This window comes from Schistocerca cancellata, chromosome 5, assembly GCF_023864275.1.
Source record: "Schistocerca cancellata isolate TAMUIC-IGC-003103 chromosome 5, iqSchCanc2.1, whole genome shotgun sequence".
NCBI lineage: Eukaryota > Metazoa > Arthropoda > Insecta > Orthoptera > Acrididae > Schistocerca > Schistocerca cancellata.
This window is the reverse complement of record NC_064630.1, coordinates 527,742,670-527,814,758: the sequence shown is the minus strand read 5'-3', so window position 1 is coordinate 527,814,758 and position 72,089 is coordinate 527,742,670. Positions and strand designations below refer to the sequence as shown.

Genomic DNA, 72,089 nt, shown 5'->3' with positions numbered 1-72,089 from the left:
GACGACGTTTGCAGCAGCATGGACTATCAGCTTGGTGACCATGGTTGCGGTAACCCTTGACGCTGCATCACAGGCAGGAGCGCCTCCGATGGTGTACTCAACGACGAACCTGGATGCACGAATGGCAAAACGTCATTTTTCGGATGAATCCAGGTTCTGTTTACAGCATCATGATGGTCGCATCCGTGTTTGGCGACATCGCGGTGAACGCACATTGGAAGCGTGTATTCGTCATCGCCATACTGGCGTATCACCTGGCTTGATGGTATGGGGTGGCATTGGTTACACGTCTCGGTCACCTCTCGTTCGCATTGACGGCACTTTGAACAGTGGACGTTACATTTCAGATGTGTTACGACCCGTGGCTCTACCGTTCGTTCGATCCCTGCGAAACCTTACATTTCAGCAGGATAATGCACGACCGCATGTTGCAGGTCCTGTACGGGCCTTTCTGGATACAGAAAATGTTCGACTGCTGCCCTGGCCAGCACCTTTTCCAGATGCCCCACCAATTGAAAACGTCTGGCCAATGGTGGCCTAGCAACTGGCTCGTCACAATACGCCGTCACCACTCTTGATGAACTGTGGTATCGTGTTGAAGCTGCATGGGCAGCTGTACCTGTACACGCCATCCAAGCTCTGTTTGACTCAATGGCCAGGTGTATCAAGGCCGTTATTACTGCCAGAGGTGGTTGTTCTGGGTATTGATTTCTCAGGATCTATGCACCCAAATTGCGTGAAAATGTAATGACATGTCAGTTCTAGTATAATATATTTTTCCAATTAATACCCGTTATCATCTGCATTTCTTCATGGTGTAGCAATTTTAATGGCCAGTACTGTATATTGACACTACTCTGTTTCGAATGCACCTCCGTTACAGACGCCATTTTGAAGGCTACGTGTAGCGCTGCCACCTACTAGAACTTCGTGAAACTATAAGGCCTCAAGTGGGAATGTCCGCAATGTACCACGATAAATTACGCGTCTTCTGAACCGAAATTTACCAAGAAAAAAAGTGTTGCATTACTTATTGAACATCCGTCGTAACTAGCGTTGCTTCTCTCTAAATAAATTCAACGTGTATATTTGCTAACACGTATTTCTCCCTAATGTCAGAGAGAGATTAAAAATAAGATATATTAATCCAGTGGATTGATACATTAACTGTCTGGCCACACCCCGTTTGTTACGTATCCATACAAAATCAATAGACAGGTGAATGATAGCTATGCCTGCGCCGATGTTCACATACCAGAACACACATTCAGGGACTAGGCGCATTACCAATATGCGGAGGGTAATAGTGACGTTCGGAACCAAAGCGTGCCGACCTGGCTCATCTTGGATGATAGGCTGCAGCCGGAGTACCCAGGAAGGCCAAGGAAGACTTCACTAGCCGCCGCCGTGGCCGAGCGGTTCTAGGCGCTTCAGTCTGGAACCGCGCGTCCGCTACGGTCGCAGGTTCGAATCCTGCCTCGGGCATGGATGTGTGTGATGTCCTTAGGTTAGTTAGGTTTAAGTAGTTCTAAGTTATAGGGGACTGATGACCTCAGAAGTTGAGTCCCATAGTGCTCAGAACCATTTGAACCATTTTGAACACTTCACTACGCATTCCAGGAAAGACGTTAATTTGAATTCTTGCGTACTCTTGAATTTAACGACAACAAAATTCATCATAGCAGCTGGGAAGCCACTTTAGTCTTCCCCTTCGCCCAAAGGCGCAAATGATTAGCTACAGTTCGATAATACTGCCTTATGACCATTCGCTAGAGAAATTCTTTTAAAGAAACGCCTGAAAACAGCTGTATCTAGCAGAATCTGGTTCGGACAAGGCATTGACCTACAATTATACTATTAGCACGCCAATTCAATGAACACATCCGAAGTTCACCTTTATGAGTGCATTGGAGCGACTTCTGCAGCGTGCTTAGATTCGGTCCAAAATCTGTGCCAGTCATGAACGGCCAACGTACTCCAGATCGTGGCTGCTGTCAAATTATTGAACTCGAGGCCGGATCACTCTGTGAAGGTAGTAGCCTGTCGAACTTTACCACCACATCTGACAGACTTGTGGCAACTCTAACGAAAATCGTCACTGCGACACTTACAGACATAGGATGTCGGTGCGGCACAGCTAAGCACATGCTGATACATTAATAACGTTATAGATATAAGTGGTGTCATCTGTAGGACATGACCAGCAGAACGAACACCACCCGCCATGTAGTAGCTGGGACACTTTTTTTTTTTTTGGTTCGTCAGTCTTGTGACTGGATTCATACGGCTGGGCACGAATTCATCTCCTATCTCTGTTCTCCTGTACAGTTTTTTCCTTATGAGCTCCCCCTCTAGTGCCATGGAAGTTACTCCATGATATCTTAACAGATGTCCTACTATCCTGTCTCTTCTTCTTGTCACTGTTTTCCATATATTGCTTTCCTTGCCGATTATGTGGAGAAATATTTCATTACTTATCTTATCAGTCCATCTAATTTTCATGGCTCTTCTCCAGCACCACATCTGAAATGCTTCGATTCTCTTCTGTTCCGGTTTTCCTAAAGTCCATGTTTAACTACCATACAATGCTGTGTTCCAGACGATCATTCTCAGAAATTTCTTCTTCAATTAAGGGCTGTGTTTGATTTTAGGCCGGCCGAAGTGGCCGTGCGGTTAAAGGCGCTGCAGTCTGGAACCGCAAGGCCGCTACGGTCGCAGGTTCGAATCCTGCCTCGGGCATGGATGTTTGTGATGTCCTTAGGTTAGTTAGGTTTAACTAGTTCTAAGTTCTAGGGGACTAATGACCTCAGCAGTTGAGTCCCATAGTGCTCAGAGCCATTTTTTTTTTATTTTAGTAGCCTTCTCTTGGCCTGTAATGCACTTTTTGCCATCGCTAGTCTGCTTTTGATGTCCTCCCTGCTCCGTCCGTCATTAGTTATTTTGCTGCCGAGATAGCAGAAATTCTTAACTTTATCTTCTTCGTGACCATAGATCCTGATGTTAAATTTCTCGCTGTTCTTTATTTCTGCCACTTCTCATTACTTTCGTCTTTCTTCGATTTACTTTCAATGCATATACTGTACTCATTAGTCTGTTCACTCCATTCAACAAAGCCTGTAATTCTTCTCCACTTTCACTCAGGATAGCAAATGTCATCACCGATCTTATCATTCGTTTCCTTTCACCTCTCGTGAAGTTTTCTATTTTTCTGTCGATAAAAAAAAATGGAAAGGTTCACGAGAAGAATTGAACAATAAGGGCGAAATACTACACACCTATCTTACACCCTTTTTAATTCCAGCCAGTCGTTGTTGGTTTTCCACTCTCATTGTTCCCTCTTGGTTCTTGTACATATTGTATATTACCCGTCTTTCCTTACAGCTAATCCCTATTTTTCTCAGAATTTCGATCACCTTGCACCATTTTTCATTACTGAACACTTTTTCCGGGTCGACAAATTCTATGAAAGTGTCTTGATTAATCCTCGCACATGTCAGCTCCTGCCGTGTTCGGAATTGGATGGATGATGTTTTTCCGAACGACTGATGGTATATCGCCAGTTTCAAACATTCTACACACCAAAGTGAATAGTCGTTTTGTTGCCACTTCGCTCATTATTTTAGAAATTCTGATGGAATGTTATCTATCCCTTAAGTCTTCCAAAGCTCTTTTAAGTTCTGATTCTAATACCAGATCCCCTTTCCTTACCCTGTCGACTCTTGTTTCTTGCCGCGCGGGATTAGCCGAGCGGTCTGTGGCGCTGCAGTCACGGACGGTGCAGCTGGTCCCGGCGGAGGTTCGAGTCCTCCCTCGGGCATGGGTGTGTGTGTTTGTCCTTAGGATAATTTAAGTTAAGTAGTGTGTAAGCTTAGGTACTGATGACCTTAGCAGTTAAGTCTCACAAGATTTCACACACATTTGAACATTATTTTCTTGTTTCTTCTTCCATCACGTCATCAGACCAAACCCCCCCGTCATAGAGACATTAAATGTACTCTTTCCACTTATCCACTCTCCCCTCTGCATTTAACAATGGAAATCTCGTTTCACTCTTAACGTTAACACCCTTGCTTGTAGATTCACCGAAGGTTGTTTTGACTTTTCTCTGTGCTGAGACATTCCTTCAGACAGACATTTCTTCTTCGATTTCTTCACATTTTTCATTTTGCAGTCATTTCGCCTTACCTTCCCTGCACTTCCTCTTTATTCCATTTCCTAAGTGACTTTCACTTCTGTATTCCTGAATTCCCCCAGAACGTTTTTGTACTTCATTCTTTCATAGATCAACTGAAGTATTTCTTCCGTTACCCGTAGTTTCTTCGCTGTTAACCTTCTTTGTGCATGTGTTTTTCTTTCCAACCTCTGTGATTGCCCTTTTCAAATATGTCCATTCCTTTTCAACTGAACTGCCTACTGCACTATTAATTGCTGCAGGATATATAGCCTTCGTGAACTTCGAGCCTTTCTCTTCATTCCTTTGTACTTCCGTATCCCATTTCTTTACACATTGATTCGTCCTGACTAGGCTCTTAAACTTACTGGTCATTATTACTAAATTGTGATCTGAGTCTATATCACATCTGTTCCCGAGTACGCCTTACAGTACCGAGATTTCTGAGGCCATGATGTTATCGCACTGAAATGTTCCCGAATCTCCCAGCCATTTTCATGTATACCTCTTCCTACTGTGATTCTTGAACCGTGTATTCGATATTAGTAGCCTGAGCCGGCCGTTGTGGCCGAGAGGTTCTAGGTGCTTCAGTCTGGAACCGCGCCACCTCTACGGTCTCAGGTTCCAATCCTGCCTCAGACATAGATGTGTGTGCTATCCTTAGGTTAGTTAGGTTTAAGTAGTTCTAAGTTATAGGGGACTGATGACCTCAGATGTTAAGTCCCATAGTGCTCAGAGCCATTAGTAGCCTGAAATTTTTGGCAGAACTGTATTAGTCTTCCTCCTCTCACATTTCTAGAACCAAGCACATGTTCTCCCTTAACTCTTTCATTTGTTCCTTCCCTTACAATCGCATTCCAATCGACCGCGACTTTTTTTCATCTGCCTTTACGTACTGAATTACCCGTACCCCCATGTACTTACCCTATCTCTTTATCTTCTACATGCGACGTTGTCGGTGTTGGTTTGCTGTTTATTCTGATAAGGGCAACTCTGTCGCTGAACTGTACACAGCTATTCGTTCTCTGCCCTGCATTCATATTCATAACGAATCCTACTCCCGTTATACCCTTTTTTGCTGCTTTTGATATTATCCTATGCTCACCTGACAACAAATCCTTGACTGACCGCCCCTATATATAGATTGATCGTTACTATTTCCCTTTTCAGATTTTCTAGCTTCCCTAGCACTTTCAAACTTCTGACATTCCACACCCCGACTCTTAGAGCGTTACCCTTTTGTTGGTTATTCAGTCTTCTCTCGTAGTCATCACCCCACTTGGCAGTTCAATCCCTGACATCTGAATGGGGCACTAATAGGGCATCTTTTGCCAATAGAGAGATCAGCATAACACTTTTTTCACTTACAGACCACATGCCCTGTGGACACATTGTGTGTCTTTAATGCAGTGGTCTCCATTGCCTTCTGTACTTCCATGCCGTTGATCATTTCTGACCCTTCCACCTTTTATGGGCTGTTTCCCATCCTGAGGGCAAAGAATGCCCTGAACCTTTGTCCGCTCCTCTGCTGTACTTGACAAGGCCATTGACTTCATATGCTGGAAGTCTTCGCCCGCCATTGCTGATGATTTTTACTGTCGGGCATGTCTCAGCTGTAGCGTTCTCGCTTCCCGAGCACGGGGTCCCGGGTTCGATTCCCGGCGGGGTCAGGGATTTTTCCTGCCTCGAGATGACTGGGTGTTGTTGTGTCGTCTTCATCATCATCATTCATCCCCATTACGGTCGGAGGAAGGCAACGGCAAACCACCTCCATTAGGACCTTGCCTAGTAAGGCGGTGCTGGTCCCCGCATCGTTACCCTACGCTCTGTAAAGAAGCATGGGACTTCATTTCATTTCATGTCTCAGCTGCTTCATCGCAAGTGGTGTCTCTTCTGTCGGACGTGTCTGACAAAACAGATACCAGAATGAGATTTTCGCTCTGCAGCGCAGTGTGTGCTGATATGAAACTTCCTGGCAATTAAAACTGTGTGCCAGACCGAGACTCGAACTCGGGACCGTTGCCTTTCGCGGGTAAGTGCTCTACAAACTGAGCTACCCAAGCACGACACACACACCGTCCTCACAGCTTTACTTCTGCCAATACCTCGAACCTTCGCAGGAGAACTTCTGTAATGTTTGGAAGGTAGAAGACGAGGTACTGGCAGAAGTAAAGTTGTGAGGACGGGGCGTGAGTCGTGCTTGGGTATCTCAGTTGGTAGCGCACTTGCCCGCGAAAGGCAAAGGTCCCGAGTTCGAGTCTCGGTCCGGCACACAGTTTTACTCTGCCAGGAAGTTTCAAAACAGATATCACTCATTTCAATAATTCTTTGGGTGTGACGGCTGTTTGACGAGTGAGGATGCACAGCCAACGTCTGAACTCCTACCGGAAGTAGAAGTCCGCAAGCAGGGGGCTAATGGGCGCGGGGGGGGGGGGGGGGCGTTGCGATGCTGAGAGCGGGGAGTTTGGAATCCGGGTCTGACGCAGAGCATGTCCGGATGGCCAAGGCGTGTAAGGCAACCGTCCTAGAGAAGCGGAACACCCGAGTTCCACTCCCGGTACGGCACTAACTTTCATTTCTCATTGTTGCTCTGCCGCAATGCCCTGTGTGACTGGAAGTCTTCGTTTCGTTCATACCTCTTTCCCGTCCCGTTTCCTTTCCATTCCTGTCTCCTCAGTTATTCGTGTAAGCAAATAACAGTATTACGTCGCTGCGACTTCGGTATCTGACTGACTGCCGGCCGAGGGTGAAAGAGACCGCGAGGCCGCCGGTCACACCGAATTACTGTTTATCTTCATAACGCCACCGCCACGCCACCTAGGCGGGCGCTGCAGCGGATGGTGGTCGGCGATAACGGCCAAAATTGATGACATCCGATCCATCGCACTGGAGAGAGTACCGTACAGACTCAGAACGATCGATGCTGGGTAATTCCACTCGGACTGTCTTAATTCCAGCGTTCTGTCCTTTCCAATACCGCTTCGAAAAAACCCTGGCTATACCGCAGCAGGGGGCAGGGCTGCCCGTCAATGATCACCGACGTGGTTTAGGCGATTTATGGCGGTATTCCCACGGCCGTCTCACGTCGTCTTGAATCGCGGTACCAGGATATTGCCCCACATCAAGTTTCTTGGCTGCTAACACGGATTTTCTTTAGATGTGGGTGTCGATAACTCCAAGTGTACGTTCTCTGCATTCATGAGTAACCAAGAAGATTGCAGCTTAACAGAAATCCGTTTGTTTACAATGGGAACGACTTTAAATGTCAACAAAAGGATCCTAGGAAACGACGTCCTTCAGTTTTCAATGACGTTGAACCGGGTCAGTCCATTCAGAGAGAAGCGCAAAACTTGTAAACCGCACCTGTCCGTCGTCTGTGGCTTTGGGAAACTCTCAGAATAACAGGGTGCACTTCAACTGGGACCTTTTTCTACAAAGCGCCGGGCTGCAAATAATTACAGTACCGAAAGCATAGCCTACTGGGAAACTGAAGTGGGTGTTTGCTCCGTAGATAAACACCTGAAATGCCCAGAGCTAGAAACTAAAGTTCGAAGTGAGAATATGTGGTCAAAGCTAAGCAACAAGGGCGGGCAGAATTTGCAATTGGGTCCTTCAGGCGACCACGACCACCAAACTCATCCCCGCTCCCCTCCCCACCCCCACCCCCACCCACCCGCGCTCCAGATACAGGGTGTTTCAAATCTTCTGTATCAAACTGAAACAGGTGATAGAGGGTCCACAACCGATCATATTGAGGTAGGGAAGCAATGACCGGAAATGCACATTTATTGTGTTATGGACGTACAAAGCGTACGTCATATAACAACAACGTAGCTCATAGTAATTGATTTGCGACTCCATGGAGTGTTCTGTGCACCACGACCAAATATTATATAGAATTGGAAGGAGAATCAGCAAATTGTAAATGGTCTTTTTAACCGTGCTAGTCAAGAAGTTACACATCACTTGGTATGTGGGGCAACCACAGTTGTAGTAATCCGTTTAAACTAATAAAACCGCCATTTCTGCCACAAATTTATATATATTAATCGCTCAGTCACAACTAGTTTCGTGGCACACACGCTGTGTATAGCAATTTGCATTTGTGTTAAGTGTATTGCTTTAAGGACCGGCTACCCTGGATTTAGATCTTGTATCACTGTATTCAATTTTAGGAGACACATCCTACATAGTTTTTTTCAAGTGTCTGTCGTTTAGCCTCTGTTTTTTATCTCTTTTTTATCCGTTAGTCAGTCTGTCTGCCTGTCCGATTGTTAAAAATCCTTTTTCTCGGGAACAGGCTGAAGTATCAAGTTGAAATTTAGGTCACACATGAACGTCTACGGTCCCTTGGCGGTGTAATAAATTGAAGTTTCTAAGTCCGTGCAGTTAAAAGACACGGCTATTAATGTCACATATTTTCATACTCGCAAACTCACTCATTAAACCTGATATGTACTTCTTGTCATCCTATAATAATCAGATTTGGCAGGAAGAAGGTTTCACAGTACTACAAAAGAAAACTTCTGATAACTGTTAATCTGTAATTGCATCACACATAAAAAAGTTATCATTTGTTAGCAGACTGTCTATTCGTCCGCCCGTCCTTTTCTCAGGAACAGATGGGCGTATCAAGTTGAAATTTACGTCACATAATAAGATTTATAGTCCCTTGGCGGTGTACAAATCTTACGCGTCTAATTCGTTGCAGTCAGAAGAAGCGGCCATTGATGTCACATGTTTTGACTCTCGCAAAATCACTCTGCAAAACCTGTAGAGTACTTCCCGTTGACCTAGAATCATTACATTTGGGTGAAGCAAGATTTCACAGTACAAGTAAAGAAAAAGGTCAGAAAATTGTTTATCTGTAATTGTGGCTAACGAAAAAATCTTTTTTTGTCATTTTTTTTATCTGACTTCAAACTTAATACGTTCTCGAAAATATGGAATATCCAGGCACCGATATCTTGGCAGTATCAGTGTCGATAACAGGGAAAAATCGTCGAGATCCTTGATTCCTATAAATATTTCTTTATTTGAAACAACCGGTTTCAACTGACTTTGCTGTCATCTTCAGGTCTTAAAAATCTTTTTTTATGAAAGTTATTCATTTTACGCTGGACCTCACGCCAAGTTGACGTGCGGATAAAAATCGGCATATTATAAAAGGTTTGTCGTGACTAAAATATTTGGACAGACCTCTTTTGATGTGCTGATTTTTATCCAAATGAACGCGTCTCAAAACAGGTCATTTTTTAAGACCTGAAGATGATAGCAAAGACTGTCAGAACGGATTTTTTAAATAAATATTTATGCGATCTTGACTGTTGAACGTCGCTTCTTCGGTCTTCTCAGAATGAGAAAATTCAAACAAGCGTGAAGACAGGGGACGTCTGATAGAGATATAGTCACATTTTCAGGACCCGTAGTCCTGACCTGGTAAATGACACGGCAGCACTTTGATACAGTCAAACTAAGTTTAGTTCTAATTGTAAACTTCGTATCTTTTTTAGATTCAACTGTTTTTCACCTGAATATGTGATTTTATCGTCACGAAACTAGTTGTGGTAAAGATATCAATAAATCAATTTCTGGCAGCTTTTGCGGTTTATTATTTGAAGCAAAAAGTGTTGGTATAACCAGGAAACATACATTCATAATTAGAGCGAGACACATGCATATAGCGAGAAGTCACCAACACATATCACCAAGTGCAGGAACTGAGAATGCACGTAGGCATCCAACAGAGACCTATCAGTCAAATGATAGCGCTCAACGGATCACACAGGCATCAGTCAAGTTATTAAAGGAATATTTATCAAATTGTATTCCAGCGAACTTCGCTGGTATAGAAGAAAGACTGAGTGAGGTAGGCAAAGAGAGTGCGATTACAGGGGCGCAGAATACCAAACCCATGACTCTGTTTTCAAAAGAGCAAATACTCATTTTACTTAAAGCGGCCTCGTGGAATAAGTGAACTGGACCCGACTGTGGGTCTGTAGAGTTTTACTCCAAATTTTGGTTTATACTGTCTGAGACAATGGAGATCATATGCCATGTAATTATGCGACCATAATTTTAAACCCAAAAAAGGCCAAATTCACTTGCTCTTTAGATATGAGGCCAATCGCAGTAATGAATGAAGATTTCAAATTTTTGCAAGAACAAGAAATCCCAGATTCAAAATTAATTACAAGAGATATTATCACCGCATCAAAATTTCGCTAAGCAATAACCCCAGTTGCCGTTTTCTGTATACGTAGATCTCCATTTCCTCCAACAGGTACTATAATTGTCCTGTCGATGCCCTATGCGGCACTTCCAAATTATACTAAATAATTTAAACTATTGAATTTCAAATGCCGATCACTTACGTACCTCAACATTAGCGGTTATGTTTATGCTTATATAAGTACAGGATGCTCCCAGGCCATCGCCTGAATTTGTTATGTAGCTACGTGTACAGATGGCTTGACTTCGACACTTGTAAAATTGACACAAACTGTTTCGACGACAAAACTATGTATTTTGTTCGTAACCGGTTTCGGTCAGTTTTTGACCACCCACAGATCGTCATATCATAACTGCTGTTGACATTCTTGGACCGAGCGAGGTGGCGCAGTGGTTAGCACACTGGACTCGCATTCGGGAGGACGACGGTTCAGTCCCGCATCCGGCCATCCTGATTTAGGTTTTCCGTGATTTCCCTAAACCGCTTAAGGCAAATGTCGGGATGGTTCCTTTGAAAGGACACGGGCGACTTCCTTCCACATCCTTCCCTTATCCTGTGAGACCGATGACTTTGCAGTGTGGTCTCCTCCTCCAAATTAACCGTAGTTCGTGGAATTACAATACCCGCTTCATTCACCGCGACCGCCTACCATGATGGTATGATGACCAAACCGGTTACCATATAATCAAATATTTTTGCGATTGATAGTGTGTCCATTTTTAAAGTACTTTTTGCCAAACCGCTATCTGTAAGAGAAATGTTCTCAAAAATTGTTGATACTTGTATCAAAATACTTCTAATGGTATGTGTGGCTGTTACCCCTGTGATTTTCCCTTTGCATTTCTAGATTTTCTATGTATTTAGGTCTTAGCGGATTCCACATCTTTTGTCAAATTAGGGGTCTCATGAGAGCAGTAACCCGGAACCAGTGATTTTGATTTGTATAGCATATGTGATCAAGACGGCCAATTATAAATAAACGTTCAGGGGAGCGACTGTATAAGAATGCCTAGAACATTTGCGGCCTCGGCAATGGACTCTCAAGAAGAAAACTGGAGGCAACTACAAAAACGTTTTCGTAATTACTCAAATGTGGTTCTTCATGAGGACTTCGCTATAGAACAAGGAAGATGGACTTCGGAAGTTCTTGGTACCTTAATTATCCAAGGATAGTAAAATTAATTAAGTTATTAAATCAAAAGTCACGTACTACTAAAGCTAGGAGGACGCAAGCTGAAGCCATCATTGAAGGCGTTCTGAATGCCCTACACTACAATTTGTCATTAACGTCCAACAAGGTCATTTTCCCCCAAGGTATTTCTAATCCAGAAAAGTTAAGTTTTCCAAATATTTAGTTGTCAAGGGAATTTCATCGGAATTATCTCTCAAGAGGGGAAAATTCTGGAGAATAATGTTCACTTCATTTTAAATTTAAATACCGTTTCAGCGATGTGACTTGGACTAGCTCTTTTGACAGATATTTTTGGAAAACTTAATGAATTAAATCTGTCTTTACAAGGAAAACAAACGACAGTAATAACAAAATAGTGCATTCAAAAAACAGATTTTTGGCATATTTGTGTTGGCAAGATAGAACTAGAAAGCTGATTGACAACGAATAAGTTCGTTGGCGAGACAGTAGAATTACGAAATGAAATGCCTGAAGAATTGATACAGTATCTTCATTTTCCTGAAGAGCGAATTCATGGATTCAAAATCTTTTTTTACCGAATTTGTGTAATCCAGAAAATATGTAAATGAAACCCACGAATTTTTTTTACAAGTGACATCAGACTCAAGCATGTACTCGCTATTAAAAAAAAACATCACTTGATGATTTTTGGCTCAGGGTGTGTGATGAATAGCTAAAACTTGCACACACAGGCTCTGACTGTTCTTCACAATATACTTTCGCGAAAGTGATTCTCAGCATGTGCCGCTATAAAGATAAAATTCTGCAGTAAACTGGATACTGAACCTGACTTGCGTTTCCACCTCTGTTCTATCAAGCCTGACATTAAACAGTTGTAAGAAAATAAAAAAAGAACAGCTTCATACCTCCCACTAAATGAAAACAATTTTATAAGTTTACGATGAAATCAGTACGGTGTTATTTTGCGTATTGCATTTTTTGTATATTGTTGTAGAAGTTAATAGTATGTAATGTACCTATTTTTGTATGGTTTTCATCAAATTATTGTAATTAAAGAATGAATATAAAACCAGGTTTTGCTTATTTTAGGGATTAGTTAAATATATAATATTTCAAAAGGATTTCGTCGCCAAAAAAGTTTGAGAACCGTTAATCTATGGCAACGCATAGAAGTGAAATACCGAGTTAAGGGTAAATTAAATAACAAGTATTTGGAATGTGGTGCTACAAGAGGATGATAAAAATCGAGTCATAAAAGGATGAACGAAATAAAGAATACTAGAAATGATAGGTCTAGAAAAGAATTCCATAGAAAGTCCTTACCAGAAGAAGAAGCAGGTCAAATTGACTTAACATGATACTGAAACTAGCAGACTGGAAATATTGTAAAGAGACACAAATATAAGAACATCTGAAAAGGGTGATCAGAAATATTGGTTGTAGTGGGTTAAGAGAAATGAATATATAGCACCATTTGATTAGATGGAGGACAATATTCAACTGACTCTGGTGCATTATGCACATGTTGCTGCTCCCCTCAGCTCGTTCATGGTCTTGCTTCGCATAGTACATCAGATGAATAATTACTTGTACTTCAATCGAATTAGATCTCTTGTTTATTGATTAGTGATTTGTTCTTCCATTTACCCACAGTTCTAAGATACTCATTAGTTACTGGATTATTAATCCTATTTCTATGATTGAACAATGGTTTTTAGTGAACCCAACAAAGTCACATAGAGAAATATGAAGTTTGGGGAAGTGGTCATTCTTAACTGATCACCCGGTAGAACATTCAAATAGTGTCATTGTTGCACAATAAATACATTCTAGATGTGTCTTTCTTTTGCAGATAGCCAACGCATCCTACTCTTTCTGCGCCATCCTGCGAAACTTTAAGGACGAATGAAGATTATGAGTCACCTGTGTGCTACTGCTCTACCGTAGGCCACATTCATTCACTCTCCACTGCAACTGTCAAGCCTCCTATCACCTTCTTCATTGTCCTGGAAGATACGTTCAGATCCACTTTGGAATCACTTTTGAAACTGTGTGGTACTGTAAAGGAAACAGCCGTTTTAACAGTATTTCATACCAAACATCAGTACTATCGAGCAACCTGTAAATTGGAGTAGATTCCATAATGGGAGTCTGGGACCAAGCAATGAATTCTTCAGATATTGACTTTGCCATTTGAGTTTTACAACATGCTACTTTCTCCAATTCCTCTTCCTCCTTCGTAAAACTGATTTTTGTCTTTTATTTTTTATAAATTGCTACTAATTCGTAGTCATGTTATAAAAGCACAAAAAACTGCACTTAGCCCATGAAGCGAAACAAAATACTGTGTGCAGTAAATGTTTGAGATACCGGTCGCCAGGATACCGAGACAAAAACCAACACCCGAAAATAGATAAGGAGAGTCTGCTGTTACTAATGTAATGAGCAGTGGACTTAAGATCTGTGTTCTATGAGGGGGACTCTTTTTCCTTATTTTAATATAGCTGTGTCAGCTTTAAAATGTAACCAGCAGCAGTCCACAGATTGCAGAAATGTATGTATCGACCTATTTTCAGAAATGATGTTACGTCTCCTGCTTCCAGTGCTGGCAGGCCAGAATTACTTGCAAACTTTTTTATTATTTTTATCTATGGTACTTGAAGATAAAATGCCAAGCTACGTTGCCCTTCGGATAAATGTCGTAATCTGCCCACACGTGAGTACAATGTTTAAGAATTAATCACATACAGAAATAATAAACTCCACACTTTGTTCTCTCCTCCAAAGCTGTAACTAATTGTATGATCGGAGAAAAGAGTAACTAGGCTACAATCTCGATAAGGAAAAATTTAAGCATTTTAATAACTTACGCAGTACAGCTGTAACCAAAAAATAAACAACATACTTCTCTCTTTACATCAAACGATCATTTCTACATCGTATCTCCTTTTTAACATTTCATTTTCTACGATATCATTTCAATGCGCGTATCCTAATATCTCATCATTATTCCAGCAAAATTCTCCTCCCCAAAAACATCCCAGAAAATCTCTCACAGCAAAATTACATAGCTACAGCAAAGAACATTTTCAATCATAATTACAGACATGCCACAAGTTTAAAAACTACTAGTCCTGTTCCACGTTTTTGTCACTCACTCACAGTTGTCTCTCGAGTCGTTTATCACTGTTTTTCCTTCAAGTCTTCATTACTCACAGCAGATGGTACTCGCCTCATTTTTTCCTGAGCATGACATGAAAAAAAAAATCTGTTACTCCCTGTTTTTCTACCTACTTTAGAGAAAATTTTATTTAAATTGTAATTTTATTTGCAAACTGAGAAACGCATCTGCATTTTTCACAGGACAAAAACACGCAGTTCTTGAATGGAATTTGCTAATCCTACTCGTGAAAATACTCAAAAAATTGTTTTGCTTTTCGAAGTTGTAAACTAGGTCTATTAAAAAGCAAATATGAATACGCTATAGAAGTTTTTTCGGTTTGCTATGTATTACCTAATAATCAAAAAACTTTAAATGTGCCTGCAGTTCTATTTAATTCTAAGAAAATTAGTGGCATATACTTATGCTGACTGCTTATTGTATAACAATGCTTCATCTGGGTTAAAGCTAGAAATGTTAGATTTCACATTTATTATGAAAAGCTAGGTGTTTACGGACTGCAGCTGATATTCTAACACTCTTATATAACAAAGATATTACTGTGTAACTAATAAAGATAATATTTACACAGCATTTCTGCTTACAGCTGGTTCGTGTTCATTCTTGCACATATTTTTGTACAATGATGGAAACTTTCTTCAAATTTATAATTGCAGTGCCCTAATCAATAAAATTTAGCACACACCAAAGTGTATTCAATTCAAGTGACATCAGAACTAAACAATTCCTCAACTTGCTAGTAGCCTTAGAAACGAACTTACACCCACAAAGACTATAATTACTGTTGTTTCTCACATTCCATGTGTCTTGTTTACTTTCCCACAGAGAGGATGATTGCTCAACTGGCGCTTCTCTTTCAAGCGTTACAAACTTCGTAATCACTACACACTTGTGATCTTTATAGATCACAACTGTTCTTTATAGAACAATTTTAAATTTAACTGTCTTTTAAAAATTTTAGAAGGTAGAATATCTGACCCAAAATGTACGAACCGATAAATTAACCACAGATTATTCCATGTTCTTTAGGTATCTAAAGGTCAGTATTAACACTAGCAAAAATTCATTGGCTAATGGAATTGTCAGTAACGGAAATTAGTGCGATGGATGTTTGGTGTGCTGTGACCGACACGTACAATGATGCTGATCACTTCTGGGGAGGTGCTGGTTGTTACTACCACTACTCCACTATCACTACACAATACTGGAAAAAGGAGTCGTAATCCTGAAACTTCAGACTGATTTGGTGGCTCCACAGAATGATTTGGCACAATCATAAGTTGCAGTAATTTTGTTGACAAATCAGATAAATCTATTGTGGTCAAGCAGGTCAAATCAGCAATATGATCCAGCAGTATTGGAAGTCTAATTTCTTCAGTGACCTCAGGTTGAAGACAAAAGCATTTTAATAGCCTAACAAGTTGTGGAGCAGTCTGACAGAAGACAGCATAAGATAGTTCGCTAAAGGTACGTTTACATGGGCCATAAAAATTGCGTATCGCCGACAATGTATCTTAAAAAAGTTATCAGGCAACATTTCGGCCACACGAAGTCCAGCCTCGTGTACTGCTACATTACCAGCGACTGTTGCCCAGCAATGTTTGCAGTAATACGTTTCCGGGCCAGAAGTGTTTACAGTGGGCCACTCCATCGCCACAAAATGCATGAATGCGACCTAGTAGAAGTGAATACGACTCTTTTGCTTTTACATCACTCATTTATCACGTTAGAAAGAACAAGCGAAATCAACCTTCATGGATGCGTTCTTTTTTAAGTTTCCGGAATGGTTCAGAAAGTTTAACTAGCGAAGAGATGCTGGTCGCAATACTTTTTCTACAATTTTAATAGAATGTCGAAACCTAATTTCGAATATCCCTTACAAGTAATTGATCAGAGAACTGTTAAAATCGATACAAGTAACAGAGACGTAGTACCAATTATAATCGGATTGGCGGTTATCTTTCTATTGTCAGTTACTGGTGATTCGTGCAGAAGTTTAAAGTAGCCTACCTCTTTAAAGTACCGTATTCATCAGTATGTCACCACGCACATGAAGTGTGCAATGCTTTCGTAGGACTGAAGGATTTCATTAAGTGGAGTCTGAAACAACAATACAATTTTTATTTTATTTTTATTCATCAGCAGACATCACTGTTTACACTAACAAGTCCTGCTTCAGGTACGTCTGGAGATGGTATGAAACTCATGGGATTAAATCCAAACCATCTGCTCTTCCTCTCTTCCTAACCAATTCTGTTGTCTTGCATTTGGTATAGGTTCGAAGACTTAGGAATTTTTTGTGTGCTTCGTCAAACGTGATTCCGAGCTCATTAGCATCAACTATGATCATTGTATACATTAGATGAATCGCATTTATAAAATTGATAGTTATCTCGTTACTCCATTTTTTCATTAGTAAACGCAAGAAATTCACAAGTCATGACAACAAACAACTACGAAACAGGTAGCTATATGTATGTCCGCAAACTTTCGAACAAAAGCAAATGATATTATTTCCGCTCGGACATGCCTGACACCTGCGCTGTCCGTGAAAGAAGTGGGAAAACATAGGTGAGGGCGAGAGGAGGAACATTTGCAGACAAGAGCAGAGATAAGTATTCCCCTGAAACACAAAATATGGTCCACGTCTGATGGAAAACACTGGCAACGCCTCAGCAAAATGTCCGCAACTACCTGCAATAACCTGCAACATCAGCATTACCGCCCAACCATATTGCAGAATTGCCGTCTCTTGTAGCCCCAGGAAAGTAATGTTCATGGTAACGCTATAGCGACCAAATATTGGGGCAAAATATGGTCCAATAAGCGCATTGGAAACATGTTTGCTAGACAGGTATGCCACAGTGTAGTCATGGGGGATCAACTGATGTCATTTGATGTCTGTCCTATCTGTCTGACATGGTTCAAGCCCCACTCAGATGTCTGTGGATGCTAGAGTAACATGGTTGAGTACACGTTTATAGAATACACTGACATAATCCATCTTCATGGTGAAGCTCACAGTAATGGAAGAGCGGTTCGTCGCCTTTATCAAAATTGTTATTCACAGCGTCCGACTCCACTGTATACCCTTTTCATCACAATTACGCAGCGGCTTCGAGGAAGGGTCATCTTCATCGTCAACTGGCGTGACTGCAGCGCTGCAAGGAGACACCGCATACGCGAACTGGAAGAGGCCATAATGCGCGACGTTTAAGAGAATCTGTCAACGAGTAAGAGCAAATGCACGTGTAATGGCTGTTGCTCCCAGCACTGTTTGCATGATCAGCAACTGCTCCATACCACCTCCAGAGGATACAGTCGCTAATCCCAGCCGATTTTTCACCAAGCGTTGAGTGTTTGTGAAAACTGATAAAGTTTTTTTTGTCTCTTTTTGTTATTGCTGGGTAACGCATAATAAATTACTTGTAAAAGTGTTTGCGTTACCAGCATATTTTCAAATGGTTGTAGGAGGGAAAGGATACATTTCCAGATATGAATACCAACTCAAAATATTGTCTACTCAGTCCCCTCTACATGTCCTAGAAGTCTGTAAAGGGAGTTACAGAGCTCCCTGTAGAACAGACAGGGGCAATCTTTGGTGACCTATAGGACTGATTAACAAACTCAAGTTCATGGGTTGTGTCGCGACAGCAGCGGTGCATAAAAGACAAAATTATAGTGTCCGTGACGTTAATGTTTATAAGGTAACGCACCTGTATGAGCGGCACGATATTCCCGATAAGTCACGCTAAGAAATTAAGCCTCAACACAAGCACCTTTGAAACTAAATTCATTTTATGTTCACCCCATCTTCAGATGTTTACATTTATTTACGCGTTGTTAACATTGCTTCTTTACTTACGATGTTTCACACTGACTGTCTTAAAAACGTCCATTGTAGAATTCTGTAACGCCGTTGGTAAATTAATAAATGTAAACGCCTGAAGACGGATTCTCAGGCGTCTTGAACTGTCATGGAAAAATAAACACCTACAAAAATAACTGATTGCAGTGCCTTCAGTGTCCTAATACATCCATAATGGACAAGAATTATTTACTGACGTTAATATGAGAAACGACAGGAAAACAAAATACGACAATGACATAGGCAGTACCAGTCGATAAACGATTAATAATAAGTTTGAAGATTTCTACCACAGCAAGGCCTGAAACCAACCGCGGGCTGGATCTGTCCTATGGGCAGCCGATTGCCCACCTGTGATACGGAACATAGGTGATATGTTCAGTAGCAAAAGTCAGTGTGGTCAAGTAGGTATTTGGCTGTCAATAGGAGATATGACAGCTATTTAATGTAACTGAGGAAACAGCAACATCTCAAAATAAACAAATCCCTAACTCTAGCTCTTAAATTTAACTTGTGTAAGAACACATAGTTTATCAACAACAGTCAATTAATAAATCAGGTTCAAATAATAGAAATATTTATTGTAATGTAACAGACTGTGATTCACCAATTGTAGTACACAATACGTCTGATTACCAAGCATCGCAATACACTGGAATTTCGTTACCTAAACATATGGGTATGATCACGTCTTGAATTTCAACTTACACTAATCGTTGTGCAATGGGTCTAAGAATAATACTGAGTCCAGAAAAGAAAGTAATGGAACACCGTACTAAATAATGACATAACAGATTGTTCATAACATAAACAACTTTCAGTTATTAGTCTTTGAGATGTATAAGAACAGTGTTTTTTTTGTATAGAATGATAAATATTTAGTTTTTGAGTTAGCACTGTTATGGGACTTAAGTACTAATTTATTTTTAATGAAAACTTACATATTCTAATATTGATTGTTAAAGGAATTTATTTCATAAATTATAAAAACCGACAAAATTTAACTGAAAAATGGTTGTATTTATTCTTGACCGTTATGTCACATGTTAAACTATTTGTATTTATTTTTTCACTGTATTTTACATAAAACGTTAATCGTAATAATAATGAAAATACAACGTATTTTCAAAATTCCTTATAAGTGTCAGTGTTAGGCCAAAGAAGTCAGTTACTGTTATCAAGGCAGCTCTGTTCAGTTAGCCGTTACTTAGCTGTTGTTTTCAATATGTTAGACTTCTTACGTGCACCAGATGTTAAAGATAGTTCAAAACAGTAGTATTTAGATAGTCATATAATGAAAAAGTGTGAAATGAAAAAAAACTATACATAAATGAATACTGTGCCATTTCGTTTGTGGAAAGATTATTAATTATTACGTAATAAGTGTCATTCAGAACTTTCAGCACGGAATGAAAATGATTTTATAGGTCAGTCAACAATCAAGGGCACCATAAATAGATCAAGTTAAGTGTTAATACGTTTTCTGCTCAAAAACACTTTCTTATCACTTGTAAAACTCATTATTATTGAGTACGATGTAATGTTTAAACTAAAATATATATTTAATTTACCTCATATATATGAGCAGGGACGTTTCAATTGGAGGGGCTTAGCTGGGATTAAGTAAGAAACTTGTATTGTAACATACGCAATATTTTTTGAATTTTCAACTGGAACAAGTGAATACAGCGATTTAAGTGTAGAGGTGTGATTTATAGTGCCAAATATTGGAAATTAACCGAACATATGGATATCATCATGATCAGATTCTCTGTTGTCTGACTGCACGCTACCGTCTACGACTACAACCACTCGCCAACACAGCCGAGACTGGCGGGTTGCCGCACTATAGAACCACAAAACTGATTTACGTATGGTGAATATAAATAAATACAACGATCTGTGTACACACAGCCACCAGCCAAAGTCTTTACAACCTAGCCTGCAGCAGAATCCACAGAAATTAGTGGCGCCAGTATCAGCAACAGCGGCGCTCGGATTGCCGCCAGCAGCAATGCATTTGCGGCACTATCTTACCTACACTTATCAAGTGTCCGCCAATGTGGCGCACGTATCAACTGCATACCATTTTCTGCGTTAGGAATAAAGTGTATGTTGTTGAACTACCTGGGCATAATTATTTGCCTGTGTAATCGTACTCTGATGGTTATCACAGTTAATGGCATGGATGTTGACTCTAGTGTTTTCGGATATTCCCAGTGTAGTTAGTTCATACAAAGACATTTTTAGACTATAGGTGCAAATTGGCTGCATAGTTTACAGCTACATCACTCAGGTTTTCTCGTTCCCTACGGCAACCCATATACTGGACATGTTGACTAAGCCGCTGCTTCCCTTCCAGGAAGTTCAGCAGAAACATCAGTTTCTTCTCAAAAAAACATGGGCCATACAGATATTGACTGCCCTACCACAGGCGATGACGCCACCATCTCCACCATTTCAAAAATGCAGTAAAGGGTTTGAGCCTTCGTTAGCCTTCATCACAAAAATGGAACAGCACTTCGTGGCCTCTATAAGTCAAGGTGACACTCGATAATCAGCGTTTCTCGTTAGCTTACCCTGGAGCTCATGTGTGTCTAATTCTTCACAGGCCACATTCTGGTGTACATCGCAGTACCTGTCATATGCTCAGTTAAATGGCCAACTAAATGCCTATTACACTTCGTGCAAGGTTCTCAGTGCTCATATGTACAATAAGCAGTTCATGACATGACCAATGATGCTATAGAACTTGCTACACGAGGTTCATACTTGTCAACATACTCGTAGCGCAAAGCGCTTCAGACGTCGCAGGAGCAATACCCGCCATCTGAGCACAAACAATGCTTCAAGTTCCAACTGAAATAGTCTCATGCATTTCTCGCCTGAAACATTTCCTTTTCCCAGTGGCGCCATTTCAGGAAACCAGTCCCTTACTAGAAGGTTCATCTAACAATCATAATGAATAATTTCCTGTCTCATTTTTATATACCAAGCCTAATGATTCATTTTCTGTGTACCTTACAAATTTGCCAAGAGTGTCCAATACATCCACTAACCAAGTGGAATACTCCACCCCATAAGTCAGAAGTGTCGTTCCACTATCTGATGGCTCACCTGACCAATTGTCGCGCGTCAGTTATTTGGGGCCCGGGTTTTCGACTGTAGAAAGAACGGTCATGGTAGTGCCATCATTTCCATCTGCAGACTACGTTCCGACCACATTCCTGAGTTACCAATTTTATGGGACTCTACGATTCTGAATGTGGAACAAGCAACTCCCAAGTGGTACTCGTCATGCTCCCTTAGCCTCCTGGGCCTACATAGTATGCAATTCCTGGACATTTCTCAGGATTCTTAGGCCTCGCCGACGACAGTTTCAGTGTTCAGTGCTGACGATGATACGAATTCAAGTCTTGTTACTACAGTGCGTTATGTTCTTCAGGTGCCAGAGCATGTGCTTCACAATACTGAAAGGGAGGAGGAAGATTCTTCGACAGCATTGCCAGATGCCACGCGGGATTAACCGAGAGTTCTCATGCACTGCAGTCTTGGACTGTGCGGCTGGTCCCGGCGGAGGTTCGAGTCCTCCCTCGGGCATGGGTGTGTGTGTTTGTCCTTAGGATAATTTAGGTTAAATAGTGTGTAAGCTTAGGGACTGATGACCTTAGCAGTTAAGTCCCATTAGATTTCACACACATTTGAACAATTAACATGGATGTTAATCATCTCCTGTTATCAAGGCAAAAACTAGAAAACAAGCCAAATGATTGTGAAAAATGCCACGGGCATTCAGCTGCTCACGGGCGTTGATATATATCAACGGGGACAGCTGAAAATGTGTGCCCTGACCGGGACTCGAAGGCTGGATATCTTGCTTACTTGGCAGACGCTCTATACATCTGAGCCATCGAGGACACAGAGGATAGTGCGACTGCAGGGAGTATTTCGCGCACGCTTCCCGCGAGATCCACATTCTCACCTTATATGTCCACACACTACATTCATAGTGTCCCTACCCAACACACTCATTACTCGTGGAAGACATTCTTACTAATTCTCGTAAGAGTTCGGGTAATGTGTGTGCATCCGCACAGAAGAAGAAGGTCATGGGCGGTATTGCCAGAACTATATGCTTATACGGATATGGACACAAGTTGTCATCAAGATACTGTGCAAGTTGCTGGTGGCTCCGTATTGATGTGGACTGTGTTTCTGTGGAATGGACTGGCTCCTCTGGTCTAATTGAAACGATCATTAACTGGAAATGGTAATGTTACTTGGAGGACGGCCAATGACCTCTTCAGTACGGATGCTCACCAGGCCGGAATTCTTCCGGGAATCAGCGCACTGCATCAGTAGTATGTTGACAAATTTGGAATAGTGTCCGCCAGGAGGCGTGCTACGGTAGTCAGTGCAAGTGGGATGGCCACTGCTTCCGGATGGCTTAGTCGTCAGTGCATCTGCCTAGCAAGCAGGCGACCGGGCTCCAATCCCAGTGTGCCACAAATTTTCAACTTTCTCTATTGATTTAAGGCAATGCCTAATCGCAGCCGATGTCCGCAACTCCTTTGCATATTACTCGGAGGCCATTTACTACCATGGAATTCATGTTACGAAACAACGGTATGGCCGGACCACAGCTGCTCATGATTGGTTTGAAGAACATTCTGGGCTATTCGAGCGAACTTTCCTGCCACCCAGATCGCCGAAAATGAATCCCACGGAATATCATAACCGGGACGTCAGTTCACGCGCAAGACCTACACCGGCAACACTTTCGCAATGAAAATAATGAAATTATCGTATGGCACAGTTGGCCGGGATGTCGCATTCGGGTTCGACCGTCAAGTGGAAGTCTTATTTCATTGTGTTTTTGTCCTTAGGTTAATTTAGGTTAAGTAGTGTGAGGCTTAGGGACTGATGACCTTAGCAGTTAAGACCCATAAGATTTCACACGCCTTTGAACATTTTTGAGCATTGCCAGATCTCCCACCGCTTCATCAGCACAGACCATGTATCTTCCCTCACTTCTTCATTTGACGTCCACCGTATGGACCAAGAACACTGTGTTCGAATCAGTTCAGTTGAGGAAGATTTATTCAAGGACACCCTCCAAGCCGAAGGATCCTCTAAAGTACAAATGAATGGAATGCTCTTCCACGACTCTCCTTCCTCTAGCTCCAGGCCTAATTACCGCACGTCACACAGTGCTTGATGAGTGACCATATCTCATGAACTTGCGCTATTTGCAAGAACAGGAATCTACCAGAGGCAGCACGCACTCTGACGACAAGAGCTCGCAATTATGATCTACGGAACACGCAGTAACAAATCATCGAATTCCCAGATTTCTCACTAACAAATAAACATTTTTTAACAAACAAGCTGATCAAAAAGAAGGTAAAATGTTGAGGCACCTAGGAGTAGATCTTCAAGAAATGAGTTACAAAAATATACCACATAGAAAACACACTAAGTTGAAAGGTTATGGAGTAAGAAAAAATAAGGCGTGCATATAAGGAAAGTCAAAACTCACAATGTTTGAAACCACAATGCCTCTATCCAAGTGAGCTCTTAGCACTTAATAGGCCAAAAATAACTCAAACTGAAATCGTATTTGCCTGACAAATTACTCCATATAAAGAGAGTGAACGTAGTTAAGTAACCATGTACGCAAGTAGAAAATAAAATGTGCTAATCATATTAATGGACAGTATTTTTTCACTTATAAAATGACACTGTAACAAGCAGCCAGCCAAACAAATACAATTCAACACACAAAATTATGTAAAATAATTAAAAAATTTTAAATTCCTTGCACATACTAATCCAAATTCTATGTAAACAGTAGTAGTGCTTAACCAAGAGAAATAGCGTAGGACGCAAAAAGATAATAATCACGGGCTCACTCTCAAACCTATCCTTAAGGATACAGCAAGCAACGTATATTGTAAAGCACCATACATAGGAAATATTTCTGACAATGTGGGCAAATGGTTGGAAAAAAGCCGGTATAATTCCTGCGTTTTACGTACCAACCCAAGTGGACTTACAGTTCAGATGGCACGAAACTCGTAAGCACAAACCACGCCCTGTTAGGTGTCTGTCGGATTAATTGTAACAACTGTCAATGCCCTTATGCTGGACAAACAGGGCGTGCTTTCGCAATTCGGTTCAAAGAACATCAAGACTTAAGTAATTTGAGATCTGCCTTAGTTACCAATCAACAAGCACACAAGGCCTATCACTGACATTGGTAATAACTATAGTATCCTCCATATACAGCCGAAAGGTAGACTCCTTAAATTATTGCTAGAGATTGAAATTTTACGACGTTTGAACTAGAGTCCACTATGTCCACTATGTACACTAAAGGAGCATACGGTTCTGTTGAATAACTACAAGTTTCTAAAACAATATGTCATAGCTTCAACCCTATTTCTCTAAATTCTCATTCATTTATTAATTGATTCGCCTCGATCATCTTTCCGTAGTAGTATTATTTCGTCTAATAAAGTGCGCTCAGTCCATTCATGGTGATTTGTACTTCCGCTCCTAGCGTCGCGACACTTGCATTTTAGAATTTTTATGACGGTTTTTATATTTAAACATTTTTACATATATCACTTGAGCCCATAATGTATCCTACATATATGATGACTCACTTTGTACAGTTTATCAAAATGTTCAAATGTGTGTGAATTCCTAAGGGACCAAACTGCTGAGATCGTCGGTCCCCAGGTTGCACGCTATGTAAACTAACTTATGCTAAGAACAACACACACACCCATGCCCGAGGGAGGACTCGAACCTCCGGAGGGAGGGGCCGCCCAATCCGTGACATGGCGCCTCAAACCGCTAGTTCACTCCGCGCGGCTGTACAGTTTATCTTACCATTATTTTTTATCATGGCTTTTACTGTACGCTCCCCTCTTCACTCATCTGGCTATCTGCCACTGACTTGTTGCCTATTACGGCACATATTTTTACTAGTCCGTGACGTTCATACTTATTTTTCTCTCATTCGTTTTGTTTCTTCCCCTTATTGCTTTGCATAATGTCTGGCACCCAGCCTAATCAATTTTGTGTCTTATTTCGCTGCTTCTATTAATGTACCCATTCTTAAATTTTTGATGGTTTTTATATATTGTATGTTATTTTCCGTCACTCGAGCCCATAATGCATCATATATGTGACGATTTACTTGGCATTGTCAGTACTACCTTCAATTTTTAACACTGTTGCCACTGTTTTTATCCCTTGTTCATTCATTTTACCTGCGTAGCATTGCCTTGCTCGAGAGTTGCTTAGCCTATCGGCATACCACAGCTCATTCATATTCTATTGTGTTCTTAAATGAAGTATTACAAGTGCTCGGACCCGTCATTCCAGCTTTCCTATAGCCTCGCTGGTAACGTCAGTTTACTTGCACGTACACCACCGGCGCCTCCACCGCACTACGCTTCATGGCCGCCGGCCTACCCTCTACTCACTTGTCAGTCGTGGTTGGCGTTCCTGCTGTGCGGTTGCCCAGCGGCGGATAGTGTGAGAACAGTGTTTGTTCTCGGTTTCTGTTTCGTTCATCCCACCCGCCTGGACGTTACATTTTTAGATCAGTTTGATTATTAGGCCCTGCCCTTTTTTTTTATTTCCGCCGACATACAGTGACTGGAGCTTTTACACTCAGTGACCAGACTGCATGTTATGTGTTACCAAATATAGTAAGTAAGTCGCCTTGTTTCGGCTGTCTGTCCTTTTAGTTTTTGCGCATATGTTGCATTATATTTCTTCCGTTCTCTCCTTTGTTCATTACAGTTTCACATACCTGAAGATGGGATTTTAAAATCCCGAAACTGATCGTGGTTTGAGTAAGTAATTAGCACAACTGAAGCGGATTTCTCTAGATTAATTATCATGCCTCTCTGTTGCGGATATCCTGCATACCAAATCTCGTGAAACTGCAATTGTTAAAAATCTGACAGCGAATATGTAGGTTAACTAACCTCCATCGGATTTCCAGATGGTCCTGGAACAGCATAGTCACGTCGTTGCTCACAAACTACGATTACAGCAACATCGGCCAATCTGTCTAAACACGTTAAGCTTCGTGTGAATCTATATTAATTAAAGTTATATATCTGGTCTCAAGGAAATGGGAATGCTAGATCGTCCGATACCACCTGTCAACTTTCAACTGTGACCTAATCAATCTTCGTATATCACCACTTAGTGGTTACACAATGTGCAGACCACGACGTCACACAACAAACATGCGATGAAACAACAGCGTCATATAACCTATAATCCAATTAATTTGCAAAAGGATATCAGCACATCTGAAAAACTGTGGGGAGAAACAAACTAAACAGTTGACTGGCGACTCCATAGAGTGCTGTGTGCACAACGACCGTATATGTTAAATTAAAAGGAAGGTCAGCGTTGGCCGTAATATTGATGTTTTATTGATAGCAGAATCAATTTTCGATCACAGAGTGATCATCTTCAGTGCTGTGGTGTACAAATTAAACTCAGTGTCTGAGTTTAATTTGTACACCACAGCACTGAAGATGATCACTCTGTGATCGAAAATCGATTCTGCTATCAATAAAACATCAGTATTATGGCCAACGTTGACATTCCTTCTAATTAAACTAAACGATATTCCTTAGAGTAAATACAAAGCAAAATAAACACTTACGTAAAAAAAAATGCAAGTAGCGGAATCCACAAATATCTGGTATCGAAAATTTCACTTGACTTTTAACTCAACTAAAGTCTAAGATACCAATAAGCCACGACTGACAGATCTATTATCGAACACCCAACCTGACCAAAATAACTCAAAAACACGCCACAATACCCACCATTATCAACTAATCACTATAAGCTTCAACTAAAAACCTGGCACATGAAAACATAAAAAAACTACTTCAAGCTCAGTTTCGAATACCGTATCTCAAAGAAAATTACGCTCATGTAGACACACAACAAGAACAAAAGAACAAAAGAACAACATAAAAACTTATTTAACAACCGAGTCGCCTGACAAATCCATCTACGAGTAGGCTAACAAACCACTCATTAAAAAGAACCACACACACACACGCACACACCTAATGCCCGTTCCAGCGAAATACCCAAATAAAAAGGTAATAAACAGAAACTAATACTGGTATCATACTAAAATTCAGAAGAAAGTAATAAAACACAATCCAAACAAAACTACTAATATAACCTTAATTGCGCACAAGGTACATATTCCGCCACATACACTCGTCCTTGGTTCGATACACAGTAACTTTGGTAATTTTCGCTAATTCACCACACTGCTGACACTTCACTCTTTCTGCCACAAGGTTATATAACTGCAGAAGTTTAATTGTAGTGGCTAAATCGGCGCCCGTTGCGGCAACTGTACTACGACTCGTAAATTAGCTAATAAGATCCATAACTAATAATAAACGAAAATTAGACATTAAATTTTCAGACATTACCAACATGGTGAACCAACAATTTCAAAACCGAAAACTTGTCAATAATTATCGACGGGCCTCACATACGAGCGACTGATTGCAGCGATCTGTCGCATGAGCAGTCAATCGGTCACTAATCTTGTGGAGATCTCAGGCAAGTTGAGGGGCCACACACATGAGTGACCGTTCGGGACCATCCGTCGTATAAGCAATCGATCGGTCGCTAATCGCTTGGTGATCTCATGCAATCTAAAGGGCTTCACACCCGAGCGACGAATCGCAGCATCTGTCGCATAAGCAATCGATCAGTCGATAATCACGTGGAGATCTCAAGCAATCTGAAGGGCCTTACACACGAGCGACGAATCGCAACGATCCCTCTCATGTGGTATCACATGCAATCGGTCGTACCCCTAAACACTCCACAAGCAAACGATTTGCCAAGCAATTTAAATCAGTATTACGAAAACCATTGTGACGGGATTGTTGTTGTGGTCTCCAGTCCTGAGACTGGTTTGATGCAGCTCTGCATGCTACTCTATCCTGTGCAAGCTTCTTCATCTCCCAGTACCTACTGCAACCTACATCCTTCTGAATCTGCTTAGTGTATTCATCTCTTGGTCTCCCCCTACGATTTTTACCCTCCACGCTGCCCTCCAGTACTAAATTGGTGATCCCTTGATGCCTCAGAACATGTCCTACCATCCGATCCCTTCTTCTGGTCAAGTTGTGCCACAAACTTCTCTTTTCCCCAATCCTATTCAATACTTCCTCATTAGTTATGTGATCTACCCATCTACATGCTACAGAAAATGAACTACTATGTTAAGCAACAATTGCAGTTCATTTCTGTGTCCCCACGAATACTAGAAAAACTTAAATTTAAAATAAATGAGAATTATAATTTCTTAAACTTATTTTGTAATGCTTTTATTGGGATCTGTAGGTTACTCTACAAAATACATTACTTCGTCACTACCACCAAGTGGATTATGTATATCTTTGCAGTGTGCAAATACAATGTTTCTTTTTTCTTTTAGTAAACCTTAATTCCTTTTTTATTTGGTAGTCTTATAGTTTAACTGCCAGTACTTACGAAAAATTTTTGCAGTTCCTATGTGTTTATAGAGATGATGTAAATATCCTTTTCGGTTTTGCCGTCGGGTGATCCGAGTGTTTACTACAGATCCGTCGAAAAGACCTGAAAAGACACATATAGAGATGTTGTGGCAACTGCAGCGCTACTGGTTACTATAACTGTTGTTGTAAACTGCATGAGGCAGAGATAGATTATATGAAATGACAACTGATTTGACTATAGTTGTATAGTAGATTTGCCCCAAACATTTAAATTAAAACGGCTTCTTAATACTACAGTAGGTGTGTCATACTATTTAGAAGTTAAAAAATTTAATAGTAATTATTTCATAAATCAAATCATAAGAAGGAGCCCACAGTATTGCGACTATTACTAGGAACACCCCATCAATTCTAATTCTATAGCACAAACTTCAAAATGCTAAACACTGCAAAATTGGAGGGTATATTTTGTGCACTGAGTTGACAAATGTCATGGGATAGCAATGTGCACATACACAGATGACTGTAGGATCACGCGCGCAAAGTGTAAAAGGACAGTGCAATGTCGGAGCTGTCATTTGTACTCAAGTGATTCATGTGAAAAGATTTCCGGCGTGATTATGGCTTCACGACGGGTATCAAACGCGGAACAGTAGTTGGAGCTAGATCCACGGGACATTCCATTTAAGAAATGGTTAGGGAACCCAATATTCTGAGACCCGCAGTGTAAAGAATGTGTCGAGAATACCAAATTTCAGGCATTACCTATCACCTGTCACCACGGACAAGACAGTGGCCGAAGACCGAAAGGAACGGCGTTTGCATAGAGTTGTCAGTGCTAACACTCAAGCAACACTGCATGAAATAATCACATAAATAAAAGTGGGACGTATATGCTACGGAAGTGGTGCGAAATGTGACGTTAATGGGCTTCTGCAGCAGACAACCGACGCGAGTGCATCTGCTAACACCACAACACGCCTGCAAGTCCTCTGCTGGTCTCGTGACCATATCAGTTGGCACTAGACGACTGGAAAACCGTGGCCTGGTCATATGACTCCCGATTTCGGTTGCTAAGAGCTGATGTTAGGGTGCGAGTGTGGCGCTGACCCCACGAAACCGTGGACACAAGTTAGAACGAAATTAGAATTATATATTAATACCTTCAGCTGCTGAAGGGCGTTGATATATCGCATCGAGGACAGGTGAAAATGTGTGCACCGACCGGGACTCGAAAGCGGAATCTCCTGCTTACATGGCAGACGCTCTATCCATCTGAGACACCGAGGGCACAGAGGATAGTGCGACTGCTGGGACTCTCTCGCGCACGCTTCCCGCGAGACACACATTCTCACCTTATACGTCCACAAACTACATTCTTAGTGTCCCTACCCAACACACTCATTATTGGTGGAAAACATTCTTACCGAGTCCCGTAAGAGTTCGGTTAATATGTGTGCATCCTCAAAGACGAAGGTCATGGGCGGTATTGCAAGAACTACAGGGTGGTCCATTGATAGTAAATGGGCCAAATATCACACGAAATAAGCATCAAACGAAAAAACTATAAAGAGCGAAACTTGTCTAGCTTGAAGGAGGAAAACAGATGGCGCTATGGTTGGCCCGCTAGATGTTGCTGCCATAGGTCAAACGGGTATTAACTGCGTTTTTTTCTCTTAAATAGAAACCCCCATTTCTTATTACATATTCGTGTAGTACGTAAAGAAATATGAATGTTTTAGTTGGACCACTTTTTTCGTTTTGTGATAGACGGTGCTGTAATAGCGACAAACGTATAAGTACGTGGTGCCACCTAACATTCCGCCAGTGCGGACGGTATTTGATTCGTGATACATTACCCCTGTTAAAATGGACCGTTTACCAATTGCGGAAAAGGTCGATATCATGTTGATGTATGGCTATTGTGATCAAAATGCCCAACAGGCGTGTGCTATGTATGCTGCTCGGTATCCTGGACGACATCATCCAAGTGTCCGGACCGTTCGCCTGATAGTTACGTCATTTAAGGAAACAGGAAGTGTTCAGGCACATGTGAAACATCAACCACGACCTGCAACAAATGATGATGCCCAAGTAGGTGTTTTAGCTGCTGTCGCGGCAAATGCGCACATGAGTAGCAGCCACACTGCGCGAGAACCGAGAATCTCAAAAACGTCGGTGTTGAGAATGCTACATCAACATTGATTGCACCCGCACCATATTTCTATGCACCAGGAATTGCATGGCGACGAATTTGAACGTCGTGTACCGTTCTGCCGCTGGGCACAAGAGAAATTACGGGACGATGAGACATTCTTTTCATACGTTATATTTAGCGACGAAACGTCATTCACCAACAGCGGTAACGTAAACCGGCATAATATGCACTATTGGGCAACGGAAAATCCACGATGGCTGCGAGAAGTGGAACATCAGCGACCTTGGCGGGTTAATGTATGGTGCGGCATTATGGGAGGAAGGATAATTGGCCCCAATCTAAACGGTGCAATGAATGCTGATTTCCTACATAATGTTCTACCGATGTTACTACAAGATGTTTCACTGCATGACACAATGGTGATGTACTTCCAACATGAAGGATGTCCGACACATAGCTCGCGTGCCGTTGAATCGGTACTGAATAGCATATTTCATGACAGGTAGATTGGTCGTCGAAGCACCATACCATGGCGCGCACCTTCGCCGGATCTGACGACAGATGTTAAGTCTCATAGTGCTCAGAACCATTTGCACCATTTTTTTTTTAAGTGACCTCCCCGGATTTCTTTCTGTGGATAAAGTTGAAGGATATTTGCTATAGTGATCCACCGACAACGCCTGACAACATGCGTTAGCGCATTGTCAATGCGTGTGCGAACATTACCGGAGGCGAACTACTAGCTGTTGATATGAATGTCGTTACACGTATTGCCAAACGCTCTGAGCACTATGGGACTTAACTTCTGAGGTCATCAGTCCCCTAGAACTTAGAACTACTTAAACTTAAGCTAAAGAGATCACACACATCCATGCCCGAGGCAGGATTCGAACCTGCGATCGTAGCGGTCGCTCGGTTCCAGACTGTAGCGCCTAGAACCGCTCGGCCACTTCAGCCGGCCAAGACGGACATCATTTTGAGCAATTATTGCATTAATATGGTATTTACAGGTAATACGCTGTAACAGCATGCGTTCTCAGAAATGATAATTTCACAAAGGTACATGTACCACAGTGGAACAACCGAAATAAAATGTACAAACGTACCTACATTCTGTGTTTTAATTTAAGAAACCTACCTGTTACCCACTGTTCGTCTAAAATTGTGAGCCATATGTTTGTCACTATTACAGCGCCATCTATCACAAAGCGAAATAAGTGGTCCATACAAAACTTTCATATCTCTTTACGTACTACACGAATATGTAATAAAAAATGGGGGTTCCTATTTTTAAAAAAAACGCAGTTGATGTCCGTTTGACCTATGGCAGCGCCATCTGGCGGGCTAACCAATGCACCATCTGCTTTCCCCCTTCAAGCTAGACAAGTTTCGTTCTTTGTAGTTTTTTCCTTTGACGCTTATTTCGTGACATATTTGGCCCGAGCACGATCATTAGACCACCCTGTATATCGATATGGACACAAGTTGTCAAAAAGACACTGTACAAGCTGGTGGTGGCTCCATATTGGTGTGGTCTGTGTTTTTTGGAATGGACTGCGTCCTTTGGTCTAATTAAACCGATCATTAACTGGAAATGGTAATGTTACTTGGACGATGGCCAATGATCTCTTCAGTACGGATGCACACCAGGTCGCAATTCTTCCGGGAATCAGCGCACTGCATTAGTAGTGAGTTGATAAATTAGGAAAAAAAATTGTTCAAATTGCTCTGAGCACTATGGGACTCAACTGCTGTGGTTATAAGTCCCCTAGAACTTAGAACTACTTAAACCTAACTAACCTAAGGACAGCACACAACACCCAGCCATCACGAGGCAGAGAAAATCCCTGACCCCGCCGGGAATCGAACCCGGGAACCCGGGCGTGGGAGATAAATTAGGAATTGGGCCCGCCGGGAAGTGTGCTACGGTAGTCCGTGCAATTTTGAAGGCCACTGCGTCCGGGTGGCTTTGTCGTCAGTGCATCTGCCTAGCAAGCAGGCGACCGGGATCTAATCCCAGTCCGCCACAAATTTTCAACTTTCTCTATTGATTTAAAGCAATGCCTACTCACAGCCGATGTCCGCAACTCCTTTGTGTATTACTCGGAGGCCATTTATTCTGGTTCGACCGTCAAGTGCAAGTCTTATTTTATTCGGCACCACGAGGACAACACAAGACCCAGTCCACGAGCAAAGAAAATCTTCGATCCGGCAGTAAATCGAACCCGGGCCCAGTGCATGGGAGGCAAGCACGTTACCACGCAGTTCTTTTTCTTTTTTTTTTTTTTTTTGTGTTTGTTCGTTGCGGACGTCACATGACTTCTGTTCAAGTTCGTTGTTGATCCTTTCACTCAGTTTTGTTATTACAAAGGCCAACCAGCTCTCTGACCGAGCCGGCCGGTGTGGCCGTGCGGTTCTAAGCGCGTCAGTTTGGAACCGCGTGACCACTACGGTCGCAGGTTCGAATCCTGCCTCGGGCATGGATGTGTGTGATGTCCTTAAGTTAGTTAGGTTTAATTAGTTCTAAGTTCTAGGGGACTGATGACCTCAGTAGTTAAGTCCCATAGTGCTCAGAGCCATTTGAGCCATTTTCTCTGACCGAACACGCTGAGCTACCGTGCCGGCAAAATGCTAATCATTACACCACACCGATATATGATGAACATTAGAACAACACAACACCCAGTCCCATCCAGCTAAGCAGACGGACACTTCCGCAATAACAGACGGCTGTAGAGGCGGCATGGCTGAATATTTCTGCAGGGAACTTCCAACGACATGTTGAATTCGTGCCACGTCGAGTTGCTACACTACACTGGGCAAAAAAAGGTCTCACACAATATTAGGGGGTATTCCCATGACTTTTGTCATTTCAGTGTATTCCTTCTAAATACAAGTGGCAACTCTGGACTCCACTTGTCTTCTCAGACTAGTTCGTATTAAATAAATAACTACAAATTTTAAGGTAAATGCCTTAGTCAAAGAGGGCAAAGCAAAACGAAACAAAACTGCACAACCAGGCTTAATAAGTACAGAGACGAGTCGCAGCCATATTGTCACAAGTCTCTGCTAACCAACCAGACAGCCATACTGTAGACACGAATCACATGTGCGATCCATCAGCTTGCGTGGGATTTCAATGCGGTCAGCTACCGATCGGTGCGATTCGCTGAAACATGTGCGATCGGTCACCAACGCGACGGATCGCTGCGATCCGTCTCTCGTATGTGGGGTCCTAGATGGATCGCACGCTATTCGTGCTCACAATACGGCTGCCTGGCTGGTTAGCCACGATGTGAGGCAGTATCACAGCGACTTGTCTCTGTAGGTATTAATCTTGGTTATGCAGTTTTGTTTCGTTTTCCTTTGACCTCTTTGAATAAGAACTTTACGTTGGAAGTTATAGTTATTTAGGGACCAAGAACTGCTCTGAAAAGTGAAGCGGAATCGGAGGTAGCCATTTATATTATGCAATAACACAAAGAAGACCTTCAGATTTTACAGTCATTAACATTTGGAAGCTTTTGCTGCATAAGTAGAATTGATGGGAAGTTCATAGTAATAGTCACAATACGCTGGGCTCCATTTCAAGATTTTGAGTTATTTGTAAAAGAATTACAAGAACTGTTAAAGTTTTTAACTTCTAAATAGAATGACATATCTACATTACATTTATCACTCTGCAAACCTCAGTAAAGTGCATAGCAGAGGGTAAGTCGCACTCTACGACTTATTAGGGTTTCTTCCCGTATGGGACGCTGGAAGAACGATTGTCTCTGCGCGTGCTGTTACTATTCTAATCTTGGCCTCATGGTCCCTTTAAAAGCGATACTTGGGGGATTGTAGTACATTTCTAGAGTCATCAAATTTAGGTTTCTTTCGTTTTGTGAAGTTTACAATTTTATTTTTTGGACATTTAAAGAAAGATGCCTACCTTTGCACCATTCTGAAATCTTATCAGGAGCAGACTGAATACTTACGCAGCTTCTTTGAGACTCTACATTATAGATAACAGCATCTTCTGGAATAGCTGAGGTCACTATCGATGTTATCCGCAAGGACATCAATATACACTACTGGCCATTAAAATTCCTACACCACGAAGACGTGCTACAGACGTGAAATTTAACCCACAGGAAGAAGATGCTGTGTTATGCAAATGATCTGCTTTTCAGAGCATTCACAAAAGGTTGGCGCCGGTGGCGACACCTACAACGTGCTGACATGAGGAAAGTTTCCAACCGATTTCTCATACACAAACAGCAGTTGAGAGGCGTTGCCTGGTGAAACATAGTTGTGATACCTCGTCTAAGGAAGAGAAATGCGTACCATCACGTTTCCGACTTTGATAAAGGTCGGAGTGTAACCTATCGCGATTGCGGTTTATCGTATCGCAACATTGCTGCTCGCGTTGGTCGAGATCCAATGACTGTTATCAGAATATGGAATCGGTTTGTCATAATATGGAATCAGTGGGTTTAGGAGGGTAATACGGAACGCCGTGGTGAATCCCAACGGCCTCGTATCACTAGCAGCCGAGATGACAGGCATCTTATCCGCATGGCTGTAACGGATCGTGCAGCCACGTCTCGAACCCTGAGTCAACAGATGGGGACGTTTGCAAGACAACAACCATCTGCACGAACAGTTCGACGACGTTTGCAGCAGCGTGGACTATCAGCTCGGAGACCATAGCTGCAGTTACCCTTGACGCAGCAGCACAGACATGAGCGTCTGCGATGGTGTACTCGACGACGAACCTGTGTGCACGAATATCAAAACGTCATTTTTTCGGATGAATTCAGGTTCGATTTACAGCATCATGATGGTCGCATCCGTGTTTGGTGACATCGCGGTGAACGCACATTGGAAGCGTGTATTCGTCATCGCCATACTGGGGTATCATCCAGCGTGATGGTATGGGGTGCCATTGGTTACGCGTCTCGGTCACCTCTTGTTCGCATTGACGTCACTTTGAACAGTTCTCGTTACATTTCAGATGTGCTACGACCCGTGGCTCTACTATTCATTCGATCCCTGCGAAACCCTACATTTCAGCAGGATAATGCACGACCGCATGTTGCAGGTCCTGTACGGGCCTTTCTGGATACAGAAAATGTTCGACTGCTGCCCTAGCCAGCATCTTCTCCAGAACTCTCACCAATTGAAAACGTCTGGTCAATGGTGGCCGAGCAACTGGCTCGTCACAATACGCCAGCCACTACTCTTGATGAAATGTGGTATCGTGTTGAAGCTGCGTGGGCAGCTGTACCTGTTCACGCCATCCAAGTTCTGTTTGACTCAATGCCCAGGCGTATCAAGGCCGCTATTACGGCCAGAGGTGGTTGGTCTGGGTACTGATTTCTCAGGATCTATGCACCCAAATTGCGTGAAAATGTAATTACATGTCAGTTCTAGTATAATATATTTGTCCAATGAATACCCGTTTATCATCTGCATTTCTTCTTGGTGTAGCAATTTTAATGGCCAGTAGTGTACAACATGAACGGCAGGGGTCCCAATACACTTCCCTGGGGCACACCATAAGCTACTTGATCCAACGATGACCCTCCATCCAGTTACAAATTTCACTTGATACACCATATGATCGCACTTTTGACAATAAGGTAGATGTGATACTGAGTCAAATGCTTTTCGGAAATCAAGAAATACTACATCTATTTGACTGCCCTGATTGAAATCTTTCGTTATGTCGTGTGAGAAAAGTTTGAGTCGGGCTTCACATGACTGATGTTTTTGGAACATGTGCTGCTTGGCATGGAGGAGGTCATATCTCATTCTGTTTGATCTCAGAATATGTTCCAAGATTCTGCAACAAATCGATGTCAAGACTACTGGACGGTAGTTTTGTGGATCACTTCTGCTACCCTTCTGGTAGACGGTTGTGATCTGTACTTTCTTCCAACTACTGGGCACGGTTTCTTGTTCGAGGCTTCTACAACAGATTATAGTTAGAAGAGGGGCTAACTCAGCAGCAAATTGAGTGTAGGGATTCCATCGCGCCCTCGAGCTTTGTACAGTGTTAACGATTTCAGCTGTTTCTTAACACCACTGACACTAATACTTATTTCACTTATCTTGCTTCTGGTACGAGAATTAAATTGGAGCAATCCTCTTGGGTTTTCCTTTGTAAAGGAATATATGAAAATAGAATGAAGCATTTCAGCTGTTGCTACCCTCAGTTTCACGTCACTTAATATAACGTATATGTGTCATAGGTCAAAGCCAACCACTGGTACCATACACTTCGGTTGTAACATGAGGCATCTGCCAAGGAACAAATGATGTAACTTACCTGACCAATTAACCAATACCTCCTTGAGAATACCAGTTTTCTATATTTATAAATGACAGAGCGCAGCAAACAGTCGTTTTTTTTGCATGTTTTATTACGGAAATCCAGATTTCGGCTAGTGCCTAGCCGTTATCAATACATATTTTTTAATCTCGATCAATGTTAGTCTCCTGTTGTTCGGGCGTCAGTCACTAGTAGTAACAGGAGACTAACATGCCTCGAGATTAAAAAATAGTGCATTGATAATGGCTAGTTGAAATCTGGATTTGCGTAACAAAAGCAGCAAAAAAAAAAAAAAAAAAAAAAAGGACGACTGATCGCGCTGCGCTGTATCATTTTATAAATTACATAACAGTCGCTGAGTGCACCCACTTTCCTAATGGAAGGTAGCCTGATAGTTTTCTTTTGAAACATCTCGCCCATCCCTTTTTTTAGAGGCAAAGTCCTTTCTCTCTCCTTCCGAACTGTTTCTTATCTACAATTCTGTTGTAGGTTCTCAAGAGGCGTTAACAATTTTTCTCATACTATCCTGGGGCAAAATATCTCCCTATTCTGATATTTACGTGGATCGGCATTGCTTCCCACAACGGCTGTCTCCTTTGCTTTACCCAATCGGGTGCTATGAATTCTGTAAAATTCTATAATTACTAATTTGGGTTCCTGCGGGGAAGATGGATGGTAGAATGAATGGTAGACTAGAAACTGTGGTATTGTGCCGAAGTCTGAAAATAGGTAATACTATAGAGCACAATTTCCATATTTGCTGCCAAAAATAACTGATATACAAAATACCACAGAAACCCTTTTTTGAAATCACTTAACGTAACTACCTTACCTTCTAACACGTCATCGCCACATGAGTAATAATTTCGGTTGCTGCACAGAATCACTTCAGTTGTTCAATGTTTCCACGATGCTTGAAATTCCGAGTGGAAACGGAACGAGAAACGTTCCGGCAGCACTAGCCATAAGGATGTCCAAACACGGGATGCGTCAACTGACTTTGATGTGGAGCGGTACGAGTTTTGTGACGTCACTTACTGTTGTTCAGTGTTGAGAAGGCACTGCCATACGTGAAACAAAAAATTGCTTCTGCGATATTTCCGCAACGTGCAATGAAATGCTTAATCAGTAAGAGGCAAGAACGCTTTATACGTCACAAACAAAACTTGGGACACACCATATTTCATTTCATTGTTTTCAGTTGAAGCCCATATTTTGTAGGTTTTATATTATAATTTATGTCATGAATATGTTGTTGTTGTGGTCTTCAGTCCTGAGACTGGGTTGATGCAGCTCTCCTTGCTACCCTATCCTGTTCAAGCTTCTTCATCTCGCAGTACTTACTGCAACCTACATCCTTCTGAATCTTCTTAGTGTATTCAATTCATCTCTTGGTCTCCCTCTATGGTTTTGCCCTCCACGCTGCCTTCCAATGCTAAATTTTTGATCTCTTGGTACCTCAGACCATGTCCTACCAACCGATCCCTTCTTCTAGTCAAGTTGTGCCACAAACTCCTATTCTCCCCATTTCTATTCAATACCTCCTCATTAGTTATGTAATCTACCCATCTAATCTTCAGCATTCTTCTGTAGCACCATAGCACCAGATTTCGAAAGCTTCTATTCTCTTCTTGTCCAAACTATTTACCGTCCATGTTTCACTTCCATACATGGCTACACTCCATACATATACTTTCAGAAACGACTTCCTGGCACTTAAAGCTATACTCGATGTTAACAAATTTCTCTTCTTCAGAAACGCTTTCCTTGCGATTGCCAGTCTGCATTTTATATCCTCTCTACTTCGACCATCATCAGTTATTTTGCTCCCCAAATAGCAAAACTCCTTTACTACTTTAAGCGTCTCATTTCCTAATCTAATTCCCTCAGCATCAACCGACTTAATTCGACTACATTCCATTATCCTCGTTTTGCTTTTGTTGATGTTCATCTTATATCATCCTTTCAAGGCACTGTCCATTCCGTTCAGATGCTCTTCCAAGTCCATTGCTGTCTCGGACAGAATTACAATGTCATCGGCGAACCTCAAAGTTTTTATTTCTTCTCCATGGATTTTAATACCTAATCCGAATTTTTCTTTTGCTTCCTTTACTGCTTGCCCACTATACAGACTGAATAACATCGTGGAGAGGCTACAACCCTGTCTCACTCCCTTCCCAACCACTGCTTCCCTTTCATGTTACTCGACTCTTATAACTGGTTTCTACACAAATTGTAAATAGCCTTTCGCTCCCTGTATTTTACCCCTGCGACCTTCAGAATTTGAAAGAGATTATTCCAGTCAACATTGTCAAAAGCTTTCTTTAAGTCTACGAATGCTAGAAACCTAGGTTTGCCTTTTCTCTACTCAGGAGGACGTTGTTATCAGGAGAAAGAAAACTGGCTTTCTACGGATCGGAGCGTGGAATGTCAGATCCCTTAATCGGGCAGGTATAAAAGAAAACTTAAAAAGGGAAATGGATATGTTAAAGTTAGATATAGTGGGAATTAGTGGCAGGAGGCAGAAGACTTCTGGTCAGGTGAATACAGGGTTATAAATACAAAATCAAATAGGGGTAATGCAGGAGTAGGTTTGATCATGAATAGGAAAATAGACTTGCGGGTAAGCGACTGCAAACAGCATAGTGAACGCATTATTGTGGCCAAGATAGAAACGAAGCCCACGCCTACCACAGTAGTACAAATTTATATGCCAACTAGCTCTGCAGATGACGAAGAGATTCATGAAATGTATGATGAGATAAAAGAAATTATTCAGATAGTGAAGGGAACGAAAATTTAATACTCATGGGTGACTGGAACTCGACATTAGGAAAAGGAAGAGAAGGAAATGTAGTAGGTGAATATGGAATGGGAGTAAGGAATGAAAGAGGAAGTCGCCTGGTAGAATTTTGCACAGAGCATAACTTAATCATAGCCAACACTTGGTTCAAGAATCATGAAAGAAGGTTGTGTAAATGGAAGAAGCCTGGAGATACTGGAAGGTATCAGGTAGATTATAGAATGGTAAGACAGGAACCAGGTTTTAAATTGTAAGACATTTCCAGGGGCAGATGTGGACTCTGACCACAATCTGTTGGTTATGGACTGTAGATTAAAACTGAAGAAACTGCAAAGAGGGGGGAAATTGAGGAGATGGGACCTGGCTAACCTGAAAGAGCCAGAGGTTCTAGAGAGCTTCAGCAACAGCATTAGGGAACGATTGACAAGAATGGGGGAAAGAAATACAGTAGAAGAAGAATGGGTAGCTTTGAAAGGCGAAATAGTGAAGGTAACAGAGGATCAAGTGGGTAAAAAGACGAGGGGTAATAGAAATCCTTGGCTAACAGAAGAGATACTGAATTTAATTGATGAAAGGAGATAATACAAAAATGCAGTAAATGAAACAGGCCAAAAGGAATACAAACGTTTCAAAAATGAGCGTGCAAAATGGCTAAGCAGGGATGGCTTAAGGACAAATCTAAGGATGTAGACGCTTATCTCACTAGGGGTAAGATAGATACTACCTACAGGAAAATCAAAGAGACCTTTGGAGAAAAGAGCACCACTTGTATGAATATCAAGAGTTCAGCCAAACCCAGTACTAAGCAAAGAAGGGAAAGCAGAAAGGTGGAAGGAGTATATAGAGGATCTATACAAGGGCGATTTTCTTGAGGACAATATTATACAAATGGAAGAGAATGTAGGTGAAAGTGAAATAGGAGATATGATGCTGCGTGAAGAGTTTGATGGAGCACTAAAAGACGTAAGTCGAAACAAGGCCCCAGCAGTAGACAACATCTCATTAGAGCTAATGACAGCCTTAGGAGAGCCAGGCCTAACAGAACTCTACCATCTAGAGAGCAAGATGTATGAGACAGGCGAAATACTCTCAGACTTTAAGAAGAACATTATAATTCCAATCCCAAAGAAAGAAGGTGTTTACAGATGTGAAAATTACCGATCTATCAGTTTAATAGGCCACGGCTGCAAAATACTAACACAAATTCTTTACAGACGAATGGAAAAACTGGTAGAAGCCGACCTCGGGGAAGATCAGTTTGGATTCCGTAGAAATGTTGGAACACGTGAGACAATACTGACCCTACTACGTATCTTAGAAAATAGATTAAGGAAAGGTAAACCTACGTTTCTAGCATTTGTAGACTTAGAGAAAGCTTTTGACAATGTTGACTGGAATACTCTCTTTCAAATTCTGAAGGTGGTAGGGGTAAAATACAGGGAGCGACAAGTTATTTACAATTTGTACAGAAACCAGATGGCAGTTATAAGAGTCGAGGGGCACGAAAGGGAAGCAGTGGTTGGGAAGGGAGTGAGACAGGGTTGTAGCCTATCCCCGATGTTATTCAATCTTTATATTGTCAAGCAGTAAAGGAAACAAAAGAAAAATTCGGAGTAGGTATTAAAATTCATGGAGAAGAAATAAAAAGTTTGAGGTTCGCCGATGACATTGTAATTCTGTCAGAGACCGCAAAGGACCTGGAAGAGCAGTAGAACGGAATGGACAGTGTCTTGAAAGCGTGATATAAGATGAACATCAACAAAAGCAAAACGAGGATAATGGAATGTAGTCGAATTAAATCGGGTGATGCTCCCGGAATTAGATTAGGAAATGAGACACTTAAAGTAGTAAAGGAGTTTTACTATTTGGGGAGAAAAATAACTGATGATGGTCGAAGTAGAGAGAAAAGCGTTACTGAAGGAGAGAAATTTGTTAACATCGTGTATAGATTTAAGTGTCAGGAAGTCGTTTCTGAAAGTATTTGTATCGAGTGTAGCCATGTATGGAAGTGAAACATGGATGATAAATAGTTTGTACAAGAAGAGAATATAAGCTTTCGAAATGTGGTGCTACAGAAGAATGCTGAAGATTGGATGGGTAGATCACATAACTAATGAGGAGGTATTGAATAGAATTGGGGAGAAGAGAAATTTGTGGCACAGCTTGACTAGAAGAAGGGATCGGTTGGTAGGGCATATTATGAGGCGTCAAGGGATCACCAATTTAGCATTGGAGGGCAGCGTGGAGGGTAAAAATCGTAGAGGGATACCAAGAGATGAATACACTAAACAGCTTCAGAAGTATGTAGGTTGCAGTAGGTACTGGGAGATGAAGTAGCTTGCACAGGATAGAGTAGCATGGAGAGCTGCTTCAAACCAGTCTCTGGACTGAAGACCACAACAACAACAATAGACAAAGGAATATGAGTAGCATTTTACCCATGGAGGAAATGTGCGTTTTAACAGATCTAACGCAGGAATTTTACGCGTGTCCATATGCTAAACAAATTCTGTGGTTTGCGAGCCAGATATAGCTGAGGGAAGACGTCAGAGAGTGCTGCACCCGAAAATCACTTCAACCAGCACTTCCCATTCTGAGACAGGCGCTGATCTCGTGAGGTTTGATTAATTTCCGCGTCCACGTCAACGTCAGCTGCCTTGTCCCGCGTGAGGATTATTTAGGCACGGGTTTAGTACATCACCATTGTTGCGCATGCGCCGTAACGCCAGTTTTCTCACTCATGACGAAAGCTCTCTGACCGCTGCGCGGAGGAATCTAATGGCTTCGTTCGAAGAATAGCGACGTTTCAAAAACTAGCATCGATACGGACCTGCTGGGCTGAGAGACCGACGTCATTAACGTTACCAGTATGATGTCATGAACGTTAGCCATACCAGTATGATGTCATAAACGTTAGCCAATCAGCAAAATCCAGCTTATTGCCCCCCCCTGAGATGAAGTAGCAACAGCCACCATTAGTGCTGTGCTGGGACACGACTCGAACTGTTTGATAAATCCTTGGCTTTCGTTGAGTTTTCTTTTGCCACATGATCTAGCGATTTCGTCTAAAGTTATGCTGTGAAAACCACTGTGAAGTGCATGCCAGAGCGTATGTCCTATTGTACCACTTATTAAGGCATTATCCCATACCATTTACGTATGGAACACACGAAGAATGACTACTTACATGTCTTTCTCTGAGCTATAATTAGTCTAATCGTGTCTTGGCGATCCCTGTGAGAGTCATACCTAGGGAGTTGTAATATATTCCTAGATTAACCACTCAAAGTTGGATCTAGAAACGATGGGATAGTCTGTGTCTATCTTCAAGCGTCTGTCAGCTCAATTCTTTCAGCATCTTAAAGACCCTCCCATAAGTAGAACGAACGAGTGACCATTCGTGCTGTCCTTCCTACTCACTATCCGCTGTCTGTCCTATATGGTACATGTCCCGTAAATGTGGGCAATATTCTAGGACGGGTCACACGAGTGTTTAGTGTGCTGTCCCTTTTGTAGACTGACTGCGCTTCCCTAGTACACTACTAATGAACCGCAGTATCCCAACTACTTTACCTACGACTGAGCTTAAGTGACCATTTCGTTTCATATCCTTGCAAATTGCTACATCCAGGTATTTGTATGAGTTGATGCAACTAACTGAAAAGATTGACAATGGATAATATGTTGTTTCTTTCGATTTGTGAGACGCACTATTTTACGTTTCTGAATATTTAAACTAAGTTGCCAATCTCTGTACCACTTAGAAATCTTAGCTGTAAATTTGTGCAGCTTCTTTCAGACATTACTTCAATACAGATAACTGCACCATCAGCAAAAAGTCTGAGGTTAATATTAACATTTCCTGCGAGGTCATTAATACACTAGATGAAAAGCAAGGGTCTGAACACACTTCCCTGGGGCACAACGAAAGTCTCTTCTGTTGGCAATATTTCCATGATATATCATAGTTTTATTAGTATACACTGCAGCAAAAAAATTAGTACACCGGGAAAGGTGACGTAGATTTTGATCCGATGACAGCATATACAACCTGGGAGATAGCAGACGTACTGACAATGGTTTCAACGTCGTCCGCCAACAGACAGCGTATTGGAGTAGCTACCAGAGGGCATCTGTGTCTACCCTTTAATAGGCAATTCTCAAAGCGAGAAGGCACAGTGTGGTGCAGGCTTGCGAAGCAAGCAGGCAACCAAACCACAGAGAAGTACTTGTGCTTCCTACAGCAAACTGGGCGACTTAGATTAGATTAGATTAGTTTTTCGTTCCATAGATCCGTACTGAGGAGATCCTCGTGGATGTGGAACATGTCGATTTTTTTAAGTTGAAATAACAATACTAATGGTATGAATATATACAATACATCATTTGTTTCTATTAAAAATTTGTCAATGCAGCAGAAGGAGTTGGCCTCTGGTAAGTCTTTCAGGCTCCTTTTAAAGTGACCTTTGTTTGTAACCAAACTTTTTATGTTTGCTGACAAACGACTTATCTTACAAGAAAGATTAAGGAAAGGCAAACCTACGTTTCTAGCATTTGTAGACTTAGAGAAAGCTTTTGACAATGTTGACTGGAATACTCTCTTTCAAATTCTAAAGGTGGCAGGGGTAAAATACAGGGAGCGAAAGGCTATTTACAATTTGTACAGAAACCAGATAGCAGTTGTAAGAGTCGAGGGACATCAGAGGGAAGCAGTGGTTGGGAAGGGAGTGAGACAGGGGTGTAGCCTCTCCCCGATGTTATTCAATCTGTATATTGAGCAAGCAGTAAAGGAAACAAAAGAAAAATTTGGAGTAGGTATTAAAATCCAGGGTGAAGAAATAAAAACTTTGAGGTTCGCCGATGACATTGTAATTCTGTCAGAGACAGCAAAGGACTTGGAAGAGCAGTTGAATGGAATGGACAGTGTCTTGAAAGGAGGATATAAGATGAACATCAACAAAAGCAAAACAAGGATAATGGAATGTAGTCGAATTAAATCGGGTGATGCTGAGGGAATTACATTAGGAAATGAGGCACTTAAAGTAGTAAAGGAGTTTTGCTATTTGAGGAGCAAAGTAACTGATGATGGTCGAAGTACAGAGGATATAAAATGTAGACTGTCAATGGCAAGAAAAGCGTTTCTGAAGAAGAGAAATTTGTTAACATCGAGTATAGATTTAAGTATGAGGAAGTCGTTTCTGAAAGTATTTGTATCGAGTGTAGCTATGTATGGAAGTGAAACATGGACAACAAATAGTTTGGACAAGAAGAGAATAAAAGCTTTCGAAATGTGGTGCTACAGAAGAATGCTAAAGATTAGATGGGTAGATCATATAACTAATGATGAGGTATTGAATAGGATTGGGGAGAAGAGATGTTTGTGGCACAACTTGACTAAAAGAAGGGATCGGTTGGTGGGACATGTCCTGAGGCATCAAGGGATCACAAATTTAGCATTGGAGGGCAGCGTGGAGGGTAAAAATCGTAGAGGGAGACCAAGAGATGAATACACTAAGCAGATTCAGAAGGATGTAGGTTGCAGTAGGTACTGGGAGATGAAGGAGCTTGCACAGGATAGATTAGCATGGAGAGCTGCATCAAACCAGTCTCAGGACTGAAGACCACAACAACAACAACATATTGAAGAAGAGTGTTCCTGAGTGGTGTACCCCTTTCTGAACTAAAGTAAGTGCTCTTAAGTCCTTGTGCAGATCATTTTTGTTCCTGGTATTGTATGAATGAAACGAGCTGTTTGTTGGAAAAAGAGATATATTTATTAGGACAAATTTCATTAAGGAGTATATATACTGAGAGGCAGTAGTTAGTATACCCAGTTCTTTCAAGAGGTTTCTACAGGACGTCCGTGAATTTACTCCACAAATAATACGTTTTACACGCTTTTGGACTCTGATAACTTTTGTTTGACTTGAAGAGTTACCCCAAAATATTATACCATATGACATTATGGAATGAAAGTAGGCAAAGTATGCAAGCTTTTTCATTTTTATGTCACCTATGTCTGCTAACACTCGAATTGCAAATACATATTTGTTAAGGCGTTTCTGCAGTTCTGTCGTGTGCTCCTACCAATTGAATTTATTATCAAGTTGTAATTGCAAGTTGTTATTGCAATACTTGTGTCATCTGCAAACAAAACGAACTCTGCTTCTGGCAGTGTAACTGATGAGAGATCATTAATGTTCACTAGAAAAAGCAATGGCCTTAAGATGGAGCCTTGCGGAACGCCGCGTGTAATTTCTTCCCATTCTGGTGATGACTGATGACTTAATTCACTAGTCCCTTGCACTGACACCCTTTGTTTCCTGTTAGTGAGGGATGACCTGAACCATTTTGCAGCACTGCCTGTGACACAATAGAATTCTGATTTATTTAAAAGGATGTGTGGTTCACATTGGAATCAATCAAATTGTGGCCTTTCTAGTGGCAGGATGGTCCTTTCAGAGAACTGCCACACACGTTGGACGTGCTGCGTCAGTTGTGCAGTGATGCTGGTTTCAGTGGTGGTGTGAACATCCTCACACCTGTAGATGTGGTTTTCAACGTCCACGATGTACAGAAGACAAGCAGGATCGTTGAATTGTAGGTCAAGCAGTGGCAGATCGTACAAATAGAGGGCTAGTGAACACAGTCGTGTCAACACGAACTGTTGCGAACTGGTTGTTGCTGTGGAACTACGGGCACGCCCGTCTTCCACTCATAACACAGCATCGACGGGCACGGCTCGACTGATGCCGCCAGAGGGCCACTCGAAAGAAGGAATGGCGGGCCCTGGTCTTCAAAGATTGGAAACCAGATTCTGTCTGCAAGCAAATGGTGGTCGCTTGAGCGTACGACATAGGCCTGGCGAATGCTGTCTCGTAGTGTGCATTCGTCCAAGACACACTCGCTCCACTTTTGGTCTGAATACAAACTCTCGCGGTTCTAGGCGCTACAGTATGGAACCGCGCGACCGCTACGGTCGCAGGTTCGAATCCTGCCGCGGGCATGGATGTGTGTGATGTCCTTAGGTTAGTTGGGTTTAAGTAGTTCTAAGGGACTGATGAGCTCAGAAGTTAAGTCCCATAGTGCTCAAAGCCATTTGAACCATTTGCAAACTCTCGTTCACCTTTGGTGTCATTGGACGGGACGCTTACCAGAGCTCGGTACGTGCAGAATGTTCTGTTGCCAGTTTGTAAACTGGAGCGTGATATGTTGTTCAAACAGGATAACGCTCGCCCCCACCCTTCCTGTGAAACTCAGCGTGCTGTGCGAGACGCCCAGCAACTTCCCTGGCCAGCAAGATCTCAGAACTGGTCTCCATTCGAGCACATGTGGGATGTGATGTCACGAGAAGTGACTCGAGCGACTCGTCAACCAACAACTGACATAACAACACAGGACGAGCAGGCGTGGCGTAACGTAGTCCAGGACAGTATTCGCCAGCTGTACGATAGACTGGATACCGGAGTCAGCACCTGCATTCCCACCCGTGGAAGCTACACCACGTAGTAATAAGCGTCTTTCAGCATGGACCGACACCTTGTGTCTCAGAACTGCTTGTCCTGTTGATCTGTGAATGTAATCATTTCATGTGCTCCATATCCACTACTGCAACAATAAATCTGAGTGGATTGGAAACCACACCCGGCATCATGGTGTGGGGAGCGATCTCCTACACTGGCCGTACACCACTGGTGATCGTCGAGGGGACACTGAATAGTGCACGGTACATCCAAACCGTCATCGAACCCATCGTTCTACCATTCCTAGACCGGCAAAGGAACTTGCTGTTCCAACAGGACAATGCACGTCCGCATGTATCCCGTGCCACCCAACGTGCTCTAGAAGGTGTAAGTCAACTACCCTGGCCAGCAAGATCTCCGGATCTGTCCCCCATTGAGCATGTTTGGGACTGGATGAAGCGTCGTCTCACGCGGTCTGCACGTCCAGCACGAACGCTGGTCCAACTGAGGCGCCAGGTGGAAATGGCATGGCAAGCCGTTCCACAAGACTACATCCAGCATCTCTACGATCGTCTCCATGGGAGAATAGCAGCCTGCATTGCTGCGAAAGGTGGATATACACTGTACTAGTGCCGACATTGTGCATGCTCTGTTGCCTGTGTCTATGTGCCTGTGGTTCTGTCAGTGTGATCATGTGATGTATCTGACCCCAGGAATGTGTCAATAAAGTTTCCCCTTCCTGGGACAATGAATTCACGGTGTTCTTATTTCAATTTCCAGGAGTGTATGTTCTATCGCCACAGCAGGTCTTGTCACTGTCGTTTATTCTCGCGGTCGCAGTCACATTCAATTTAATTTATTTCGTTAATTAGGTCTTCACATTCCAATTTTCTTTCTTATTTTATCTGAATTTTTCTATTCTGTTTGAAATCTGATCAAAAACTGATAACTTTTTACACTTTATACTAACGTGTGAACAGCAATCAAAATGCTCACATGCAAATTATTATGGCCTCTAATAACCGAATAAAACACTATACCGGGTTCAAAATCGAGCTCTATTTCGGAAGAACTATACCTTCGTCTTTGGCTGTTAGCTTTACAGGGAAAAGAAAAATCATCATTAATGTTCAGGCCTCAATACAGCTTCCAGAAACACCGTATCAAAACCATTCCTGTATATTATTTCAAATACAACAGTTGTTTGCATTGGAGACTTCCTAGCATTTCCACCTGTCATTCACGATACTTTCAAATTACAAGCAGAGCTATAGATTGTTCTCGTGGCGATCTTTTAGCTTCTTGCGATAGCTTGCTCTCGTTTCGCGTCAGTCAAATGTCGTGTGGTTATTCGAACAACACTCGATACTGTATCGATCACTGCATCGTATGTGGAAATCTCGAGCACATTCGGAAGCGAGTGTAGTTGGTCCGGCCCTAGTCCCCAGCTGGTGGTGTCGATTGATCGTGTTATGGAGATATTTACGACATTACGGCATTTGTGATATCACCTCCTTCCTCAATCGTGTACGAAACGAGTACAAATCGCCGACAGTGAACTAGTCGTTAGCACGGAGTTGTGTGTTTATAACAGACATCCGGTGGGTAACAAACACAGAAAAAAGTTTGGAGTGCTCTCTTCACAGCTTCGAAGGTAAATGCTTCAAATTCCTCTGCAGTTTCTGCTATATATAATCTCATGTTTATGTTCCAGATGATACTAAATTTTTACATGACTGACTTCGGAATAACAAAGAATTTTAACGCCACAAAGCCCTTTATTTTCTGAATGACGTTCTGGCGCTGCTCTAGCTGTTAACTAGGATGTTCCATGCACCATTACTATTTCCATCAATCATTCTTTTTATTATATACAAAAGTTCGAAATGATTTTCAGCATTTCATTTAAATTATAATGTAGTAGTAATTCGCAATTCTATTATATAATTCTTCCCCATTTGTCTTCAACCTTCAGCGGAAATAATACTAGACATAGTTTTCTGTTGCTATTATATGTACTTTTTCTACCTAGACCTCTTCACTCATACCACCTTCTAAATGTACAAAGATCTCTCGCCATAAAAGTTAATAGTTCGTTTCATTGCCTTTCTGACTTTTACGGATGGAAAATTACATTCGTGTCTCCTTTCTAGCTGGGTTCTCGGCTATATTGGCTAGAACAGACAACATGTAGCAAATTGTCCGCGATGGAGCATCATGCACAAATATGGGGGAGAAACAGATGGACCCCAATACGTCAACTATTGCTTGTGATATTTCAGTGTTTTCATACTAACGGTTATGTTGCCAACATCGATTGATTATCTGTGAGAGAAATGAAATGCCCAGGTTTGGAAATCACAGCTTCAAGCAACAACTGGCAACTAGGTCCTGGTGTTTGTAAATGTCAAGATGCCGATATGCATTTAGTGAAATATCAAAGTCGTAGACTTCGATTTCTGTGTTAACAAAAATGTAGCCTTACAAATTTCCTGGGAGAGACGATGTATGATCCGTGAAGAGGTGAAATGAAACAACGCCGTGGGCCCAGTTGTATCTAAAGCTTTGATTCCTTAATAGAATAGTAGGAAAGTGAAGTTAATATGTGAACAAAAATTTTTCCGAAAATCTTGCTTGGCATATATCGGAAAAGTGCACTAACTTTATGGTATTTGTTGGGTTTGAACCAACATGATACTGAACTTCTTTAAAGGAACTGCTAGAATGTTGCAATTTAAGAGAACGTACTTTCAAAATCCCACGAAACTGTTCTGAGACTGGAGTCAACGAATATTCATTTCGTTCCATAATGCTCCTTTAATGCTTATGAAGATCAAATTACCAAAACCACCACCTCAAACAGACTTATGTAAATTTATTTCCCTATTCCAGTGAAAAAGCAGACCGATCGCAAGACAACAGTAAGGGTAAGAAGCGATGGACATAGGTTATGAGGAATGGACATTTGTAGAAACGCATCCAAAAGGGAAGGGGTCAACAGAAATATCCGATCTCACGCGTCGGCTTTGACCCGTGACGTAAGGGTGTTGTGGTGTGTGACGTCATTACGGCGCGGAGTTTGGTTTGTGAGTGTGGCGTGTTTGTAGATGTTGCCTCGTTGACGTTACCTTAGTAGGAGTTTTAGGGCCTGTAATATATAGTTTACCTTTTTACTGTACTTTTTGTTTTAACGTCGTCTATGAGGCTTTTATCAGTTTGCCATTAGATTGTTCAATCTTTAAGGTCTATGTTTTGTCGCTACTCGTTATGTCTAATGAATCAATATTGTTTTTTTCTTTTTTTTATGTGTTTCTTTTTTCTTATCTTTTCATTGACCTACACATTGATCTGTAGCGTAGCCCTGAATACGAGGTTAGGTTGGGAGTTTTTTTTTTTTGGCGGAGGGGGGGGTCAGGGGGTGGCGCAGCCCCCCCCCCCTGCCTGGCCTTGAGTACCACTTGTTTATTATTATCATCTTTGTTTGCTATCAATGTTAGCAGATTGTTCTTGTGAAACCTGTGTGTGTGTTGTTTTTCTATGTGTTTTCGTCTTTGTGATACGTATGCAACGTTTCTATATCCGCCATATTGGAATTGTCGTTTCCGCTATATTTGTGACGTCATGGGTCAAAGCCGACGGGTTAGATCGGACGCTTCCGTATTTTCAAGGGAAGAATTGAACTATATAGTCAGAATAAGCATACAATGTAGGCTTTCACGGCCGGTGACGTCTTCAGTTGAAACTTCCGGGCTGAGAGGCCGTGGTCGATGTATAAAATTTCCACCTAACGTTTCGTATCCATCTGCGGGAGACATCTTTTGAGGTCGTCCGGCTACTGCCCAAGTAGTCAACGACCTCAGATGTCTCCCGCAGATGTAGACGAAACGTTAGGTGGAAATTTTCAAATCGACCACGATCTCTCAGCCCTGAGGTTTCAGCTGAAGTCAGAATAATGCTACTCTTTAAAACGTGCACGCGAACGTGTCATGAAGTCAGTCTTCTTTCTAAATTGAAACCACCGTATCTTAGTTATTAATCTGAGATACGTTATTGAACTGGTTCCTGTGTCTGTGAATCAGCATTTTATGAGTTTTAAATAATTTGCCTCTTGCCACTTCCACTTAGACCCTAATTCTATTCACTGCAGTTCTTTGCTGCATGTTCTGAAATAGTACTTCATTCACTAGTAAATAGGCTGTTACGCATTGCGTCACATTCATATACTCTTAAAACCTCGTGAATATTCACTTTCGTTGAGCAACAGGCGTCTCGTAAAGGCATACGATATATCTGCCCGTGACGTCACACACACGCTTATAGATCATACGTTAGAGACGTGTGATTACGAATCATCGAACTGATTCCTATGGTGAAGATGAGCATTAATGCCCTGCAAACCAACAGCACCGTAGTCCAAATGTCTTGTTGAACGCTTCTCTGCTTCGACTAATGGGGGCGGGAGGGGGGGGGGGGCAGATTTAGTACAGTAAATTAAGATAAACTAAGTCACGATTGGAAAAGAAACGCTGCAATTTCTAATAACGACCTGCATGTTTGCTTCTTATGTAAGTCTCCAGAGTATTCAGATTTTCATTGGTTTTCTTCAGTTGTTAATGCAACATTTCGTCCGTATTTATTATCTAGCAAAGTTAACTAATGGCCTGGTGATTGTAGCAACACTGTTGTTTACCATCGAGAAACAAAAATGGGGGAGGGGGGGAGAAGAGGGGTAGTAAAAGAGCATGCTCATAGGTTCACACGTTATTTGGCCATATCACAGTCTTGTATAACAAATTTCTGATCAGCAGCTTTATTCGCCAATGCCATAGTCCTATCACTATCACTTCGCCAGCATTTATTCAGTGTAATATCCACCTTTAGCCTAAATAAACCACTGGCCATTTCAATACTTAGCCCTCATTTTTGCGTAGGAATCTAATGTGGCTTATATTTTTAGAAACTATAGAGTTTTTCGTACATAGCTCGCTTGTTCTGGCATTTTTTAAAAAAAAATCGGTCGACCCAAGTGTAAGAGACAAATTTACAGTACTTCCTGTCCACTCCAATGGCTCTAATTACATAGCCGCAGAGCGTAGATAGTAGGCTGCTACACTTGAGGTTTTGGGTTCGATGCAATTAAGATATTACTTTGTCGGCATCGAAAGGCGATGGTGTATACGACTGAAAATAAGACCTACGAATTTGTTAAATGCTGGTTTAAGACTGCAAAATTATGTTCGTACCTTCGGTCTGAAGACACGTTTGACACACCTCTCCACGCTTGTCTATCTTTTGCAAGATTCTTCATCTCCACATAACTTTTGCAACCGCAAAAATTTCTACCCTCCACAAGTCCCTCTTACCACATTGTCGGTTCGTTGACACCTCAGGATGTGTCCTGTCAAGTCAAGCTGTGACATAACTTTTCTCCTCAGTTCGCATCAGTACGTGAAGTGTGTATCGCCCACGCTTCGCTTGTGTAAAAGTCTACACTCCAGACAAATATCTATGCAAAAGCCTCTCTAACCTTTGATTTTTGTTAACCCATTTTTTTCCGTAATGAGTTATTGCCTGTCTGCGTTTTATATCCTCTTCTTCGACCATCAGTTATTTTGCTCCCAAAATAACAAAATTCAATTAATTTTTCTCATTTCTTCATCAAATTCCCTCAGAATCACCTAATTTACTTCGACTACATTCCATTATTCCTGTTTGACGTGTTGTTCAGCCTACACCCTCCCTCCCTCCCTCCCTTCCAAATACCTTTGCAGTCTATCAGAATTACAACGTCATTGGCAAACCTCAAAACTTTGTTCTTTTCCATTAATTACAGTTACCTTTGCAAATTTCTCCCTCGTTTCCTTTAATTTTTGCTCAGTGTACAGATTAACACAGAGTAGGATATAACCCTGTTTCACCCTTTTCTCAACTACTTCCTTACTCTATTTTATCATATGATAACAACTGCAAATACACATTAGTGGACAACTGTGTACCACAACAACTTCGAACAGTCTTACATATCCAGAACTAGTTCAGCAATACATTAGATTGATTCATCCGATGCTTGGTGAATGACCATTATTTTCCCTTTTTTACGTTCGAAAAGAACAGTCGGCAGTCGTATATAGACTGACTGTTAAAATTATCGGAACTATCCCATCCCCGCTTGCGCAGTAGATAACATCCGCCTTCTCTGGTTCGAATCACCTTCATGATGCTCCACTGACATCTAAGAGGTCGAATTATTATACCCGCATCTAAGGATTTTGCTGTTCATTGACTACTGATTGCCTCCACTGGATTTTCCATAAATGCTTGACGCAAAGTGGACTCAACAAGGTTGTTTGCTGTACACTACGAGTTTTTCCTTTGTTACAAGCTTCGTTCAACTTGTTCAGTATACGTGAGTAGCTTAGACTGTTGTTCCAGATCTTCAGGGAAGCTCCTGATAGCCGGCCAGAGTGGCAGAGCGGTTCTCGGCGCCACCGTCTGGAACCGCGCCACCGCTACGGTCGCAGGTTCGAATCCTGCTTCGGGCGTGGATGTGTGTGATGATGTCCTTAGGTTAGTTAGGTTGACCTAGTTCTAAGTTCTAGGGGACTGATGACCACAGCAATTAAGTCCCATAGTGATCAGAGCCATTTGAACCATTTTTGAAGCTCCTGATCTTAGAACAGGAGATGGTATATTGCTGAGAACACGCAGCCATTAGGTGTTTGTACTCCGAATACGTTGCTTCACGTCCGCAGGCATGACCTTTAATTGCCATACACCTGACCCCGTGTGGTGCTATGAAAGCAAGTGACTAGACCAAACTACCTGAAAAGACCTTTTAGTGAAAGGACATACAAGAAGTTGGAAGGTCGTTTTCAGGAGCGAAAAGTTCGTACAACTGGGCCTTCGACTCGTGTAATTGCAGTTAACAAGACATACGAAAAACCAACACAGCAGAACATTAAAACCGTAAGATTTGCCTTAAATTTACTAATAATTAAATGCCGCTATGGTAAGGTGTCCTTCATGTAATACTCATGGTGGAATAACAAATCATTTTACAAATATTAGTGACAAATCGCTCAAAATTTGGAAAAATGACACACATTATTTGAAATTGAGATGGACTCTTATTCTTCATATTCTTTCTGGTCACAATTAGCATTTTACAGTGCCGTAACCACTTTTGACCAGTCAGTGGTCATTTTCGGAGAACGTAAGAGAAATAGCGTGCAGTACGTGCAAGCTGATGCTGGCTCATGTAAACTGTTCGTTATGAAGGAAGCTCATGTGCTTGTCATAAAAAATTAGACCCTAAATATTTTGTTAGCCAATACGTAGGTTTGTATGTGCTTGGTGCATATTAGATATAAAATAGATGGTATTGTATTTCTTGTCTATTTTGCAACCAACATGAAGGCGGTTATTAGCTGTTATCAAGTGACGGTGAAGCAAGAACAAAGAAAAAAAGTCCGCCTTAGAGTAGGCTAGAACCCACGGCCCCCAGCGTATCCGACATAGGCCTTCAGCACATGATCACGGATGGTAAATTCATATAGCCTTATCTTATACGAAGACTACCATTAAAAAAAAATAGGGAAAAATACCGAGCCCATTAAGGCCTTATCCTCTTCAAACGCGGGGAGTGTGTGTGATTTTTAAAGTAAACTAAAGATTAATGCTAATAGCTTTATTCCTTACAATTTTGTCTTTAAGAAATTATTTTTGTGTCCACCCTGGACGATCCCAGGAACTGTTGGACCAAGTGGAAGAACCGCTTGAGGCGATTGGTATCGGTGGGAATTCCCCTCGTCCTCCTGTTGCACCTGCAACAAAGTAATTTTGCATAAATAATTTTGAATATATCTTCCCAGCATACATAGAATATATGAAAAATATTAAGTTACAACAAAAGAGGGACGTACTGAATAAATGTCATTTTCTTCGCCCAAACATTGGCCAAAAACATGCGTGAAAATGGACTAGAAGATATCGCAAAACGGTTACGGCGCCAAAATCGTATGAATCGTTCTCAAATTATATTTCCCTCCTATTTAAAAAAATACAGCTTCCAGAAAAATTCGTTTGAATCTTTGGGTTATATTTTCGTAGTTAAATGTACCTCTAGTCAGCTATCACTAGACAATAGAACTATCCATCCAGATCCAAGAGGTGACGTCGCTGCCTCTGGATCACGGGGTCCCGGGTTCGATTCCCGGCCGGGTCGGGAATTTTCTCCGCCCGGAGACTGGGTGTTTGTGTTATCATTCGGGAAGTGGCGAGAACTGAAATGGAAAGATTGGGAACTTGTGCGGGCGCTGATGACAACGATATTGAGCGTTCCACAAAGCAATATCATCCAAAAGCAGGTCCTCTATGTTCGTGGCCATGGTGGTCCTGCGGGCCTCTTTGGTAGATATCATCAGATACTCTGCTCGCTCGAAACGCCTTTTGTCTGCTCAAATTCGAGTACGTTCGTAATTTCCATAATGCCTGTTAAGCCGTCGTTGAAATTACACGTAGACTATTTTTTTCCTCGTCTGTGAATGGTCTTCGGAGAAACTTCTACAAATCCCCTTGTAACTAGGAAATAGAGATTCTGGCGAGCTTTCTATGAATAGCAGACATCCCTAAGAACATTTTAAGCAAAGACAAACAGATTTCTCGAAATTTTCAACGATGAATACGGCTTGAACCACATAACTAGTCAGTTCTCCGATTATCTAGCCCTACGCCATACCCTTGTCAATCCTTTGCTGGCCTTGATGTCAAGTACAGATGAGTGCGACATAAGCAGTGAAGGTCTCGTGAAGTTGGTATTACCTCCTACTGGTCACAATATCGCATAAATTGCTGCCTAGTAATGCATTTATTCACCTTTCCAACGTCATATTTTTTGCGTGAAATTTGGCAGTACTTCTTTGAAATAAACATTTAAATTCCACTCACATCGGCATCGTTTTCATCCTGTTGTAATTTGCGCTCAGTGGACTTAACCAGCTGTGACAAATCACCATCCGTCATATTTTACGTCTGTACTTTCTCCTTCTCATTGCCAATAAATTTAATTTTGATAATAGCAAGCTTCCATTGTTAGATTACGACGAGCATTAACTGTTAATTGCAGTCGGCAAAGATATTTTCTTCTAGATAGAATCTGTCGGATTGTAAAGATACTGGACGCACGAAACAGTTCTAGGTGAACTCAATTACCGGCCATCCAATTCCGCCTTGAAATTTTTAGAATCATTCAAAGTAAGCCTACGCTCGGTAGCGCGGGAATAACTAGGTTTCACAATAAAAGTTTGAGGCGACTTCAACCTATGAACTATAGTGTTGATTGGAACCCTTGTGGATACATTGTAGTTGCACGGGCAGGCGGTTTTGAAGTAGGTTTGAACTCAGTTTACTGAAAAATGCAATGAGGTTGTTACGCAACTCTAACACAATGGAAATATTTTGTACAGTTTAGCTTCAAACAAGAGTGACCTTACTGAATGTGTCAGTATAAAGATGTGGAATTGTTCATGAAGTCAGCGTAGCGAGGATGGTTAATACAGTTATTTTTGCTATAAAAAGCATCCCACTTAGAAAATCGACATCACTTAGTTCCAATGTGACGGACGTAGAGGAATTACGGGCCAAGTTCCAAATGACAGAAAATCGCTCCCTGTAGAAGTAAGCGCCGAGTAAGTGGATTAAGGACGGAAGACCCATCGTGTTTCAATAAAAAAAATTTGGAAAGTGACGAGAAATCAGTTACACTCAACGTCCAAAAAGGATGGGCATATGATAGTCAAAAGATAGTAGAAATTTGTGTTTCTAAAAGATAGATGCGCGAAGCATTCAGCTACCACCGTCATACCTTAGCAAAAGATCTTGGCCCGATTCCGGAAAAAATTCGGTTCCTACGAAAAATCGTTAGGCTGGTCGAAGGCTTCTAGCCAGTCATTCGTTGACCAGTCTGAGGTGGCAGTAGAAGACACTAAAAGGAAAGCTGAAATTTTAAATCTCGCATTTAAGAAATCATTCACGAAGGACTATAGTAAGAAGATAAGTCGCACAGACTCCCGTATAGGAGACCCTGGCGTACAGAAGCAGCTGAAAGAGTTGTACACAAATAAGTCGTCACGTCCCGATGTATTCCAAGTTCGGATTTACTCTACGGCATTGGCGCTTACGTAGCTAGCATTTATCGCTTATCTCTCGCCCAGAGCGAAGGCCCAAGCGACTGGCAAAAAGCACAGGTGAGTTGTGTATGTAAGGCGGGTAAAAGAACGTACCCCCAAACTTAGACCAGTATCCTCAACGTCGATTTGCTGCAGAATTCTTGAACATATTCTCGGTTCGAATATAATTTACTTGGGACGGAAGAGCTTCTGTCAATATCAGTATGGATTTATAAAGCGTCGCTCGTTCGAAACCCAACCTGTCCTGGTCTTGCGTAATCATCGAACCATTTATGAAGGGCCACAGGCACATGCCATTTTCCTATACTTACGGGGAAAGTGTGAAGTGTCCCACTCCAGATGATCAACAAAGGTCCGAGCACACGGAATAGGTGCCCTAGTATGTGAGTGGCTCGAAGACTTCATACGTCATAGAACCTATTACGTTGTCCTCGACACGTTGGTCAGCGGTGACTCAGATTAAATGTGAGAGGACCGCTCTTAATCTCTGTATACATAAGTGATACGATACATAGGGTGAGCAGCTCCTTGCGGCTGTTTGCTGGTGGTGATCTAGCGTACGGGAAGGCGTTGTCATAGTGACTGTATGAGGATACAGGAAGACTTAGAATTTCTAGTTGGCTTGATAAACTTCAGTTTGTTCTAAAAGTGTACAAACGTAAATCAATTCAGATAAACTGGCAGAAGTAAAGCTGTGAGTACCGGGTGTGAGTCGTGCTTCGGTAGCTCAGATGGTAGAGCACTTGTCCGCGAAAGGCAAAGTTCCCGAGTTCGAGCCTCGGTCGGGCACACAGTTTTAATCTGTCAGGAAGTTTCATATCAGCGCACACACCGCTGCAGAGTGAAAATCTCATTCTTAAGTCAGATAAAGTTACTCTCGCGTACATTATTGGCAGTGTGCTAAGTCACGTCGATGAAATATCTAGGTGTAAAGTTGCAAAGTCACATGAAATAAAAGAACACGTAAATACGGTAGTTTACTGGGAGAAATTTAGGAAAACTTCGTCCAGCTGTTAAGGAGACGGTGTATTGATGACTAGTGGCACCCATTCTTTGGTGGTGCTAGTGTATTGTTTACCCACCAGGTTGGATCACAGGAATACATCAAAGCAATTCAAAGTAAGCCTACGCTCGGTAGCGTGAGAATAACAAGGTCGTACAATAAAAGTTAGAGGCGACTTCAACATGCTGCTAAATTTGTCACCACTAGGTCTGATCGACAAGCTAGTACAACGGAAATCCCTTGCGAATTCAAATGAGAATACCCGTAGGGAAGACGACTTTCTATTTGCTGTGCACAACTGAGAAAATTTTGAGACCCGTCGTCAGAAGCTGACAGCAGGAAGTTTGTACTGCCGCCTACTTTGATTTTGCGTAACGACCACGAAGATAAATTAGGGCTCGTGTGGTGGTGTATAATCAGTTTTTCCTCGTTCTATGTGCTACTTAACAGGAAATGAATTGAAACTTCCAGGCAGATTAAAACTGTGTGCCCGACCGAGACTCGAACTCAGGACCTTTGCCTTTCGCGGGCAAGTGCTCTACCATCTGAGCTACCAAAGTTTGGAAGGTAGGAGACGAGATACTGGCAGAAGTAAAGCTGAGAGGACCGGGCGTGAGTCGTGCTCCGGTAGCTCAGATGGTACAGCACTTGCCCGCGAAAGGCAAAGGTCCCGAGTTCGAGTCTCGGTCGGGTACACAGTTGTAATCTGCCAGGAAGTTTCATATCAGCGCACACTCCGCTGCAGATTGAAAATATCATTCAGGAAAGGAATTGTTTAGTAATGGTGCCGGGTACCATCCGCGACGCACCATACGATGGCTTGTTGAATATTTATGAAGACGTAGAACTGTGACGTGGCTGTAAAAACAAGTAAAGCTACAAAAGGGATGCACTTCAATTTCTATCGGCCTTAAATATATTGTCGTGTAGAACAAAGTCAGGCATATTTTTGATACATGCCCATACTGCTGTTAATGGAGACAGACACCCTTGAAAAAACTGTGTTTAATATTTATGAATGAATACTGTTGAAACAGATATTTTTAAAAAACTTTAAGTACTGTGGTTTTTTATGCAGGTTACAACGTCAACCTTTTCATTATTCAGAAAGGTGTCGACGCAATTGCAGTTCCTGTAAAGTCTTGTTCCAGATTACGAATTGGCACCTTGTTGTTAGAAACAGTCAGTGCCCTCCAGGCGGAAATATTGCTGCGTACTTCAACGCTACACACCTTCCCTGTCCAGGTGGAAGCGCACCGCACTTTAAATTCCTCACGTGTGGTCGTTTATACACGCTGCATCGACGGATTGTCCAACGAGGATATTCAACACTGTCTGACCAGGGCGTAACGACTGTTCATAGTCATGGAAATGGTTGACACGAACATCGTTCCAACCCATACTGCCTTCCTGACGTATGACAGAGTTAAACTCCCATCGAACATGAAAGCGGGCTATGAGATAATTACTGTTCGCCCTTACATCCCAAACCCTACGCGTTGCTATCGGTGTCAGCGGTTCAATCATACCAGCCAGCCCTGTTCCAATCCGGCCAAATGTGTTACGTGTGGCAAGGATGCCCAGGAGGGTGCTTGTCCACCCCCATCCCCTCGTTGCATCAACTCTATGGGTGATCACGCTGCTTCCTCTAGAGATTGCCCCATTTTTAAAGACAAAAAGCTCATTCAGGAAATCAGACTGAAGGAAAAAGTGTCGACCTTTGCTGCTCGAAAAATTATTCGCCAGTCGAAAGCCCACTGTGCCTCAGACTGGTAAATACAGCACTGTCCTTGCCTCTCCTCGGCCAACAAGTGAGGCGGCCACGCGGACTTGTGATCTCACCTTTAGTGCCATGGTCGTCAGATCGGCCAGCGCAAAGATCGCCCGTTCAACCTCCCCACTTTCGCTTGCTCACTCTATGGCTCACCCTTCATTGGGTTCTATTAAATCTCGAACCCAAAAGTCAGACACCCGTAATACCAAAAAAGAGACTACTCGTGAAGATTTTTTACGTACCCGAACTTCACAACCATCGGTTCCTCCTTCATATAAACATCCTGTTTCCAAGAAGGCTAATAAGAAACCCAGTTCCTCTTCTTCTCTGCCACGGCGTGTCTCATCTACAGCACCACCTGGTGGTAGCCGCGCCAAGGCGCACTGCTGGCGGCCGATCAACTGGCCGATCGCTGGTGGCAGGAGCTGCTCCTGAACAAACTATAGATCAGGATCTTCTGCCTTCGGCTGAATGCTGTTCCACGCTGTCGGTCACAAGCACTGAGCAGTCGTTGAGGGCAACCTTGGTCACATTATTCCATTTTCTGTCCACCCTATGTCCGTTATCCATTGGAATATCCGCAGCATTCGAGCCAATCGGGATGAATTGTCCATCCTCTTACTATCCAACTAGCCGGTCATCCTCTGTCTTCAGGAAACAAAGCTGTGTCCCCATGATTGCTTTGTTTTCCATTTTCAGTCAGTCCGATTTGATCTCCCCTCTGTTGAAGGCACTCCAGCACATGGACTCATGATTCTTCTCCATGATACTCTCCATTATCACCCAATCCCCTTACTTCCAAGCTGTCCTGTCTGTCTTTCCCTTTCTGGATACACCTTCTCTCTTTGTACCGTATACATTCCATCGTCCACCCCAATGGCAAGAGCTGATCTCCTTCACCTTCTTGGTCAGCTTCCACCCCCTATTTGCTGGTTCGGGACTTCAGTGCCCACCACCCGCTTTGGGGATCTCCACATCCTTGTCTGTATGGCTCCCCATTGATAGACGTCTTCCACTAAGCGGATCTTGTTTGTCTCAACACTGGGGACCCTACATTTTTGTCTGCCTCCACGACAAATTTCTCTCATTTGGTCCTTTCGGTCGGTACTGTTCCGCTAGCTCGGCGCTTCGAATGGTTAGCCCTTGCTGATACACACTCGAGTGACCACTTTCCATCTGTCCTTAGATTGCGGCCACAACTGCCATATATTCGCCCGAGGTGCTGGAAGTTTGCCCAAGCCGATTGGACACTTTTTTTTTCTCTAGCGACATTCGATGACTGTCACATTCCTAGCGTCGACGATGAGGTCACTCATATTACAGACGTTATTCTTACAGCTGCGGAACGTTCAATACCACGCACCTCCGAATTGCCCAGGCGCCCCCCAGTTGCTTGGTGGAACGAGGCATGCCGTGACGCAATACGTGAGCGGCGACGTGCTCTTCGCGTTTTCAGACACCATCCTACTTTGGCCAATTGTATCCGCTAAAGCAGGTCCGTGCGCGATGCCATTGCGTCATCCGCGATAGCAAGAAGGCAAGCTGGGACTTCTTTACTAGCTCATACATCACCTTCACTCTTTCCTTGGAAGTTTGGAGTCGGATTCGACGGTTATCTGGCGCGCCTAGTTTCTCCCCAGTCTCTGGGCTCACTGTCGCGCATGATACATTAGTGGACCCCGTCGCAATTTCTAACTCATTGGGTCAACACTTCGCTGAGATTTAGAGGCAGTGCTCTAAGTGCCATTTCAGCAGCACATGTCGAGACTGCAGACGTCCACTGCATGCGAATACTCCATGTGCCCCCCCCCCCCCCTGCGGGTCCAGGGATTAGAATAGGCCCGAGGTATTCCTGCCTGTCGTAAGAGGCGACTAAAAGGAGTCCATCCCCCTCACGGGGGTAGTTAGCGCCTGCGTCCGGAGACGGACGGTTCCATGAATTATAATCGTGGTCTTTTTGGTTTTTCACTTCTCGTTTCTTCCTTCCTTTTGTTGGTTCCTTTCTTTGCTCTTCTCCACCTCACTGTCTTCCTTACTCTTTCCCTTGACTTCTCCTTGCCTTCCCATTGCCTTTTTCTCCTTGCCTTCCCATTGCCTTTTTCTCCTTGCCTTCCCATTGCCTTTTTCTCCTTGCCTTCCCATTGCCTTTTTCTCCTTGCCTTCCCATTGCCTTTTTCTCCTTGCCTTCCCATTGCCTTTTTCTCCTTGCCTTCCCATTGCCTTTTTCTCCTTGCCTTCCCATTGCCTTTTTCTCCTTGCCTTCCCATTGCCTTTTTCTCCTTGCCTTCCCATTGCCTTTTTCTCCTTGCCTTCCCATTGCCTTTTTCTCCTTGCCTTCCCATTGCCTTTTTCTCCTTGCCTTCCCATTGCCTTTTTCTCCTTGCCTTCCCATTGCCTTTTTCTCCTTGCCTTCCCATTGCCTTTTTCTCCTTGCCTTCCCATTGCCTTTTTCTCCTTGCCTTCCCATTGCCTTTTTCTCCTTGCCTTCCCATTGCCTTTTTCTCCTTGCCTTCCCATTGCCTTTTTCTCCTTGCCTTCCCATTGCCTTTTTCTCCTTGCCTTCCCATTGCCTTTTTCTCCTTGCCTTCCCATTGCCTTTTTCTCCTTGCCTTCCCATTGCCTTTTTCTCCTTGCCTTCCCATTGCCTTTTTCTCCTTGCCTTCCCATTGCCTTTTTCTCCTTGCCTTCCCATTGCCTTTTTCTCCTTGCCTTCCCATTGCCTTTTTCTCCTTGCCTTCCCATTGCCTTTTTCTCCTTGCCTTCCCATTGCCTTTTTCTCCTTGCCTTCCCATTGCCTTTTTCTCCTTGCCTTCCCATTGCCTTTTTCTCCTTGCCTTCCCATTGCCTTTTTCTCCTTGCCTTCCCATTGCCTTTTTCTCCTTGCCTTCCCATTGCCTTTTTCTCCTTGCCTTCCCATTGCCTTTTTCTCCTTGCCTTCCCATTGCCTTTTTCTCCTTGCCTTCCCATTGCCTTTTTCTCCTTGCCTTCCCATTGCCTTTTTCTCCTTGCCTTCCCATTGCCTTTTTCTCCTTGCCTTCCCATTGCCTTTTTCTCCTTGCCTTCCCATTGCCTTTTTCTCCTTGCCTTCCCATTGCCTTTTTCTCCTTGCCTTCCCATTGCCTTTTTCTCCTTGCCTTCCCATTGCCTTTTTCTCCTTGCCTTCCCATTGCCTTTTTCTCCTTGCCTTCCCATTGCCTTCTTCTCCATGCCTTCTCTGGTCTCCACCTTGGCGTTTGAGACAGTCTGTCCTCTTTCTCCCTCTCTCTCTTCTTTTTCCTCTTCTTCCTTCCTCCCTGTGCGTGCCTGAAGGCCGACCCACGCGTTCGTACGCATAGCCGGTGACGGGGTAACACATAAGTCCCCGCCCTGGGTAGACATGTAAGGCACGCGCGTACCCCCTGGTAAAGGCCAGGCCTGGGGAGGGGTGATTGCCTGAGCTGATACCTTCTGACCATGCCGATTGGTCCCTCCGTCTGTTTCTCGGAAGGTGTGACCTGAGGTGTAAACATTCACCTAAGGCGGGTGTGCCCTCTTGAGAGGCTCCCCACAAGGAAGGAGGGCGCCATTGGAGACGCTGGCAATCATGGGGGATTCCTTCGCAATGGATTCTACTCCATCTCTCTCGACTTCGACCCAAAAACGGAAACGTGACCAGCCAACAGTGACAAAAGTACTACCGCCTGCCCCACAGTTCCTCGTAGTTTCTCGATCTGAGGACGGAAAGGATTTTTCCTCTGTCAACCCTTTCGTTATTCAGAAGGGCGTAGATGCCATAGCCGGATCTGTCAAATCTTGTACCAGGTTGCGTAACGGCACCTTATTACTAGAAACTGAGAGTGCCTTTCAGGCACAAAAACTGCTTCGGGCCACCCTCCTGTACACGTTCCCTGTCCGGGTGGAGGCCTACCGAACTTTGAATTCGTCTCGTGATGTAGTCTATACTAGCTCCCTCGACGGATTGACTGACGAGGAGCTTCAATCTTTCCTCGCTGAGCAGGGCGTGACGGCTGTCCATCGGGTCATGAAAAAGGTCAACAATGACCTTGTACCGACCCGGACACTTTTCTTGACCTTCGATAGTGTTAAGCTGCCATCGCGCATCAAGGCGGGCTAAGAGGTTATTTCTGTTCGCCCCTATGTCCCGACACCTACGCGCTGCTACCAGTGTCAGCGTTTCAATCACACTCGACAGTCTTGTTCCAATGCGGCTAAATGTGTCACTTGTGGCAGGGATGCCCATGAGGATGACTGTCCACCTCCGTCTCCTCGTTGTGTGAACTGTCAGGGTGACCATGCCGCATCCTCCCGCGACTGTCCTGTCTATAAGGAAGAACGCTGTATCCAAGAAATTCGCGTCAAAGAGAAAGTGTCCACCTCGGCTGCTCGCAAGCTATTGGCTAGTAGGAAGCCCACGCTGCTCCCAGCGGGGAAATATAGTACTGTCCTCGCCTCTCCTCGGACTACCCGGGAGGTAGCACCCCAGACATGTGATCTGACCTTCAGCACCACGGTCGTCCGTTCGGCCAGTGCTAAGATCGCGCGGTCGACGTCTCCTCTTCCTCCCATCACCCCACAGACACCAGCCCCTTCCTCAGCTTCTGCTAAGTCGAAGACCCCGAAGTCAGATGCACGGGCCTTCAAGAAGGAACCATCCCGTGCAGACTTCCTCCGTCCCTCGACCTCCAAGCCTTCGACCGGTACTTCCACCAAACGTCCTTCCAAAAAGGCGCATAGGAAGCACAGTTCTCCTTCTCCGCCACGGCGCATTTCTTCTCCTGCGCCACCCAGCGGTTGCCGCCCCAGGCCGTCATCCGTTTCGCCTGGCGGCACCGCTGGTAGCCGTACATCTGGCCGTTCACCGGCGGAGGAAGCTCCCCCTCCCGGCCATCCTCCCGAGATGGCCGATGACCCTATAGACCCAATGGACGATGACTGTCCGCCTACTGATAGCGGCGGCAGTGCTCGCTCAAAGCCAGGCCCTAAGCGGCCTTCGAGGTGACACCTTCTCTCATCTTCCTTTTCTTACGATGGCACTTATTCACTGGAATATTCGCAGCATTCGCTCCAACCGAGAGGACTTGAAGTTGCTGCTCCGCTTGCTCTGTCCGCTCGTCGTAGCCCTCCAGGAAACGAAGCTACGCCCATGCGATCAAATTGCCTTGGCACACTACACCTCTGTGCGTTTTGACCTACCCCCTGTGGTAGGTATCCCAGCTCATGGAGGGGTTATGTTGCTGGTCCGGGATGATATTTACTACGATCCCATCACGTTGCACACCGGCCTGCAGGCAGTTGCCATCCGCATTACTCTCCCCACTTTTACATTTTCCTTTTGTACCGTTTACACTCCATCGTCATCTGCCGTTACCAGGGCAGACATGATGCAACTTATTGCTCAGCTACCTGCACCATTTTTGTTAACTGGAGACTTCAATGCCCACCATCCCCTTTGGGGCTCTCCAGCATCCTGCCCGAGGGGCTCCTTGTTAGCAGACCTTTTCAACCAGCTCAATCTTGTCTGCCTCAATACTGGCGCCCCTACTTTTCTTTCGGACACATCTCACACCTATTCCCATTTAGACCTCTCTATATGTACTCCCCAACTTGCACGCCGGTTTGAGTGGTATGCACTTGCTGATACATATTCGAGCGACCACTTCCCGTGTGTTATCCATCTCCTGCAGCATACTCCCTCTCCGTGCTCCTCTAGTTGGACCATCTCCAAGGCAGACTGGGAGCTCTTCTCTTCCAGGGTGACCTTTCAGGATCAAACCTTCACAAGCTGCGATCGTCAGGTCGCACACCTCACGGAAGTCATTCTCGCTGCTGCTGAATATTCCATCCCTCACCCTACTTCTTCTCCACGTCGCGTACTGGTCCCCTGGTGGACCGCAGCATGTAGAGACGCTTTACGTGCTCGTCGACGTGCTTTACGCACCTTTAAACGCCACCCTACAGTGGCGAATTGTATTAATTATAAACGATTACGTGCTCAGTGTTGTCGTATTATTAACGAAAGCAAGAAAGCCAGCTGGGCTGCTTTCACAAGCACCTTCAACAGTTTTACTCCTTCTGTTGTCTGGGGTAGCCTGCGCCAGCTATCTGGCACTAAGGTCCACTCCCCAGTTTCTGGCTTGAAGGTCGCGAATGAAGTCCTTGTGGCCCCTGAGGCTGTCTCCAATGCCTTCAGCCGCTTTTTCGCAGAGGTTTCGAGCTCCGCTCATTACCACCCTGCCTTCCTCCCCCGCAAACAGGCAGAGGAGGCTAGGCCACCTGACTTCCGCTCCTCGAATTGTGAAAGTTATAATGCCCCATTCACCATGCGGGAACTCGAAACCGCACTTGGCCGATCACGGTCCTCCGCTCCAGGGCCTGATTCTATTCATATTCAGATGCTGAAGAACCTTTCTCCTGCGGGTAAAGGTTTTCTTCTTCGTACATACAATCGCATCTGGATTGAGGGACATGTTCCCGCATGCTGGCGCGAGTCTATTGTTGTCCCGATTCCTAAGCCGGGGAAGGACAAGCACTTGCCTTCCAGTTATCGACCTATCTCGCTTACCACCTGTGTCTGTAAAGTGATGGAGCGAATGGTTAACTCTCGGTTGGTTTGGCTGCTCGAGTCTCGACGCCTACTTACCAATGTACAATGTGGATTTCGTAGGCGCCGCTCTGCTGTTGACCATCTGGTTACCTTGTCGACCTTCATTATGAATAACTTCTTGCGGAAGCGCCCGACCGCGGCTGTGTTCTTTGATTTGGAGAAGGCTTACGACACCTGTTGGACGGCGGGCATTCTCCGCACCATGCATACATGGGGCCTTCGCGGTCGCCTCCCTCTTTTTATTCGTTCCTTTTTAATGGATCGACAGTTCAGGGTACGTGTGGGTTCTGTCCTGTCAGACACCTTTCGCCAGGAGAATGGGGTGCCACAGGGCTCAGTTTTGAGCGTCGCTCTTCGCCATCGCGATCAATCCAATAATGGATTGCCTCCCAGCTGATGTATCAGGCTCCCTTTTTGTGGACGATTTTACCATCTATTGCAGCGCGCAGTGTACATGTGTCTTGGAGCGCTGTCTTCAGCGTTCTCTTGACCGTCATTACTCCTGGAGTGTCGCCAATGGCTTCCGTTTTTCTGCCGAGAAGACGGTCTGTATTAACTTCTGGCGCTACAAAGAGTTTCTCCCACCGTCCTTACGACTCGGTCCCGTTGCTCTCCCAATCGTGGAGACAACCAAATTTTTAGGCCTTACCTTTGACAGGAAACTTAGCTGGTCTCCACATGTCATATTTGGCCGCCCGTTGTACCCGTTCTTTAAATGTCCTCCGTGTTCTCAGTGGTATGTCGTGGGGAGCGGATCGAAACGTCCTACTTCGTCTATATCGGTCGATCGTCCGCTCCAAGCTGGATTATGGGAGCTTCGTAAACTCCTCTGCACGGCCATCCATCTTACGCCGCCTCAACTCCGTACAACATCGGGGTTTACGACTTGCGATCGGAGCATTTTATACCAGTCCCGTAGAGAGTCTTCATGCTGACGCTGGCGAATTGCCACTCACCTACCGGCGCGATATACTGCTTTGTCGGTATGCCTGTCGGCTACTGTCAATGCCCGACCATCCGTCTTATCGTTCCTTTTTTGACGACTCTCTTGACCGTCAATACGGGTTGTATGTCTCTGCCCTGCTACCCCCTGGAGTTCGCTTTCGTCGCCTCCTTCAACACCTTAATTTTTCACTCCCTGCAACCTTTCGAGTGGGCGAGAGCCGCACGCCTCCTTGGCTCCAGGCTCAGGTCCGCGTTCACCTTGACCTCAGCTCGCTCCCAAAAGAGGTCACCCCCGGTTCGGTCTACCACTCCCGTTTTTTGGAACTTCGAACGAAGTTCATCAACATGACTTTCATTTATACAGATGGCTCTAAGACCAATGATTGGGTCGGGTGTTCCTTTATTGTCGGGGCACAAAGTTTCAAATACTGGCTCCATGGCCATTGTTCGGTCTTCACAGCTGAGCTCTTTGCCCTCTACCAGGCTGTTCTTTACATCTGCCGCCACCGACATTCTGCTTATGTCATCTGCTCAGATTCCCTGAGCGCCATCCAGAGCCTCAGTGATCCGTACCCGGTTCACCCTTTCGTACACCGGATCCAACGCTCTCTTCAGCAGCTGGTGGACGTCGGTTCTCCGGTTAGCTTTATGTGGGTTCCTGGCCATGTCGGTATCCCTGGGAACGAAGCTGCAGATGCCGCGGCCAAGGCTGCGGTCCTCCAGCCTCGGACAGCTTCTTGTGGTGTCCCTTCGTCAGATTTTAGCAGGGTTATTTGTCGGCGCATCTTATGGCTGTGGCATGCCGATTGGGCTGCACTTACCGACAACAAGCTTCGGGCCTTAAAACCTCTTCCCGTGGCTTGGACGTCCTCCTCACGCCCTTCTCGGCGGGAGGAGGTCGTTTTAGCCCGGTTAAGAATTGGACACTGCCGGTTCAGCCATCGCCATCTGCTGACGGCTGCGCCGGCGCCGTTCTGCCCATGTGGGCACTTGCTGACGGTTAGACACATTTTAATGTCCTGTCCAGATCTTAACACACTGCACCTCGATCTTAACCTGCCTAATACTTTCGATGCCATTTTAGCGGATGACCCACGAGCAGCTGCTCGTGTTCTTTGTTTTATCAATTTGACAAACCTCGCTAAGGACATTTGATGTTGTTTTTTAATCCTATGCCTGTCAGTCTGTCTTTTATCGTGTTTTCCCTTTAAGTTGTTGTTGTCAACTTGTGCCTCACGGTGCATTCTTAGAGTAGTCAGGGCGCTAATGACCATTGAAGTTGTGCGCCCTAAAACCACAAAAAAAAACTCCATGTGCGACTCCTCCCACCTGCCCCTCCAGGGGGTCCATAACTCTTTTGTAGATACGTGCGTAGCGAGCATGGGACCCCGAGCTAATGTGGCCCTCCCTCCCTTTCTGGGATGCATACCTTCCTTTTCCCCATTCTTCCCCATCCCCTATCTTTTCGCCACCTCCCCCCCCCTCTTCACCGACGCCTCTTTCCTTCCCTTCCTCCCCCTCTGGGTGTAGGTTTAGTGCCTACGTCTGGAGACGGACGCTCGAAACTGTAAAACAGTCTCTCTTCTTCGCTTTCTCTGCTGGCAACTCTTTGTCCTTCTCTCTTCCTTTCCTTTCCTCTTCTCTTTGCCCTTTCCTCCTCTGTGGCGTTTGAGACCTCTTCCCTCCTTTCCCTTTCTTTGTTCCTCCCTTTCTCTTTTTTCCTCCCTGGGCGTGTCTGAAGGCCGACGCACGCATTCCCATGCGTATCCAGTGACGGGGTAACGCGTAATACCCCGCCCTGGTTAGACAGGTAGGACACATAAGTACCCCCTGGTAACGGCCAGGCCCAGGGAGGGGTGAACATCCGAGCTGATAACTTCCGAAAGTGCCGATTGGTCCCTCCGTCCGTTTCTCAGGAGGTATGACCTGAGGTGTGAACAATCACCTAAGGCGGGAGTGCCCTCAGAGAGGGGCCCCCCACAAGGGAGGAGCGCGCCGTCGGAGACGCCGGTAATCATGGGGGATTCTTCCGCAATGGTTTCCTCATCTTCCACTACGTCTGCTCACAAGCGTAAATTCACACAGTCTCAGCCACAGACAGTTCTTCGATCGTTGCCACAGTTCCTTGTTGTTTCTCGGTCTGATGAAGGTCACGACTTCTCCACGGTCAACCATTTCATTATTCAGAAAGGTGTCGATGCAATTGCAGGTCCTGTAAAGTCTTGTTCCCGATTATGCAATAACACCTTGTTGTTAGAAACAGTCAGTGCCCTCCAGGCAGAAAAATTGCTTCGTACTTCACTGCTACACACCTTCCCTGTCCAGGTGGAAGTGCACCGCACTTTAATTTCCTCACGTAGGATCGTTTACACACGCTCCCTCGACGGATTGTCCGACGAGGAAATTTAACACTGTCTGACCAGGGCGTAATGGCTGTTAGTCATGAAAAGGTTTGACACGAACATCGTTCCAACCTGTACTGTCTTCTTGACATTTGACAGAGTTCAACTTCCATCGAACATAAAAGCGGGTTATGAGAATCCCAAACCCTACGTGTTGCTATCAGTGTCAGCGGTTCAATCACACCAGCCAGTCCTCGTCCAATCATGCCAAATGCATTACGTGTGGCAAGGATGCCCATGAGGGTGCTTGTCCACCTTCATCCCCTTGTTGCATCAACTGTATGGGTGACCATGCTGCTTCATCTAGAGATTGCCCCATTTTTAAAGACGAACAGCTGATTCAGGAAATCAGAGTGGAGGGAAAGGTGTCGATCTTTGCGGCTTGAAATTTATTCGCCAGTCGGAAGCCCACTGTGCCTGACACAGGTAAATAAAGCACTGTCCTTGGCTCTCCTCGGCCAACAGACGCGGCAGCCACGCAGACTTCTGATCTCGCCTTTAGTGCCATGGTCGTCAGATGCCGTTCCCGGCTGTCGGTCGCAAGCTCTGAGCAGTCGTTGAGTTGAGGGCCACCTTGGTCACATTCTTCCATTTTCTGTCCACCCTATGTCCATTATCCAGTGGAATATCCGCGGCATTCGAGCCAATCGGGATGAATTGTCCATCCTCTTACTATCCAACTAGCCGGTCATCCTCTGTCTTCAGGAAACAAAGCTGTGTCCCCATGATTGCTTTGTTTTCCCCCATTTTCAGTCAGTCCGATTTGATCTCCCCTCTGTTGAAGGCACTCCAGCACATGGACTCATGATTCTTCTCCATGATACTCTCCATTATCACCCAATCCCCTTACTTCCAAGCTGTCCTGTCTGTCTTTCCCTTTCTGGATACACCTTCTCTCTTTGTACCGTATACATTCCATCGTCCACCCCAATGGCAAGAGCTGATCTCCTTCACCTTCTTGGTCAGCTTTCACCCCCTATTTGCTGGTTGGGGACTTCAGTGCCCACCACCCGCTTTGGGGATCTCCACATCCTTGTCCGTATGGCTCCCCATTGATAGAAGTCTTCCACTAAGCGGATCTTGTTTGTCTCAACACTGGGGACCCTACATTTTTGTCTGCCTCCACGACAAATTTCTCTCATTTGGACCTTTCGGTCGGTACTGTTCCGCTAGCTCGGCGCTTCGAATGGTTAGCCCTTGCTGATACACACTAAAGTGACCACTTTCCATCTGTCCTTCGATTGCGGCCACAACTGCCATATATTCGCCC

At 43.5% G+C, this 72,089-nt stretch overlaps 1 protein-coding gene across 1 annotated transcript; it reads right to left on the bottom strand.

Moving 5' to 3' along the window:
• Positions 1 to 13,510: 13,510 nt before the first annotated feature.
• On the bottom strand, positions 13,511 to 63,935 carry LOC126188664 (cylicin-2-like). Its single transcript, XM_049930267.1, has 2 exons — positions 63,014 to 63,935; positions 13,511 to 13,614 (listed from the first exon to the last, which is right to left on the bottom strand). The coding sequence occupies exons 1-2, from the start codon at positions 63,933 to 63,935 to the stop codon at positions 13,511 to 13,513; spliced, it is 1,026 nt and encodes a 341-aa protein (XP_049786224.1).
• Between the last annotated feature and the right edge of the window lie 8,154 nt (positions 63,936 to 72,089).

Coding starts and splice junctions, on each gene's coding strand:
- LOC126188664 (XM_049930267.1), bottom strand. CDS start 63,935: ATGGGAAGGCAAGGAGAAAAAGGCAATGGGAAGGCAAGGAGAAAAAGG. Junction 13,615..63,013: donor GGGAAGGCAAGGAGAAAAAG/GCAATGGGAAGG, acceptor TTTCCTTTACAG/TACCACACAGTTTCAAAAGT.